General features: G+C 33.1%; 1 protein-coding gene across 1 annotated transcript; it reads left to right on the top strand.

Annotated features, from left to right (window-relative positions):
• The first annotated feature begins 55,130 nt into the window (after positions 1–55,130).
• On the top strand, positions 55,131–62,635 carry LOC112286754 (synaptotagmin-5). The gene is made up of 14 exons (XM_024528991.3): positions 55,131–56,626; positions 56,971–57,045; positions 57,411–57,518; positions 57,796–57,828; positions 58,158–58,247; positions 58,460–58,588; positions 58,795–58,935; positions 59,075–59,551; positions 59,895–60,029; positions 60,277–60,510; positions 60,710–60,988; positions 61,177–61,329; positions 61,491–61,820; positions 61,953–62,635. The coding sequence occupies exons 1-14, from the start codon at positions 56,438–56,440 to the stop codon at positions 62,145–62,147; spliced, it is 2,568 nt and encodes an 855-aa protein (XP_024384759.1). The 5' UTR covers positions 55,131–56,437; the 3' UTR covers positions 62,148–62,635.
• Positions 62,636–72,089: the final 9,454 nt, after the last annotated feature.

Genomic DNA, 72,089 nt, shown 5'->3' with positions numbered 1-72,089 from the left:
ACAAGAATTGATATTTCAAGAGGACTAATTGTCAACTAAGGTCAAAATCAGACTCCAAGGCACAAAACCAAGCACCTATGTCATTTTTAAGGTTCTTTGGCTAATAAAAAAATAAGATTTGAAAATTAATTAATTTAAACTTTTTTTAGTATTTATTTTAAAAGAATTAAGTTTTCAACAACTTTATAAGAGATTTGCAAAGTCAGGGTTATTTTAAATGACTCTAGTTTTTATGAAATAAAATAGGATTAATATTTTGGATAATTTTGTAAGTATTGTGACAAATATAATAAGTAAACATTTGTGGATATGTGTGTACAATTGTGCTTTATATTTGTTATAAATTTAAGCTTAATCAAATGGTTAGATTAAAGATTATTGAAGTTCTAGTAGATTGAGGTCTCAAAAATTAGAGTTTGAAGGTTAGTAAGAGTTTTTAAGATTAATAATCTGCTAATTGAATTGAAATAAAAATTATTTATATGGATAGTAGACTCGATTTTTAACAACTTTGTGAATTTTGAAAGTAATTCAACAGTTTAAAAAGAAAATATTGGTGCTAAGAACTTGGCATCAAGATTAAAAAAAGAGGTAGTCCAACATCCAAATGGATTATCTTACATTTCCTTCAATTGGTAAGTGCAATTGATCTCATTTTTCTCGTCCTTGTTTCTAACTAAATTATTGAAAATCGAATAACTTTTGAGTTGATAACAATGGTTTGATCATTAATTGTTTAATTTTTAAATTTTTATAGATATTATTAAGAGTTTTTTTAAGATTTAGGATTTGAATTAGGATTTAGAATTTAATTAGGTTTGATCTAAGGTTTATGATTTTATTAAGATTTGATTTAGAATTAGGATTTAGAATTTTATTAGGATTTGATTAAAATTTAAGATTTGATTAAGATTTATTTAGGATTTGATTAAGATTTAGAGTTTGATTAAGTTTAGTTGAAAATTTCTTTAGAATTATTAAGATTTGTATTAAGATTCGATTAGGATTTAATTAGGATTTTTTTTCATATTTTGTTTAAAGATTTTATTGTTATTATTTTTTTAGGTTATTATATATATTTATATATTTTAAGATTATTTTATAATATATTTATATTTATTTTATAAGTTCTTTAAGAGACTTTTAAATTTTAATTAAAAATTGATTTGCATTGTTATATTTTAATTGGAATTTTCTTAAGATTCTATAAGAATTATTAGGATCTTTTTATTGCAAGTTCTATTTTATCCTCTATAGAAAAATTTCCAATATGGTTCCAAGAAAATTTCACAAAACATGACAACATCAAAGCTTTGGAATTGAATCCAATTTTTGCTTTAATGTGTCAAATGTACATTGTTGTATATAATTTCAAGTCCATAGATGATCTTTGCTCGTAAGAATAGTTAAAAGCTTGGAAATTATGTTCAAATTTTTGATAAACCTTTGATAGTAATTCGTCAAACTAAAAAATATCCAAATATGTAAAACATTGGTTAATGCTAAGATTTTTTGTAAGACATCTATCTTTGCTTGTTGCATGCTAAGACCTTATGAGATAATCATATGGTCTAAATATGATAACCATTTATAAAAATATTTTTACTTACTATGATGTAAGTACAGTCATAATTGTTATTGCCATAATCATTCAAATACTATTTATAAATATCTCATGAGATCTTGTAGGATGATACTAGAATTGATGGTATCATCAATGTTACATCTAACAAATGATAAGTCAATCAATACTTGATCTATCACCTTATAAAACTTTGCTAATGCTTTTTTAAAATTAAATAGAAGAAACTTCTAATAATACAGTTGATATTTATTATTTTAATTAAATTTCAAATATATTTTTTGCATTCAATCTTTAAAAAATAATAATAATTGGTAATAATTAGATCTTAAATCCAAAATGCTAAATACTCAAGAAAATTCAATTACATCAAATAATTCTTTTAATATAAGCTTTAAATTCCAGAAAAACTTGATTTTATAATCAAGTTTTTTTTATTATATTATTGCATATTTTTATGGAAACAATTTTTTATTTTTATTTCTCTGAAGAAATGTTAAAATCTCAAAAAAAACCATATAATTAGATACAATTGCTGATACAACAAAGTCTTATTACTAAATATAAATTAAATAAGTAAACTATTTGTATTCATATTGTATTGTTACTTTGACATGAATTTTATTTTAATAATCTATATAAACTAGAATTTCAATTTTACATCAAATCAGAACTTAAATCAATAATGTGGAAAAATAATTATACTTAATTATAGCACAAGTATTATAACATGTATACAACCAAATAAATTTAATGTACAAACATCAAAAATTAAAAGCCTAAAAAATCCACCTTTGTTTTAGAAAATACATATCAATTTCTAATATATCAAATATATATTAAAAATCATATTTATATTAAATAAAATTTTAATAAATAAATTAAGAAAATTTCAAATTAAAAGGTTTTAAGATCATTATTTCAAAAAATAATGCCATGATATCTGAATTTAGATCTTATTCTATCAAATATTTATTATCAAAATATTTTCAATATATATATATATATATATATATATACATAAAATAAAAAATTATTAATTAATATTTTTATTATATATATATAATAAAAAATTACTAATTAATATTTTTATTATATGCATTATGAAATATATAATATATTATTTGATTTAGTTAAAAACTTATTTAAATGTCTCTGTAAAGAAATCATAGAATTTGAAATTATATAAAAAACAACATACAAAAATAAATAATTATCTCTATTGAGTAAATACTATTTTATAAATCATATAATCATGATATTTTTAGTTATTAAATATAATCAACTAAAATTTTAGGTAGTGTCATCCTTATATATATTAATAAAATAACTTATTTATATATCAATAATAAGAACCACTACAATATATAAGAATTAATAAGAGGTCAATTCTTACATTCAACTATACCATTTTGAGGAGTATAAAGAGTCATAAAATGTTGAGTAATACCATAAAACTTATAATAAGTAGAAAATTTCTTATTTATAAATTCTCCATGTTTATCTATTCGAAGTATTCATAATAGTTGGCCAAATTGAATAGTAAGATGGTGATGATATTTTTGGAAAACTAAAAAAACTATTGATTTCTTTTTAAAAAAAAAGATTATTGTGGAACAAGAATAATTGTTCAAGAATAAAGAAAATAATAGAATCACAAAGGACAAAATGGACTAATATCAACAATGTTATTGCATATGTAGTAGGTATTTTGGATGAAGGTGTTTTATTGTATTTATCATAAATATAACTTTCACAAAATGTAAATAAGTTATTTATAAAAATAATCTAGCAACAAATTGATGGCGTATCATACATCATATGCTGTAATGATTAAGATGCTATAATTTATAATGCTACAACATCAAAACTATTTTTGAAGGTGAAAGAGGCAAAGAAAAAATAAGCTAGCTACTATCTAGGGACAAGATCTTTTAGGTAGCCGCTAACAAGGACCATACTAGCTTATGCCATCCTAATAAAGACTATAGCCAAGTGTTACATATATACATAAATATTCTAATAAATAGTTATATGATTAGGTAGGAATAGATAAAAGTAGATAAAAGTAGATAATTTTATAAGACCTTTAAGAGAAGCTTTCTAGAAGCTTCATAGACACTGCTTGATTTTACATGTATTTGTAATTGATTGGTAGGTTAGAAACTTGGTCAAAAAATTAATCACGTATTGGTAGCTTACAAAATAAGCTAACTATATGGTGCACTTATAGAAAACTTGCCTTGCAACTTAAGATATGTGTCTTGCAAAGTCAACATGTTTTGGAGGTCCTACAAGACATTGCCATGAAACTCGTAGTTAAGAGTATATATGGAGGCAAGAATGAAGCCTTTTTCACTCTTGTCAATAGCTTTCTAGTTTTTAGTATTGTTTCAAGACTTTCTAGTCTTCTTATTTTTGCAATAGCCATTTTAGTTTAATATTATATCAATTTTGAATGACTTTTTAGTTCCTTTCAATGGTACAAGAATGCATTGAGGGTTTTTTTTTTCGAGATTCATGTCCTTGATAGTTTGACAAGAGTGCTATTGTACTGTTTCTGTCTTATTTTAGAAACAAATGGATTATCCCACTTCTATTGTTGTATTTTGAAGGTTACAGAGTATCTATCTTTAAACAAAAATTTTTATTTTTTAAGACTAATCTTTTCCTTAAAGAGAGTGGATTACCCTTCTTTGTAGAAATTTTTATTAGAAATTGTGGATTACCTTCTTTTAATTTTATTTTTTGAATTTTTTTGAGTTGTCTATAGAAGGAAAAATTATGGATGTTGTTCTTAGCGAAAGTGAGAATAGATTTGTAACTATTGCAGATCTTCATGACTTGTCAATACTCTAAGAATAGAAATCTCACGTATTTCCAATGTAAATTATGGAGGTACTATGTCTATGCCTATAGAAGATTTTTAACATCTGGGGGAAGCAATTGTACAATTGAAGGAAGTAAGTAGATCAACTTCACAACTAAATCCAAGGAGTTTTGTTTCTACAAGTATGATGGGGACAAGGATTAGTATGTATAGAATAGGTAAATAAACTTTGTGATAAGTTACTGGTTGGTTATTGTTAACCTTATGAATTAGATTGATGGTTAGGTAGTTTAGTTAGTAACAGTAGGTTGTTAGTGGAATAAATAGTTAAGAATTCAAAGGATCATAACCTTTGGAATCTGCTAGCCGACGGTCCATCTTTTGGTAGGATAAAGAGGTTGAAGAAAGAGAGTTCGGAGCTAGATTGTGAGAGTCGTAAGCCAAGGAGCCATACTGTGAGAGTCATAAGCTAAAGAACTAGACTATGATAGTCGTAAGCCAGGGCAAGCTTGGTGCTACCTCTTTTTATTTCTTTGTTGTTGACGAGTAATGGATAATTTTTGAATATTGAGAAGTTAATCTAGAGTACCAGACTGTGAGAGTTGTAAGTTAAGATATTGAATTCTATGTGATGAATTGAGAAACTGAATACAATAGGTAAGCTGGAGATTAGTAATTGAATATATATAAACCACAAGGAGAGTAAGTGGGAGATGAACGGATAAGAATATAGAAGTATTATTGAATTGATAGTCGTAGAATGGATTATGAGTTGAATTAAGATGGAAGTAGTAAGCCCTGGTGTTTTATAGTTTGATAATTGACTTCAGATAGCCAGAGTACAATCAATTGTAACACTAACAGATCCAATTCATATAACCAGTCTATTCCCATATTCGAATCCACCTCTATTAGTTCAATTACTTTAATATATTGAAGCTTGAACACAACAAGAACAACAATATGCCTAAAAAGTTTGATAGAATAAGATCAAAATTTTAAGGATTTTTATAATAAATCAAGTTCTATCTAAAGTTGCATCCATTTGAATACTCCAATAGATTTACTCGATTCATATTCATAAGTGCACTTCTATAAAAGAGTGTTATTTTTTAATTTGCATCTTTAATTAAAAAAGATTTACAACTCCTTTATAATTTGAATTCGTTCCTAGAAGTATTTACAGTCACATTCGAAGAAAGTGACCGAGAAAGAGTAATAGAGACGAAGTTCTTATCTTTATGGCAAGGATCATGATCAACTACCATATATGCTATTGAATTCCAAAATCTTGCTTGCAATGTGGACTGCAATGACAAAGCCCTTATCAATCAATTTCAATATGGATTGAAGGATATTATCAAAAACTTGTTACTTATAATGATAAAGATAAAATATTTAAAAAAATTTATTGCTCAAGCCATTGCATGTGACAATTGATTATTTGAAAGACATCAAGAAGAAAGATATGGATGGAGAAGAACAAATCAAATAATGATGACAACTTCTAAGTTTTTAGAAACTTATTTATCAAAGCTAAAACTAATACAAATTGATATGGTATGTTTTAAACTCCTTACAAAGAAAGAAAAGAGTTGACAGTATCAAAAAGGCTTATGCTTATATTATAGAGAAGCTAAATATACTACTCAACATTGTCCAAAAAAATAATGCAATTACAAAATAAGAAGCATAATTGCCAAAGAAGATTATGTGACAAAAAACGAGTTGCTCCAGCAACAATAGGGACTCTACGATTAGAATTATGTGCATCATCTAACAAAGGTCTTATTCTCCATTTTGATCCTTCACCTAGATTCACAATAGAAGTCTATTTTAGACCAAAAATTCACAAAGTCTTAGCCTTGTTGGATTCAAGAGCCTTATATATTTTATAGTTGAAGACTTTGTCAAAAAATAAGATATATTCTTAGTTAAGAAAATCAAATCTGTTCATGTAGAAGTAATAGATGAATATTTATTATTTTTTGGAGATATTATACATGAAACTATTCTTGTAGAAGTAACAACTAGTAGTGACAATAGTTTAATAATATTTAATGTGATTAAGTCTCTTTCTAACTCAATCATTTTAGGATTATTGTAGTTAGAAAGATATAAGCCTTACATAGACTGAATTTCTTGCAATCTTGATTTTTTTTATAGCTTAGCCAAAGGTCCTGCTAGGCAAGTAAAAATCCATAAGTCTAATATATCCAAACTCTTATTGATAGGTATGAAAGCATCCATGCATGGTGCACATGAAGAGCCAACTTTTGCTATATATGCCACATCCATTGTTGATGGTGAAAAGATATCAAGTGATATTCCTATCCAATATCAAGATTTTCAAGTTGTTTTTGAAAAGAAGAATCTAAATTTTCTTTCAGAGCGTCATTTTTATGATTGTACCATCGATCTTCAAGAAGGAACTCAACCAACATTTGGACTAATCTATACTATATCAAAAAATAAATTTGTTGTTCTCAAATAGTATATTGATGAGAATTTGACTAAAAACTTTATATGCCATTCTAAATCTCTAATCAACGCTCTTATCTTATTTGTGAAGAAAAAAGAGAGATCTCTATGGATGTATGTGGATTATTGAGGACTTAATAAGATTACCATCAAGAATAGATATCATCTATTTTTGATTTTAAGACTTCTTGATCAACTAAATCAAGCAAAAATCTATACAAAAATAGATCGATAAGGAGCAGATAAGCCGGTTTGCATTAAAAAAGGAGATGAATGGAAGACTGCTTTTCAAACTAGGTATGGACATTTTGAATATAATGTCATGCCTTTTGGACTCACAAATACACTTGCTGCTTTTCAACATCTAATGAATGATGTCTTTTGTGAGTTTCTTGATGATTTTGTTGTCTGTTATTAAGATGAAATTTTAATCTATTATAAGAACAGAGAAGAATATGAAGTTCATATTTTTCATGTGTTACAAAAACTTAAAAATATAGAATTATATGCAAAGATGGAAAAATGTATATTCTATACTACTCAAGTTGATTTTTTGGAATATGTCATTTTGAATGAAGGCCTTATGATAGATCCAAAAAAAAATCTAAACTATCAAAGATTAGAAGATTCTATAAACAGAGATGTGCAATGCTATTTGGGCTTTGCCAATTATTACCAAATCTTTATTAAGAATATTTTTCAAGCTATAGCTCCACTTATATGTTTGACTTGTAAAGACAAACTTGAGTGGAATAAAGAAGCCAAAGCATCGTTAGTTACTTTGAAGCAGGAATTTATTTTTGCATCAATTTTGTATTGTATCGATTTTTCTAAAGCATTCTTTATGGAAAGAGATGCATCACACTTTACTTTAGGTGTAATATTATCACACATGAAAACAAATGAAAAACTTTATATAATAGCTTTCTATTCCAAAAAATTTTTAGAAGACTAGATTAACTATGAGATCTACAATAAAGAACTTCTTGCAATTGTGGATTCATTTCAAGAATGGCATCTGTATCTAGAAGAGACTTGAAATCTAGTCACAATATATATAGATCACAAAAATCTCAATTATTTCATATTGGCATGTATTTTGAATCATCACCAAGCCCGTTGGGGCATGTCATTATCAAGATTTGATTTCAAGATTATATATTGAGTTAGAAAATAATAAGATTTATTAGATGCTCTTTCTAGACACTCTTATCTTATATCAAAAGAAGAAGATGTATCTTTTGATCAACAAAATAAAATCGTCTTGAAGCTAGAGCATTTTCCTCTTCTAGCAATGAAATCAACATTAATTATTGATTTGACCTTTGTCAAATAAATTCAATCAAGTATGTCCTTTGATCTTCTTATTTATAATATCAAAAATCTTTCGTTTAAGTCTTATGATATTTCAAAGTTTGAATTTAAGAACAACCTTCTCTATTTCAAAGGATGCTTATATGTTCCAAAAGAGAAGTACATTTATATATTTTCAAGCACGTCATGACTTTCCAACAGCATGACATTTTGAATACAATAAGACTTTAAATCTTATATATAAAGATTTTTGGTGGCCGTAAATGTGGAAGGTGGTAAATAACTTTGTTCAATCATATGATGTTTGTTCAAGATCAAAAACTCCTCATCATCAACCCTATAAACTTTTCCAACTATTGCCTATACTTGAACAATCATGGTCTTTTATTTCTATGGATTTTATTATAGATCTTCTTAGTTTAAGTTCATATGATTCTATATTTGTAATCGTAGATTGCTTCACCAAAATGGCATATTTTGTATTATGTGTAAAATCTATTTCAGGTTAAGAAATAGATAAATTTTACATTGACAATATCTATTGCTATTATAGATTGCCAAAGGATATTATATCAACTAGAGAGACTCAATTTGTATCAAGATTTTAAAAAATCCTATTCAAGATTCTAAATGTGAATATAAAGCTCTCTTTAGCTATTTATCTTCAAATTGATATACAAATGGAATGGATAAATCAAGATTTGTAGCACTATTTGAAGTGTACTATCAACTATCATTAAGATGATTGGATAATTCTTTTGTCATTAGCACAGTTTGCATATAATAATTTGGTACATTCTTTTACTCAATAAACACCTTTCTTTGTCAATTATGGTTATCATCCATAACTTAATACTTTTGACTTTTCAAAAATTGATAATCCTGCAATAAAAGATTTAGCAAATTGTTTGTCAAAGCTATATGCAATAATGGAGATACAATTAAAGAAATTTCAAGAATAATAAAAGATTAATGCAAATGCCTATTCCAAGGAACAACTAAAATTTAATGTAGGTGATAAAATAAGATTACTTTGTTATAATATGAAGACTACTTATCCTTGTCATAAGTTAGACTATCATAGGCTAGGATTTTTTTCTTATTTGTAAAAAAATCAATTTTATTGCTTATTGATTACATCTATCAAAGTCTATGAATATCCACCTTATTTTTCACGTGTCCCTTCTTGAGCCATATAAGACAGTAAATATCTTGGAAAGAAAACAAATGTAACCTCCTCATATAGAAGTAGATAATAATCAAGAGTTCAAGGAAGAAGAAGTCTTAGACTCAAAGCAATGCCGAAATAGGTTGAAATATCTTCTTTATTGTCATGGATATGATATTAATGAATACACATGAGAGCCATCAAAGAATCTTGCAAATGCAGCAAAGAAAGTTGAAGCCCTTTATCAACAACATCTATCAAAACAAAAATGAAGAATAAAAAATCTTTGCAATAAAAGAAAAAAGACCAAAAAAAGATAATACTCTATCTTTTTTTGTAGGTTATATGTAGATAAGGAGATGGAAAATCAACAATCAATAGATTCAACTCAAAAGCTTTCAATTCCAGACTTATTGAATGATACATTGTAATTGTCTTAACCTTCAAGATGACAAAATCGAGATGAAGATCTTCAAGAATGACATGTCTTTCTTCAAATAGATGGTAAGATACAACATGTTTGATATTATAACCTTAAAAGAAACTCTCGATGTTTGATGATTTTAATAGAGGTATAAACAAATCTTAATAGTGTTCCAAATATTTTATTTGAAAGGAGTTACAAAAGCCACAATAATGACCAAATAGCAGGGTGGTCTTCTTGCCTTGATATAAGATATTATTGATGGTAGAAAGGTCCTATCAACCATCTTTGAAAAAAATAAAGATCAGAGTATGTGGCAAATAAAATTTTTTAAATTTTAGATTTCTTCAATATATGAAGAAAACTCCTCATAGAACTCAATTCTAGAAGAGGAAGTAATGTCATGGACGTATATAAATATTCTAGTAAATATTTATATGATTAAGTAGGAATAAATAAAACTAGATAAAATTAGATTAATTTCATAAGAACTTTAAGATAAGCTTCTTAGAAGCTTTATAGACACTCTTTGATTTTACATGTATTTGTAGTTGATTGGTAGATTAGAAACTTGGTCAAAAAATTAACCACGTATTAGTAGCTTACAAAACAAGTTAACTATATGGTATACATATAGAAAACTTGCTTTGCAAGTTAAGATATGTGTCTTGCAAAGTCAACACGTTTTGGAGGTCCTACAGGACATCACCATATAACTTCTAGTGAGGAGTATATATAGAGGGAAGAGTGAAGCCTTCTTCACTCTTATTAATAGCTTTCTAGTCTTTAGTATTGTTTTAAGACTTTCTAGTCTTCTTGTTTTTGGTAGTAGCCATTTTAGTTCAATATTATATCAACTTGGAGTGACTTTCTAGTTCCTCTCAATGGTACAAGAATGCATTGAGGGTTTTCTTTTTTTGAGATTCATGTCCTTGACACCAGGCTACTTTGTCTCATAATAGTAGAACTATTGTAGGTAGCCTTGCTAGTCCATGTTGTCTTAGTAAGCCTATTACATATAGTATTGCTAACTTACAGTCAAGAAAGAAAGCATCTTGAGGAGAATATAAGGTCTTTGATTGCAAGTCAATTATAAGAAGCATAATCTTGCTAAAGTGAATTTAAAAAAGTAGTCCTAAAGCTAAGTACAAATTTTAGATTAATTTTTTTCTTATACCAAGATGCATCCAATTCCTTGCTCTAATTTCAAATCTAAATTTCTTATTACTAAAATATCTATAATTTATTTATTAATAATCCAATCTAGACAAAGTTTAGCTCATTGAGCTTAATTTAAGTTACAAACTTCAAATTATTAAAGTCAATAAATAAAATTTTGAGGAAATGAGAGCCAAATTAAGGAAAAAAAAAATTGTCACTTGCTACAACTATTGCTCTCAAAACCCTTGTCTACAAATTAGCTTGGATTTCTTTTATCACAACTCTTCTTCTTATATGATAAGACTTATGAAAAAGTTAATAATATATCTAGTTTCTTTCTAAATCTCAATAAAAATAAAAATATAAAAAAATGCAATAAAATGCATAAAAAATCCCAAACCAGACTTAAAACTTATTGTCCAAAAATTCTAGCAATTCCCCTCCTAAAAGTTTCCTTGAATCTTTCTTATCATAGCTCTTCTTCTTACATGTCAAGACTTATGGAAAAGATAATAATGAGATCTAATATCTTTCAAAATTTCAGAATAAAAAAAATAAAAATCCATTAAATGGCATAAAAAATCCCAAATCAAGCTTAAATTCCATTGTTTAAAAATTCTAGAAATTTTTCTTCTACAAATTTACTTGGATCTCTTCAATCACAATTCTATTTCTTATATTCTAGGACTAATTAAAAAGTTAATAAGAAGATTCAATTTCCATCCAAATCTCATATCAAAAAGAAAAAAATACGAGAAATGACACACAAAGCCTCAAATTGGTCTTGAATCACACCACCTTAAAAATCCCAATGAACTTCTTCCTACAAATTTGCATAGATCTCTCTTATCAAAACTCTTCTTCTTACATACTAAGGTTTATTTGAAAGCTAATAACAAGATCTAACTTCTCTTAGAATCTTAATATAAAAAAAAAATTAATAAGTCGCATCAAAACTTCAAACCTATCTTAGAACTTACTTCCTCAACATTCCAGCAACTCTTCTCCTACACACTCCTATTTAAGCAAAATAAAATAAAATAAAAAAAAATCTACTTCATGTCAAAATTCTTATTCTAATTTTTTCTTAATATTTACTTTGAACTACTATAGAGTCATATATCTACTCTTAAAAAAAATACCTTTAAAGCTTGAACAATCTATTCAAGTTAATAATCTCCTATTCTAAATTCCATTCAAATTTGTAAATATATTAGTATTATATTCTTTCCTTCTTATAAATAAAGTTAATTACCTTTCAAATATTTTTGATGTATTTAAAATAAATGCATCATGACATTGTGCCTTAGGATCATGGCTAAATGTGGGAATATAAATTATACTTGTAAAAAAGAACTAGTGGCTACTTCTATTAGTTTAAGGTTAAAAAGTGAATATAAAGTATGGTTGGAGATCAAAGTGATCATCTAATACTAGAAGAAGGTCGCAAGAGCCTTGTTTCTTTATAAAGAGCCACTAGAGCTTTAGTAAAGATCGCAAGTTTGATACTTACTATTGCCTATAATAGAGGAGTAATTCTTGGATAGTGTAGTTTGGACAAGTGCCAAGGCTACAATGAAAGAAGTAATTAGACCTATAATTGAGGTATAATATTAAACCACTAGGATGGAATTGAACAAGGTAAGTATTTATAATTAGAGCAAAGTGGTAGGTATGACATCTAATAGATTTGGTATATCAACTACTACTTGCAATCAATCTAAATTGCAATTGGAATAAGGATGAGCTGCAAGAAGTTGAGGCCTTATTAAAGTGAAGGTTATTAGATCAAATTGACGTCTTATCAAGGCAATAATTGTAAGAGAAAAGAATACAAGGTCAATGACAGATGACACAACTTCAAAGGCCAATTGAGAATGTCTTGCAATATGTGTAAAAGTCATACCTCCAAGGTCCAACAAGTTTTGCAGGATTGATATAAGACCATTGTTTTGGCATTGTGAGATGTTGTTATTGGACATTAAAGAATAATATTGATTATCCAAACTACTAGATAAAGAAAATTTTGATAAAATACCTTGACCTCAAGAATTAAAATTATCATATTTTTGAGATTAATAAATAATTTATTACTTTAATTCAAGATAATTTATTATTAATTATACATGGATTATTTTTAAATTTAATTTATGTGTGTGTAGATTTAGTTATTTGAGCCACTGATAGTAGATTTTTTTTCAATCTTAAAATATATAAGATATCCAAAATTTGTATGTGTTGGCCAGATTTGAGTTGTAAGATGATAGATCCAATACTTTGAACAATATGTGAATTATTATCTCTTAATAATTTATTTTTTTGGTGTAATTAGTGGAATATAATTGCTGAAAAGGTGTCTCATAAGAGACATGTGGTTGTTGGCTCTAGAAACTAGATACCACAGTTGATTAAGAATATCAATAAATATTGCCATAAATAAATATAATGGTGTTTTAGCAGTATTGGATCTTGCAAGTCTTGATTTTTTTATTTAATCTCTTTTTTTCTTGTGACATTTTAGGAATTCATGTCCTTACTTTTTACAATAATGGCATATAATATTTTTAGTTGATTGATTGATTGAAATGTAAAGAAAAGGTTGATTTAAGATAATGCTGTTGAGAAGAGGTACCATTCAATCTTAGAGTATTTGTGGATTTATTATGCCTAATAAAAAAATTATTTATATAAAATATACTTATTTTTGAATAATTAAATTTTAAATAATTTATAATTATTTATTTTAAGATATTAAATAGTAATATTAAAAATATTAAGTCATTAATTCTTTCATAAATAATAATAAATATACTCCATAAATTTGATAAAGAAATTAATAGTAATTTATTTGTTGTCATTTAGATTAAATACAACTAACAATGTGAACTTCTTCAAGGATATATTGCTAATTTTGAATGAACATGTGAACAACTTCATTCTTATTCATTATGAAGTGACAAAGTTTCTTATAGAAATGTACCTAAGAAATTTTGTTTGATTGTTTATATATATGTTTGATGTAATCTCAAACTGCCTTAATTGAAGTAAGTAAGTAAAAATGAAAGTAAAATAAGTTACATTGTAGACAATGTTACTTTTGATAAGTTGCTATTGGTCAAAGGATTAGCTCTTGGTATGTAAGGCAAAGAGATAAGATAGATGAATGAACAAAAGATCTTAAAGGTATTAAAAATATACTAAGAATATATTTTTATAGTAGATAAAATAACTATAAATAGTATTAATAGAATATTAGATGAATATATTCATCTAAGGATAGAAGTTGTCCATTATGGTAATAACCACCACCTATGAATAATGGATGTTGGAAGTGAGAGAAATCTTATTCTATACTCTCTTTGTGAATAACCTTATTGATGTTATGTATGGATGACTTCAAAGTTCTTTTTCTTCAATATATTGTACATAGTTTGTATAATATCATGAGTTATTTATCTCTATAATATAGAAGTATATCTACATGGACTTTTACATCCTTCAAATTCCAAGCATAATATTGCATTGAGTTGCTTGCATCAGGAGCAGCTTCATTGCAATTAACCACTCTCTATAATTCTACTTGACTCAAATTTAATACTCCAAGTACAATATCTATTTGCAGACAATAAAGGTATTAATAGAGAGTGAGAAGTACTATGAGAAGACATAGTAGGTGGAGGTCTCTACTTACACTAAAGAGAATGAAGAAAAATTAGTACTTTCATATCATGTGAAAAAGAACACTAAGAATGATAAAATGAAGTATGAAGTTATTTTAATATAATAACTTAATTACATAATAATAACAAGAGCCTTATATATTGTCTTGTAGAGAAAAGTAGTTATTATTTCTATGTAATTACTTTGTAACTATCTAATAGTAATTCTATATTTACTAACATATATTAGTACATCTAACAGGAGCATCCACCGATTGGGGGCTTCCTTCATGTCCTGGGTTCATTGCTTGTTTCATTATCAACAGGAAGCAGCTACAGCAGCAGCAGTACGAATGATGGTGGTTATATAGCACCTGCACTGTTTTCTGTGAACTCGCCCTGGTTTTGGAATCCATATCAATACTACACAGCTTGCAATATCAAAGCATAGTTTGGTCGCATGCTCGATAATTCTACTTGATTTTAGAACTTTCAGTTCATAGAATTCTTGCTATGGACTTCTAGGTGGATTAGAACCTTGCCTTATAAAACATTGATTATTGTATTAAAGTCATACTCAATACAATACAATACAATGCAGTTGTATGATTGATAGAATGTGTATAGCTCTATAGTAATCAAAGAAGAATCTTATAGATGAATGAGTTAATGAAATGTTTACTGACATCACATTCATTTCTATTCAACTTGGTAGGTTCCATCTCAGTTGTAGTTTAGAATATGAAATGAACGTAGATACATTACATCTTATTATTGCATAGTTTTAATTTGTAGTTGCGTCATTTTGATTTGAGTTTTTCTCATGGAATGATCAATAATTTTGTCGTAGTTTGAGTTTTTATTGAGACTTCAAGTGAGAGTAGTATTAGTCAATCAGTAGATCTATGTCTATGATACATGTAAGTGTCATAGAAGTAGAAGAGTTTTGTCAGCTTGGAAGTTTTTAACCAAAATAATTAAGTTAAATGGTGCCTAATTAGTTTTCAGATTAAAGAAATAAAAATCCTACTAATAAAATTAGTTATTTCTTTCATTGCAATTATCATTTGATTTATTTTTAAAAAACTTTTTATCGCATATAACAACACAAATAGTCAAATGGATCTAAGACACAAATTGTGTTTAAGACAAGACTTGCAACAAGTCACTGATTTTATTATTGATCGAAACTTCAAAAATATTTTTAAAGATAATTTATTGATCACCACTAATGACAATTGTACATCTTATTGGCTATATTTAAGCTAAGATATCAATTAAAAATCACATAGTCATGGTTTTGGTGTTGTGTATTTCACTTGTCATTTTACTTCAAACACAAATTAATTTGTATTATCTACTAGTATTCATACTATTAACTAACAAAAGCTCCTACTTATAAGTCTAATACAATATACTTCCAACATAATAAGTTGCATGATGTATATGGTATTTGCAGTATCTTAAACACATAAATTACAAGCACATATAATTGTATATTAAAGCATATAATGATATTTTATAAAATTATTATTTTTACTTTTTATAGCAAAATACATCTTACTTTGATAATGATCTGATTCAGATGAAAATATATATTGAGATTCTTCAAGTAAATGATATTGTTCTATAAAAAATATCAACTAAAATTTTCTCGACATTGCAATGACGTTATAAATATTACAGAATATTCTAAGGCTACAAAAAACATGATGGATTACAAACTGTGTAATGTTAAGATAATAAAAAATAGGTCTTGAACTTCTTTTTGATCTTCTATTTATGATAAAACATTAATTGATCAACCTTTATATATATATATATAATATAATATAATATATATGAAATTTTGAATTACAAATTTGATTATGCTAGCAAAAGATTTCATATCTGAGTTGAACTCATGTAATTAAGTATTTTTATCCATCAAATTGAAATATTTCTATATGTTGAACTTTATATCGAACAATTCAATTTGTACATATAAATAATTCAAATATTATAGACGTTTTTTAAAATCTGAAAATGTCATGTTTCTGTTGAAAAAACTCACATCTTTTAAGTAGGTCTAACAAGAACAATCTTATAAGTGGCCACATATTATCAAGAAAAAAACAATATTTTAAATTATTAAGTTATCCAAAGATGAATAAACAGATTTAACTTATTATCGTTGATATTTGGTTCCTAAATTACTAATACGTCTATTAAAAATCTGTGGTTTTAAATCAAAATCTTAAGATTTTATATTACAGATTTTAATTTCTTAATAAACTTTTTGTTCAAAAAATGATTGTAGAATAGATATTAGTTTGTTTTTATAAGATATTGATGAAATAGATTAATAGTCCATAGAATAGTCAATTCAGGAGGACGAATGGTTAAATTAGTTACTAAAAGCGGTTATTATAGAATTACGCTTAGAATGTGGAAATCAGTAGCAATTATATAGGAGTTGAAGAAGTTTGTTGGGGTGCCAGACTGTGATAGTCATGAGCCGGGGTTAAGCTTGGTGCTACTACTTTGTTTCTTTGTTTTTTTTGTTGTTGAAGAGTAATGGATAGTTTTTGAATACTGAGAAGTGAGTCTGTGGAATAAATCAAAGATTGATTTATGAGTTATTGATTATGTAATTGGAATATTATGTGATTGAATTATATGAGAAGTTATTGGAAGATTGATTATAGATGGAAGATTATGATTGTTGTTTATTGAGAGTTGTATGTGTGTTTCGACAGAGGAAGTCTGTGATTACAGAAATTCTATGAATCAAGATTGGTTGGAGTGAAGTCTGTTATTCTTGGTGTTGGATAAAATTTATGAGTTTTGAGCAATCTTTTAGGATTGCACACTGTTGTTATCAGTTGATGAAGGAGTATTGTTATTGAGAAGAAGCATTGTAGTATTTTTTTTGGTGTTTTAGTGATTTGGAATATAGTTAATTGTGTGATCCTAATAAGTAAAGCTCATGCGCTTAGTCTTTTCCTATGTTCAAATTTCCCTATACAAGTTTATTCTGAAAGGAATTTATAGAATAAGTAAAACAATAATTACAGTGATAAAATTCTAAAATTATAATTAAAGAAAATAAACATATTAAATTCCAAATTATTAAATTTTTAGTTACTTATTTTCTAAAAAAATACAAAAATGTAAAATTTAATTTTTGTTTGTATAAGTGCATATATCCCTACACCTTTAAACTTTGCAAGATAGGTAATAGATTATAACATAATGGATCATCCTGGATTCTAAAACAATTCCTATAATGAAAAAACAAAAAGATAATCAAATACCCAACTCTACTATAAAATTAGAACAAAGTAACTTGTTTGGTTCATGTAGAATAAGTAGTTATTTTCAGAATATAGATACCTAGTGTATAGTGTAAACAGGAATAGATAACTGCTAAAAAGGTGGTTCAGCAGGTAGAATGGATGAATAGTCAAGAAAAGTAGTTATCATTTGTAGTACAGGAGTTGGTATCTCGGGGTAGTATGAGAAGGATGGGAGAGGGGAAGAAAATGCCAGACTGTGAGAGTTGTGAGCCAGAGTAAGCTTGGTGCTACCTCTTTTCTTTTGTTTGTTATTTTCTTTGAATAAGAGGATTGAAAGTTTCTAAATATTGTGAAGTAAATTATGGAATGGAAATGTGATTGATATTATTAGAGAAGAAGAAAGATTGAATGCTGAAATTTGATTGTAGTTCAGCAGAGAGAATGAGTTTGTGTTTGTGTGAAACACTGTAATGTGAATGGCAGTTCTGTGTGAAGAATTCCAGAGATTGGAACGAGGATAATTGTATGCTGAAAGTTGTGAGGGCGCAATATTATAGTTGGAGATTATGAGGGTGAATATATTGGTGGAAATAGCAGTTATTGGTATGACTGAATTGCTATAAGGAAGAGACCGATAAAGTGAAGGAAGAGATTATAGTTTCCTTGTGTGTTCAGATACTGAAAATAGAGACGATACATTCAGGAGGTAATTGATTGTGTGACCCTAATGTGAACGCTTCAGCAACTAGTCATTTTCTGTGTTCGAATCTCCCTACACGAATTTATGCTGGGAGGTTTCTTCCGGAATAAGTAAAACGAGTAATCACATTTTGGCGCCACTACAGGAGAGTGATAATAGCTTTGAGTGTTAAGAATTAATTACCAAATGTGTGAAAAAATTGGCAATGGAAGACGATTTCAATAGTGTTTGAAGAAAGAGTATGGTTATTAAGAATGAGAATTTAACAGCAAAGAGAATAAAGCAATCAAAAGAAAGAACAGAGAGATCACAAGTAAGAAATTTGTTGCATAATGAGCGAGCTCGCAAATTGAAAAAGAAGCATCGACAAAGTTGGATTAAGCCGTGGTTGCATGCCTGTCAGCATATTCGATCGTACCCAGAAGACGATCGACCTCTAATATTTCAAAAGTACATACCGTTAAAGAAATTGCAAAGAACACTCGCAAAGAGTACTACTAATAGTCCAGCAAACCTCTCGAAGCCATTAACGGAAAACGAGGAAGGCATAGAGGAATTAGGTACCCCACTGGATATCTTCTCAATTAGAAATACGTCCGATCCTAACAAGACTGGTTCTCAAGATCGGCATAAATCACTTGCCAATAAAGACCAATTCAGATCATATCAAAACTTGTCATTTTCACCTCATATTCAACTAGTAAAATTATTTGGGGATAATAATAGTCAATTAAAAAGGCCTGGAAGTCTGAAACAGACTTTTGCGAGAGACAGTTTTTATTTTAATAAGAAATTGAGCAGAACACCGGCATCTTTAATGACGTTCGGAGGACCAATAGTTCCGATTGCAGTTCAAATGGATGTAGTGGGCGATCGAACGACTAGCGTTGTGCCATTACCTATTTTTCGAGGTTTGCCAGATGCGGATCCAAATCAACATTTGTCTCAATTCTTGACGGCATGTGTAGCCAATAACGGAAGAACAGAAGAAATTTGGTTGAGATGGCTGCCAGTGACATTGAAAGACACAACGTTTGAGTGGTATAACCACCAACCTGTGGGACAATTTATCAATTGGGAGGCATTGAAAAATATATTTTTAGCCCATTTTTGACTAATTGGTTTTGAAGAACGTCTTAGAAAAAAATTAATAAACAGTAGAATGGTACTAGGAGAAGCGGTACAATCATATTATGGTTGTGTAGTGGATATACTTCGAAAATGGCCAAATAACCAAATGCCAGAATCATTTGTGTTGTCCATATTGGTTAATGGACTACATCCACCAAAATTGAAAATGTTTGTAAAGGAGGCCCAATCAGCCACCATTGTATCATCTCTTGAGCGAGCAAAAGTATGGAAGGAATGTTACTATGACCAAAACTTAACAGTTGGAGCCACGATGATTCCATCTCAAGGAGGTTATCAAATGACAAATTGGAATGATGCATCGAGAAGTTATTTGGGAAAGAATGAGTATGGTACAATTCCACAGAGAATAGTGGATGCCGTTCCATTACAAGCTGTACCACCATCATCATCACATCCATATACGCCTTATTCAACGTATCAGAAACCAATACCTATAAAGGAATTACCAAATGCATTGGTATCAAGGGATCCTAATGAGTCATTGCTGTTAACATTGACGAAAAAAATGGATGAATTGGCTGTGAATCTAGCCTAAGATAAAGAAAAAAGGAATAAATCAACCAATATGTGTCGCAATGTCTAGTGCAAAAATTGTAAGGGACAAGGTCATTTAGTAACAGAATGTCTTTCACCACCCCAAATGACTATACAATGTACTTTTTGCGGGGGCAAGCATATTACCACCAACTGTTGGAATTTACGGAAGCAACAACAACTCAGTAACCAGATAATGACTCAACCAACTTTGTGGGATGTCAATCAAGTACATATGAATAATAGATTTGGCTGGAATTGAAATCGAACAAATAAACAAAACATGAATTATTCTAATTTTCTCAACTCTGAATTTCACTAAGAAGGTGTATCCAATACTCACGGATTGACGATGAACCAACCAGAATACCATCAATATCTACCCATGACGAAGCCAATGCCAAAGTCTACAGTAACAATGGGTCAATCAGGATCCTTTACTCATCCGACATGGAACAAACCTAGCCATTATATACCAGTAGAGACACCTATTATCCCTGAAAGAGTTGGCAAGAGACCACTTCGTTGCTATCATTGCAGACAAATCGGACATTATGCGAGTGAATGTCCTAATCCAAGGGCCTGTGATGACTATGCTCTAATATGTGGAAATTGTAAGCAGTCTCGTCATACTTATCAGCAGTGCAATGTGCCTTTTAATTATAATAACCGGGACCAGCAAATACAAACGAGCCAACCGGCGGAGGACAAAGGCCTTGTTCAACGAGACTCACTAGTATATTATGTCGAGGTGGTGAATGCAGTGCTTACCAGAGGCCAATAAAAAGACAAGAATTCAATTCAGGACATGGATGAACCAATCGCAGGAGAGCCAGTAGTGCTGTCCACAGGGCTAAACAAACCAATATCAGTATTGGAATGTATCCCAATATTGAGACCTCAATAGACTGAGGAACCCAATTGAGTCCCACGTGCTAATTTACCGGGACCATCAAGATCGATTCCAACTGACCAAGTATCAATACCTGTATAATAAAAGATCTTACGCATTAAAGGAACCTTTAGTGATAGACAAGTTGGCAAAGTTACCAACGGCAATCCCAATCGCCAGGAAGGAATTGCTACCGAATGGAATAAAATCGAAACCAATGAAACACAAAAGAGCATTGGAAATTACTCTCAATATGGAACCCTACGACATTCTAAGGGATTTGGATGTTATTCAGCCTTCAATTACAATGAAGCAAATTTTGGCTATAGCATCGGAATGTCGATTTACATTGAATTTAGCATTAATACGATGAAGATCCTACACTAAAGAAATTCATGAAGTTAACTTAAACCTAGATCCGGAAGCACCAACAATCGATGTATCAATCGATGGCATTTTAATTCTAGGGATACAAGTCAATGGTGGCTCCAGTGTGAATTAAATGAACGCAGATACAATGGAGGACTTGGATCTAAAGCAATTGCTACCTACGACATTGGTCTTGTGAATGGCAGATCATAGTCGGATAAAGCCAATGGAAATCTTACGTAATATTGCCACTGTAATCATGGGATTGACATATAAAATTGATTATATTGTATTTTGATTACAAAGTTCTATATTATCGTATCTTATTTTATTGGGTAGACCTTGGTTTTTTCAAGCCAAAGCTAAGAACGATTGAGGCCGAGGCACATTGACAATTGGAAAAGGCCGAGACCAGATTATTCTATAGATGTACCCAGTACAATATCATGGAGAATCTTAATTGCCAGAATCAAAATTTACATCACACAACAAGAGTCAATCGATTGAGGTAGATGACGATGCTATAGGTTCACCACAATTTGGGGTAGGACAAAACACTTCAACACCAAAGGCAAGAGTCTATGAATGTGAAAGTCCCAGCCAATATTTACTGCATCACGAGGATGCGACTAACTTAGATCATGCTATTGTCGAATGGATGAACAATTCCGCAGTCAATAGAGTCAACACATTGGCACCAGATTTGGATGGTTTTCATATGTTGGATAATACAAGAAATTCAGATCAAGAGAAGACAATTAAATCAGAGATAGTTGAAGACCTTGTATGTCAATCTATTAACCTGGGCACCAACGAAATGCCACAGCTAATTAAAATATATGCCGGTATTATTGGTACAGAATTGGATGCTTGAAAATAGTTTTTTGCCCGTCACAAATTTGCCTTTGTGTGGTCGTATGCGGATTTGAAAGGATTCCAGCTGACGTGTGTGAGCACCAGATTATTCTGAAGGAGGATGTTACGCTAGTTCGTCAAAGACAACACCGGCTTAATCCAAAATATTTTTTTTTAGTAAAAGAGAAATTGGATAAACTTCTCGATGTGGGTTTTATTTATCCCGTTCTGCATAGTGCATGGGTGTCACCAATCGTGAGGGTATGAAAGAAGAATGGAAAAATTAGGATATGTCAAGATTTTCGAAAGTTAAAGGTGGCTATATTTCTATACGAGAATATTATTACTCGATTTGAGTGTCCGAAGGAATTGGTTAGCGATTGCGGCACCCATTTCATAAATGCTACCATAGCAGCCTTGACGAACACATACAAAATCAAGCACAGGAAAACAACACCATATCATCCTCGGGCCAATGGATAGACGGAAAATACTAATGATATTCTATGTAAGATTTTAACCAAAATAATTTCGGGCGCGGGAATGGATTGGAATACTAAATTGTTTGCAACATTGTAGACATATCGTACTGCATATAAAGTGACTACCAATTCCACACCATTCCAATTGGTGTATGGACAAGAAGCAATATTACCCATTGAATTGGAAGTTTAGAGTTTGCGCATTGCATTGCATGAACGTCTTGGAGATAAGAAATTACTTCAATATGGGTTGGTAGAGTTGGACAAATTAGATGAAATACGGGCTACAGCTCTCTTCAACATGGAAGCAACTCAAAAACGACGAAAGAGTTACTATGATAGTAAACTGCGTACGAAGAGTTTTATGCCCAATAATTTGGTATTGTTGTTTGATAGCAGGTTTAATCATTTTCTGGGCAAATTTGAATTTTGTTGGCATGGGCCATATCATGTGATTGAAGGATTTTCCAATGGGTCTGTTCAATTGGAGGATTTCATGGGTCAGCGATTCAGTACCCGCATTAATGGGAATCGATTACGGTTATATCATACTTAAAATTCGGGATGGATTTTCAATTTCTGGAGGAGGTCACGTCGAATGTACTTAGGATAGACCTAATTAAGTACGTTAGGGTGTAGAGGTGGCTGAAAGGATAGTTAGTAATTACTAATGTGTCAAATGGGACGGAGGTGAGAAACGGACAATAGGGATAATATGTTGTCGTTATCACCACTAGATAAAAGAATAGGAGTGGGGCACCTATTTACGATCATTCTCAGTTGTCGCATTTTGTTATTATTTCTTTTCGGTGTTACAATTTCAGGTGTTTCGGAGTATTGGAGCATAGTATTGATGGTTAGAGCTTGAAAGAGTGTGCGTCATGGTGATAGAGAGTGCGGTAGATGTTGAGGAGTCCAGTGACTTTCGACCGGGAAGTTATTTCAAAAGTGGCATGTCATCGTTTGAGAAGAACTAAGGTTGGTAGACGGTTGAGGCAATTACACCAGAGCTCATGGAATGGTTGCGCTTTATGCTGAGGCATCTAGGGTTGTATCGACACAACACATATATGTCAAGACGATTAACGTTTGTTGCGGTAGGGACGTTTGAAGGGATGGTGTCCAATTTGACAACTTATGTAGCAACCTGTATTCATGCGGAAATGGAGCCAAGCACAAAATAGGGAAGTTTACAGCGTTATGTTCCAATTTTGTGTATGCTCTGATCGCATATACATTGCGGCAAATATCGCCAATAAAGGAAAGTTCTGAACCAATGCCAATGCCTTCGCAGCAAGAATGGAATTTGTTGGCACAGAATGTCAATACAATGGAGGTAATATATGAAATTGGAGAATCCAGTGATCTAGTGGCACTGAAAATGGATCCGATTCATTCAGTGGTGGAGGAGGAGAATGAAGTCCCGACGTTGTTAGATATCAATGAGTTAGCGTTTCTACAGGTCCGACTGCCGAAAGGCCAACATCTTAAAAATTCTTTATTGAAGTGCATTTCACAAATACATTGCATGGTACGAGCATTGGATGTAGAGGGCAGTGGTAAACTGGAATTAGAGGCAAGCAAAAAGGTGATATCGGAGCAGACCCGAAGAATTGAAGAGCAAGAACGGATCATCCAGGCAAATACGGAATCCAAGCTGCTATTAGAGTGACAAATTGAGGAACAACAGGAAGCTTGGGACAAAGAAAGAGAGGGCATGGTAGAGATCCACAGGCAAGAATTATTCCGGGCTCGCAGTCATTCAATTTTGGAACTAATAAAAGCGAAGGGTCAGTTGGTAATGGTGTCACGGCCATAATCATGTAAGCTAATAATTACATATAGAAATAAGTAGAAGTAAGTAAAAGTAGGTAAAAGTAAGTTAATTCTATAATATTTAATATAGAAGCTTCCTAGAAATTTCCTAGATGCTACTTTGACTTCATAGGTGTCTTTAATTGACTTTTTGGATTAGAAACGTGGTCAACAAGTTGGCCATGTACCACACATGTTGTTAGCTTGAAGATCAAGCTAACTATGTGGCCCACAAGTAGAAAAACTTGTCTTGTAAGTCAAAGCATGTACCCTACAAAGTCAACACATATTGGAGGTCCTATAGAACGTCACCACGTAGCTCCTAGTTAGAGAGTATATATAGAGACAAGAGTGAAGGCTTCTTCACTCTTGTCAACTCTTTTCTTGCTTCTAGTCTGTTTCAAGGGTCTCTAGTTTTCTTGTCTTTTGGCAATAGCCATTCCAGTTTCTCTTTCAATATATATACTTGTTTATATATATTTTGTTACCTCTCTTTGAGTGAATGCTCACTTGTTTGAATTGTTTTTTCATCGAGTTCTTGTCCTTGATAGATTGACAAGAGTCCACTTACAATATCAGAGCTTTGTTTTTCTTGAGTAAGAGTGGATTACCCCTTTCTCTTGACAAGACATAAGCATATTAGAAGTTTGCGGATTACCCACTTCTAAACTCATATTGTTCTTAGTATCTTCTTTGTTATCAAGTCTTTTCTTTTTCTTTTGTCTTAAGCAATATCACACAAATTTTTCTTCTTAGTATCATTATGGCAGAGCTTGTTGAAATGAAGAGTGCAATGCCACAAATGCAAGAACAATTAAGGGAGTTAATGCTTGCAATGCATCAACTCAATTCACCAACACAGGAAAGAACAAGAATAGCAGAAAGTGGAGATATAGAGATGATCAGAGCTGCTTCAACATCTGCATCAAGTCACATTCCTTCTCCAATTGTACAATACCCTGTAAGCACTAGAGAATCAAGAATTACTTTACCCGAGAAATTTGATGGTACAAGATCAAAGTTTTGAGGGTTCATCAATCAAGTACAATTGGCAATTGAACTTCAACCGCAAAGCTATCCAACTCCAGGATCACAAGTCAGGTTTATTGGCACTCTACTTTCTGGTTCTGCATTATCGTGGTTTTCGTCTTTTCTTGAACAACAAAATCCTATATTGGATAATTTGGAAGCTTTTTTGGCAGAGTTTCGATTTATGTATGGTAAACACGATGCAACTCGTGTCGCAACAAACAAGATCCAAATTTTGCGACAAGGAAACTGCTCAGTAACAATGTATGCTTCACAATTTCGACAACTTGCAATTGACATCAAGTGGGATGATGCTGCACTCATCAGTCAATTTCTTTATGGATTGCAATACAAAGTAAAGAAATTGATGCTCAACTTACCTGATCCTCAAACTTTGAGTCAAGCAATCGATTTTGTAGTAAAATGTGACAATCGACTTTTTGAATTTCGATTCGAGAGTCGTACATGGGAGCCTCAACGTTATTACTCAATGGCAACATCAACATCTTCGCCAAACGTACATTCAGAAGTAGAAGACATGCAAATTGACGCGGTATGTTTTAAACCCCTAACTGAGCAAGAAAAGATTTATCGTCATCAAGAAGGATTATGTTTATACTGCGGAGAACCTAAGCACACTGCTCAACATTGTCCAAAGAAACAACGTAACTATAAAATGAGGGGTACGGCGGTCAAAGAAGACAACATGTTGGAAAACGGATTTGTCTAGCTACAATAGGGACCGTGTAGCTGGAACCTTGTACAATTCCTAATGAAGGTCCTATCCTCTCCTCAGAATCTTCTTCTTGTTTTATAATAGAATTATATTTAGGACCTAAGACTTACAAAGCCATTGCTTTATTAGATTCGGGAGCCTCAGCGTGTTTTTTAGATGAACAATTTGTTAAAAGTCATAAAATACCTTTTGTACAGAAAACTAAACCCGTACATGCAGAAATCATTGATGGCCGTCCTTTGTCTTCTGGAGATGTCACTCATGAAACTCGCCCTATAAAAGTAACAATAAACGGTCATGTTAGCTACATAACTTTTAACATAATTAAATCCCCATCCAATCCAGTTATTTTAGATTTATTCTGGCTAGCAAAATATAATCCTCGAATAGATTGGAATTCTCATAAACTTGACTTTTCCCAAAGTATTATTAATAGTTCTACGAACCAAGTAAAAAGTTATAAGTCTAGTATAGTAAAATCCGTACTTATAGGTGCAAAAGCATTTATACACGCAGCAAAAGAAGGATCAATTTTTGCTATTTATGCTCCACCTATTTCTGAAAACGTAAAGACTTCAAGTGGCATTCCAAGTCAATATCAGGAGTATCAAGACGTTTTTGAAAAAAAGAATGTAGATATTCTTCCTGAGCATCTCCCATATGATTGTTCAATCGACCTCAAGGAAGGAACTCAGCCACCATTTGGACCAATTTACAATTTATCGCAAGATGAGTTGGCTGAACTCAAGACATATATTGACGAGAATTTAGCGAAGAATTTCATATGCCATTCAAAATCTCCAGCAGGAGGTCCATTTCTATTCGTAAAGAAAAAAGATGGATCTTTGCGAATGTGTGTTGACTATCGAGGACTCAACAAGATCACAATCAAGAACAGGTATCTATTACCTTTGATATCAAGACTCTTTGAAAAGTTGAATCAAGCTAAGATTTATACAAAAATAGATCTAAGAGGAGCATATAATCTAGTACGGATCAAAGAAGGAGATGAATGGAAGACTGCGTTTCGAACCAGGTACGGACATTTTGAATAAAATATCATGCTTTTTGGACTCATGAATGCACCAGTTGCTTTTCAACATCTCATGAATGATGTATTTCGTGAATTCTTAGACAATTTTGTCGTCTGCTACCTAGACGATATTCTGATCTATTCTAAGAACATCGAAGAACATGAAATACATATTCGTCAAGTATTACAAAAACTTAGAGATGTAGGATTATACGCCAAGATGGAAAAGTGTGTATTTCACACTACTCAAGTTGACTTTTTAGGATACATCATTTCAAATGATGGTCTCATGATGGATTCTAAGAAAGTCCAGACAATCATGGATTGGAAGATTCCAAGGACAGTAAGAGATGTCCAATGTTTCTTAGGATTTGCCAATTACTATCGGATCTTCATCAAAGACTTTTCACGAGTTGCAGCTCCACTTACACGCTTGACCAATAAAGACAAATTCCAATGGAATCAAGAAGCGGAAGCAGCATTTGAAGCCTTGAAGACATCGTTTGTCTCTGCACCAGTCTTATATTGTGTTGACTTTTCCAAGGCATTTTTTATGGAAACAGATGCATTGGATTTTGCCTTGGGTGCAGTTTTGTCACAAATGGGAACAGATGACAAATTTCATCCGATAGCTTTTTATTCAAGAAAATTCTCAGCAACCAAGATCAATTATGAGATCCACGATAAAGAACTGCTTGCAATCATGGTTTCCTTTCAAGAATGGCATCATTATCTAGAAGGCGCTTCTAGTCCAGTCATTGTGTATACAGATCACAAGAACCTCGAGTATTTCATGTCAGCACGCGTGTTGAATCGTTGTCAAGCTCCTTGGAGTATGTCTTTGTCAAGATTCGAGTTCATTATCACTTATCGACCAGGAAAACAACAAGGTTTGTCCGATGCCTTGTCTAGACGTTCTTATTTTGCACCAAAAGAAGGAGATGCAGCTTTTGAGCAAGAAAGAACGGTCCTCTTGAAACCGGAGCAATTTCATCTCCGAGCAATGAAATCAACATTGACTGTTGATTCAACTTTTCTCAAGCAAATCCAGTCCAGTATGTCCTCAGACCCTCTTGTTCATGATATTGAGAATAATTCTTCCAAGTCTCATGATTCTTCTAAGCTCGAGTTCAAGAATAATCTATTATATTTTGAAGGACGCCTATATGTTCAAGAAGGAGAAGCACATTTACGTGTTCTTCAAGCACGTCATGATTTTCCAGCAACAGGACACTTTGGATATAATAAGACTTTAGAACTCATATCAAGAGATTTTTGGTGGCCTCAAATGTGGAAGTCAGTCAAAGACTTTGTACAATCATGTAATATTTGTTCAAGATCAAAAACTCCTCGTCATCGACCTTATGGACATCTTCAGCCATTACCTATACCAGAACAACCATGGTCTTCTGTTTCTATGGATTTCATCACAGATCTTCCAAGCTCAAGATCTTATGATTCTATATTTGTGATAGTAGATCGTTTCACCAAGATGGCACATTTTGTGCCATGTACAAAATCTATCACAGGTGAAGAAACAGCTAAGCTTTTCATTGATAATATTTATCGCTATCATGGATTACCTAAAGATATCATATCGGATGGGAGAATTCAATTTGTGTCGAGATTCTGGAGAACCCTTTTCAAGATTTTAAAAGTGGACATAAAGCTATCTTCGGCTTTCCATCCTCAAACTGATGGACAAACAGAGCACGTAAACCAAGTCTTGGAGCAGTATTTAAGGTGTACCATCAACTACCAACAAGATGATTGGACAACCCTTCTGCCATTGGCAGAGTTTGCTTATAATAATACGGTACATTCCTCCACGCAACAAACACCTTTCTTTGCCAATTATGGCTATCATCCACGACTTGATGCTTTTGATTTTTCAAAAGTTGATAATCCTGCAGTTGAAGATATGGCAAATTGGTTGTCAGAGTTACATGCAATAATGAAGGCGCAATTGAAGGAAGCTCAAGAACGACAAAAGATAAACGTAGATGTATATCGTAAGGAGCAACTACAATTCAACGTGGGTGATAAGGTATGGCTACTTCATCATAATATCAAGACCACTCGTCCTTGCGACAAGTTGGACTATCGATGGCTGGGACCATTTTCTATTTCTGCACAAATCAATCCAGTTGCATATTGTTTACATCTACCGAAGACAATGAAAATCCATTTAATATTCCACGTGTCTCTTCTTGAACCATACAAGACAGTGGACATACCAAGAAGACGACAAGCTCCACCTCCTCCTATAGAAGTGGACAATAATGAAGAGTTTGAAGTAGAAGAAGTCTTAGATTTAAGGCGGCGCCGAAATAAAATAGAATATCTTTTCCATTGGCACGGATATGGTATTAGTGAACGCAGATGGGAGCCAATGAAGAATCTTGCAAATGCAGCAAAGCCAGTGGATGCTTTTCATCGACGATATCCATCAAAATCAAGATGAAAACCTTCTTTATAAAAGAAACAACATTTAGGCAAGATAACATTCTACTTTCAATTCTTGTTCGTAGCTTCGTTGTAGTAGTGGTGCTCAAGAGATGGAGAACCAACAACCAGCGGATTCAACTCAAGAGCCTTCATTTGCTGACTTGGCGGACGAGACATTACGATTGTCACAACCTTCAAGACGACGCAATCGAGATGAAGATCTTGAAGAACGACATGTTCTTCCTCGAATAGATGGTGAGATACAACGCGTTTGGTATCACGATTTGGGAAGAGACTCCCGATGTTTGGTGATTTTGCTAGAGGTAGGAACAACTCCTGATGGTGTTCCAAATATTCTATTCGAAGGAAGTTACGTAGGCCTCAACAATGATCAAATAATTAGGTGGTCTTCTCCCCTTGTATGGGACACTACCGATGGTTGAGAGGCCCTATCAATCATCTTCGAAGAGAACAGAGATCAGAATATGTGGCGAATACAATTCGTCGCATCATAGATTTCTTCAACATATGATGATCGCTCCTCATGGAACTCGTTCCTAGAAGGGGGGGTAATGTCACGGCCATAATCATGTAAGCTAATAATTACATATAGAAATAGGTAGAAGTAAGTAAAAGTAGGTAAAAGTAAGTTAATTCTATAATATTTAATATAGAAGCTTCCTAGAAATTTCCTAGATGCTACTTTGACTTCATAGGTGTCTTTAATTGACTTTTTGGATTAGAAACGTGGTCAACAAGTTGGCCATGTACCACACATGTTGTTAGCTTGAAGATCAAGCTAACTATGTGGCCCACAAGTAGAAAAACTTGCCTTGTAAGTCAAGGCATGTGCCCTACAAAGTCAACACATATTGGAGGTCCTATAGAACGTCGCCACGTAGCCCCTAGTTAGAGAGTATATATAGAGACAAGAGTGAAGGCTTCTTCACTCTTGTCAACTCTTTTCTTGCTTCTAGTCTGTTTCAAGGGTCTCTAGTTTTCTTGTCTTTTGACAATAGCCATTCCAGTTTCTCTTTCAATATATATACTTGTTTATATATATTTTGTTACCTCTCTTTGAGTGAATGCTCACTTATTTGAATTGTTTTTTCATCGAGTTCTTGTCCTTGACAAATGGAACGAGAAAAGACCGAGTTATTGGCACAAGAGAAATTGGTATTGAGTGATTAATACAGATGTGAAACGGAGTGATTAATGGCTGAAATTGAGGCCTTGAACGTTGAGGTGACAAGTTTGATAGAGGATTTAGTCAATATTGGTCAAGCACAAGTATCGACATTGCCAGTTCTCAAAGTTCTAGAAGAGAGGAGTCACTTTCAGTGCCAGTTAGAATTGAGAGATTCTCAGATCCTGAAATTGGAAGCTCAAGGCTGTGAATTGGACGAGTACAATGAAGACCTTTCAGCTCAGTTGAAGCAGGAGCCGATGGAAGGATTGAAGGAGGATGAAGATTTGTAGTTGGAATCGAAATCGGTGGAACCAATAACACATACTGCGGCAATTGATTAATTAGATAGGCCAGAGGGATTGTAATTTTTATAGAGTTTTGTTAGATAATTTTTAGATAGGTATCAATTGAGTATTTGCGAGGACGCTGCACAGTTAGAAGTGGGGCTATGTAGAATAAGTAGTTATTTTCAAAATGTAGAGACTTAGTGTATAGTGGAAATAGGGATAGATAACTGTTGAAAATGAGATTCAATAGGTAGAATGGATGAATAGTCAAGAAAAGTAGTTATCATCTATAGTATAGGAGTTGGTATCTTGGGGTAGTATAAGGAGGATGGGAGAGCAGAAGAAAATGCCAGAGTGTGAGAGTTGTGAGCCGGGGGCCAGACTGTGAGAATTGTGAGCTGGGGTATGCTTGGTGCTACCTCTTTTTTTTTGTTTGTTATTTTCTTTGAATAAGAGGATTGAAAGTTTCTGAATATTGTGAAGTGAATTATGGAATGGAAATATGATTGGTATTATTTGAAAAGAAGAAAGATTGAATGCTGAAATCTGATTGTAGTTCAGTAGAGAGAATGAGTCTGTGTTTGTGTGAAACACTGTAATGTGAATGGCAGTTCTATGTGAAGAATTCCAGAGATTGAAACAAGGATAATTGTGTGCTTAAAGCTGTGAGGGCGCAGTATTACAGTTGGAGATTATGAGGGTGAATATATTGGTAGAAATAGTAGTTATTTGTATGACTGAATTGCTGTAAGGAAGAAACCGATAAAGTGAAGGAAGAGATTATAGTTTCTTTGTGTGTTTAGATATTGGAAATAGAGACGATATATTCAGGAAGTAATTGATTGTATGACCCTAATGTGAACGCTTCAGCAACTAGTCATTCCCCGTGTTCGAATCCCTCTATACGGGTTTATGCTGGGAGGTTTCTTCCGAAATAAGTAAAATGAGTAATCACAGTTCCCATACACCATATATTGAACAAAAGTTCAATTTGATAGATTCAAAATTACTAACTCAATGTAATGGTTTTTCTTGGTTTTAAACAAAGTAAAGAAAATGAATTTATTTTTGAAAACAACTAGGTCTATTAAAGGTACATGGGCCATACTAATGTGTAAATAATATCTTATGATATTGATATATCATTAAATTAAATATTCTCAATAAGAATCATATATATCTTTTACCCTAATCCTATATATTTAAAAAATTAAAAATTCTAAAATTAAAAATTATATTCCCAATATTTTTTGAATAATAGCAATGGTAAGTTTCATTGTTACTTCCTAAAGCTTATAATTCAAGTTAGAATATATTTAATTATAGTGCTGACTGATACTTATTTATATTAAATTATATAAATGCATATTAAATATTGATGAAAGGAATTAAAGATAACCAAAATTATGCTAATTTAAATCAAAGTATATTCATAATATTTTTTATTTTATAAAAGTTTTATAACAAGCTTGAACTATCATATCTAAACATTAACGTAATAAATTTAGAATTAATTTAATACTACAAAGCCTCATATAATTTATTACTATATTTTTTTAAATAAATTCTTTATTTTAGATAAAATAAATATTCATAATATCTACCATGGTTCTTATTTATTCTTTCTATTATAGCATATCTAAAACTTTAACATATGAAAATATTTTTAATATTTTATTTGATTCTTAAAATATTAATTTATATAATATATTATTTATTATTAAATGTAAAAGATTATTTTTTGAATAATTTTTTAAAAAGAAATATTTTTTTATATAACTAAATAACTAAAATAATTATATTTAAATTATAAAAGCGTATAGTTCTAAACTAAAATAATTCTTTGAATATATTATTATAAAAACATCATTTTATGTTGTACTTACAAAGTGTCTTAAGTTTTTGTAATATGTGATTGTCATTTTACTTATTCTACAATTCCTTTCAAAATAAACTTGTATAGGAAAATTTGAACACAGGGAAAGACTAAATGCATGAGTTTTACTTGTTAGGATCACACAATTAACTGTATTCCGAACCACTGAAACACTATTAAACACTACAATACTTTTTCTCAGTAACAATACTCCTTCAACAACTGATAACTATAGTGTGCAACCCTGCACTCTCAAAAGACTGCTCAAAACACAATAATTTCCATCCAATACCAGAAATAATAGACTTCACTCCAACCAATCTGGATTCACAAAATTTTTATAATCACCAACTTTCTTTGTCCAAAACACACACAACTCTCAATATACAACAATCATAATCCTCCAATAACTCCTCATATAATTCAATCACTCAGTACTCCAATTACATAATCAATACTTCATAAACCAATCTTTGATTTATTCCACACACTTACTTGTCAATATTCAAAAACTATCCATTATTCTTCAACAACAAAGAAACAAAAAGAAACAAAGAGGCAAAGAGGTAGCACCAAGCTTACCCTGCCTCATGAATATCACAGTCTGGCACCCCAATAAACTTCTACAATTCCTATATAATGACTTCTGATTTCCAAATCCTAACCGTAATCCTATAATTAATCGCTTTTAATAACTAAGTCAATCATTCGTCCTCCTGAACTGACTATTCTATCGACTATTAATCTATTTTACCAATATCTTACAAAAAAGAACTAATATCTATTCTATATAGCCCCGCTCTTATTTGTGCAGCATCTTCACAAATATACAATGATTCCTATCTAAAAACTACTTAACAAAATTCTACAAAGTTATTGTTTCCTCTGGCCTACCCAATTAATCATTTGCTGCATTATCTAATGTAGATTCCATCGAATCTGGTTCTAATTACAAATCTTCCTCCTCGTCCAATCCTTCCATCAACTCCTTTCTCAACTAGTTTGATAGATCTTCATTATAATCTCTCAATTCATGGACTTGACTCTCTAGTTTTAAGATTTGGGCATCTCGAAGTTTCAGTTGATGTTGCTGCTGACTCATCCATTCTGGAACATCTTCAATTGATTCTTACGACTGGCTCCTCATTGTTAATTCTTCCGTCAATTTTGTCACCTCAGCTTGTAAAACTTAGATTTTGGACCTCAACTTCTCCGTTTTGTATTTGGATTGATCACTCAATGTCGCTTTCTCTTTCGTCAATAACTCTGCCTTGTCTCTTTCTGCTTGCAAATGACATTTAAATTTCTCCCATTTCAAATCTCATGTCTTGCAATTTTGGATCAATTTGTCTCGTTGTCCTTCGATAATCCATAAGATGTGTTCTTTTTCTTTTGTCCAAGACTCATATTGGTGAATCCATTTGCGCTCCAACACCAGCTTGGATTCTCCAATTTCTTTTGTAGTTCATTCTTACTCTTCAATTCTTCGGTTTTGCTCTAATATCACCTTCTTGATGTCCTCTAAATCCTGTTTACTACTCCCTTCTATATCCAATGCTCACACTATACAATGTATTTGTGAAATGTGCTTCAATATAGCATTCTTAAGAGGTATTCTTCAGGGCAATCGACCCTGTGGAAATGCCAACTCATTAATATCGATCAGAATTGGGATTTCATTCTCCTCTTCTATCGCTAAATAAATTAGAATCCATTCTGATTCAATAACTAGAACAACTCCTTGTGCTATTGTACAACTTGTCTCCTCAATTTCGTGTATTACATCCGTTGTATTGATATTCTGTGCCAACGAATTTCGTTCTCTTTGTGGAGGCATTGGCACTAATATAGGATTTTCTTCTATTGGCGGTGTTTGATGCAATTTGTGTGCGATCACAGCATACACATGATTGGAACAAAACAAATATGTGAACTTTTCCAATTTTCACTTGGTTCCTATCTTCATATGAATACGAGTGGCTATATTGTCATATTATGTACTATCTAGCTTGAGAATGCACTGGGCGTTTGATTGTAGAAGATAAAACAAGGTTTTACAAGTATCAAAGTAGTCTAGTGGATTTTGTTGAGAATGTTTAGAAAGACACAAGAAAAATAGTAAGTCATATACACACACGAGTAGTAGTAAGTCATATATACACAAGAGTAGTAGTAAGTCATACACACAAGAGGATTTTTAAGAAGAGAGAGCTTCACACACACAAAAAATCTCTTGATCTGGTTGTGTCTCGTACACAAGAAGAGAGAAGATAAGAGGATGAATAGTACTTCTCCACTAGATACTAAATACTGTAGCTATAGTAATTACTGTAGTCTACAGAAAATATTATGGAGAGCATCGGCTACATTTAATGATCTCAACACTCCTCATCGCTCATCATAATATTGACATAATATAAAATTTATATAGATTTATAATCTATACTTTTCTGTGATCTTGTAAGATCAAGAATTATTGCCTCATTAAAACCTTATCTAGAAAAACCTTATTTTATTTAAAGACAAAACCATAGATGAAGAAAAAAGAATACAACATCATTTTTTTTAATTATTTAAAGAGCTCTTTAACTTTCTTATTCAAGAGAAGCAAGTCACTGCATATCAATGCCATAAGTAAGTCGACGATGATTGCTTAATGAAAGAGCTTTAGTGAAGAGATCAGCAAGATTATTTGTAGATTCAATTTTCTTAATTATAAGTGCTTGATCAGTAATCAAGTCATGAGTATAACTAAAATACTTTGGATCAATATGCTTTGTCCTGTTGACTTTAATGAAACCAACTTGCATCTGTGCAATACAAGCACTATTATCTTCATGCAAGATAGTTAGAGAATCATCATATGAAAGTCCACAGGTTGTTTGAATGAATTTATCAATTGATCGCAACCAAATACATTCTCGGGATGCTTCATGTAAGGCAATAATTTCTGCATGGTTGGATGAAGTTGCAGATATTGTTTGTTTCACTGATTTCCATGATATTGCACCTTCATGTCTTAAAAATACATATCTTGTTTGAGATTTAGCGGTTGCAATATCAGATTTATATCCTGCATCATAATATCCAACTAATTTTGGATGTACAGATTTTGTGTAATATAATCCCAAGTCTTCAGTATCTTTTAAATAACGTAATAAATATTTGATGTCATTCCAATGTCGTAGTATTGGACATGCACTATGTCTTGCAAGAACACTAAATACAAATGCAATATCTAGTCTTGTAGATGTAGCTAAATACAAAAGTGCTCCAACCGCTGCGAGATATGGATATTGGTCTTCCAATATTTCCTCCTCCTCTTTGCATGGACGGTATGGATCATGACCATCACGACCACGTCCAACCATTGGTGTGGACAATAGATAAGTATCATTCATATTAAATCTTTGCAAAATTCGTCTAATATACGTTAGTTGGTAGAGAAAAATGCTACCATCTGTAAGATGCATAATCTGAAGACCAATGCAGAAAGTTATTTTTCTTAGCATTTTCATTTCAAATTCACATATAAGTAGGTTTATAGCTGTAACACATGCAGATGTAGTACCCACTAAGTTAAGATCATCAACATATACAGCGATGATCACAAAACTAGATTTATCTCGTTTGATAAACAAACAAGGGATTAGTGGATCACTTATAAAATTATTTTTAATTAAATAATCTCGAAGACGTTGATACCACATTCGTCTGGATTGTTTTAAACCATACAAGGCCTTACATAATTTAATACCATGATATTTTCCTAAAGCGGATTGATTTGGAGTTCCTATTTTTAAGCCAGGTAGAACTTTCATATAAATATTTGCATCAAGAGAACCATATAGATATGCAGTAACAACATCCATCAGATGCATCTCAAGGGTGGCATGAACTGTCATTCCAATAATATATCGAAATGTAATTGAATCCATGACAAGAGAATATGTGAATTCATAATCAATGCCAAATCGTTGAAAAAATCCTTGAGCAACAAGACGAGCTTTATAGCGGGTTATTTGGCCTTGAGTATCTCGCTTGCATATTAATACCATTTTATATCCTACAAGGCAAGATGTAAGAGTGTTTATAATTGGACCAAAGACTTTCCTCTTACGCTAAGAGGCATACTCTTCCTCAATAGCAGTTTTCCATTTTGACCAATCAGAGCGACGCATCGCCTCTTCGATGGTTTGAGGTTCAGAACGTCTTCCTCCTAAGAAAGGGCTCCTATAATCATATATGCAAATGATTTATCTACCGTAATAGATGGTCTGTCCCAAATATCATCTGTTACACAATACAGAATAGATAATTCTTTACTCAACTTGTTCTTATTCCTTCCAATTCCAAGATTGTTTTTCATATGAATTGAAGGTACATTATGCATGGATATATCATCATGAATTGAAAGTCTTGCAAGATGAGTGGCAATTTCTTGAAAAATAATACCAAGATTAGTTAATTTTATAGCTTTCTTCTTACGTGGTTGCTTATCTGGTCCACGAGTTCTTTTAGTTGTTGTTGTTATAACTTAAGGTATTGTAGTCAATGGCACTACAATCTGAGCAAGTACATTTTGAGCCTCATTAATAGGAACTCTTGTAATTCTAGGTGCATCATTGAAGCCATCAGGTGTTTCATCCATGATCCATTTTAAATGTAAAATCTTAGCAACTTCAGTTTCTGCCAAAGATGTCTTAGGATCGGGATTCATTGTAAACGTTTTTGGTGCTTCAAATATGAGTACTTTATTTCTTTGTTAATTGGATAGTCCTCTTTGAAGAGATGGAAATATAGTTTCTTCAAAACGGCAATTTTGCAAACGTGCACATAATAATGTGCCAGTTGATGGATCAACAATACGAATAATGCTTGGTGAATCAAAACCAACATATATGCCTTCTTGTTGATGAGCTTCAATGGTACGCCGTTGAGGTTCAGATCCTGGAATCTAAGCATGGCAACCAAATATTTGTAAGTGAGATACATTTGGAACACGATCCGAAATGAGCTCATGTGGTGAAATAATTTCAAGAGAAGAAGGACTGAGGCATATTAATGCTGCAGCATGTAAAACTGCATAATCCCACAGAGATGTAGGTAGATTTGCGTGAAGGAGGAGTGGCTGCATAATGAGTTGTATACGCTTTATAAATGACTCTGCAAGTCCATTTTGAGCATGTTCATATAGAACACAATATGTCAACTCGATTCCTATTACAATACAATAGTCTTCAAAAGACTTTGATGCAAATTTTTTTGCATTATTCATACGCAATGTTTTTATAGGATAATCAGAAAAATATGCGCGAAAGTGAATAAGCATAGATATAAGATTGGCAAATACCATGTTTCGAGTTGATAATAATGAAACATGTGATTGTTTATCTGATGCATCAACAAGGACCAAAAAATAACAAAATGGTCCTAATATTGGATTAAGAGGATCACAAATATCACCATGCAATCTTTCAAGTATTGATAGTAATTTTTGTGGAAGTTTCCAAATTGAAGGCCGAGTAATCATTTTACCTTGCACGCATACACGACATAATTCCATAGAGTCTACATCTGCAGGTTTTAAATTATACCTAGTTACACATGGAATGATCTTTCTAAATAATATAGATCTTAGATGTCCCAATCGTCCACGCCAAAGAGAAATACGACTCTCTGAGATAGATGATGCAAAATTAAATATAATGGGAGGCCGAATCATAATTCGGTATAAACCATTTTCTGTAGCAAAAGCTTTTTCAACAACTTTATGGTTCTTTGTAAGAACCAAAACTTCTTTTCTATTTAAAATGGCGGTCGAGAGGTAATAACCATTAATATGCATATCTCGGTAGCTGATCAGACTCCGAGGTGCTGAGGATGCAAACATCGCATGTTTATATTTTATGATGGAACACGCAAGTAATTTTACCATTATTCTGCCCTCTTGGAAATAAAACGCATTTGCTCCAGCCATGGTCATCATATTTTTAGTTTGCCAAGTTGAAGATTTTTCAATAAAAAATCATCTATCTCGCAAGATAGTATGTGTTGTTGTAGAATCAATGAGCGCATCATTTAATTCATCATTAGAGGTTCTATCAGTCATATAAGTCTCTAAGTCATCAACACCAATTAAATCCATGGACGCATCTATGGTATGAACTTCACAAGCCTCAACTCGTAATTTCTTATTTTCTTGGAATATTTTAATAAAATATTTTGAAATACGGCATGCATGTGCTAAATGTCCAATCATTCCACACTTATGGCAAGAACGCATCTTTGATTTTTGTTTTCTACTATAATTAATAGTAAAACGTTTATTCTTTCCATATGGATAGAAATGGTTTTGATTATGACTACCCTGATACTTATGAGCACATTTCCCATGTTTATATAATTTCTTCTTAGACTTTGAAATATTAAGTGCATGAGATTCATGAACTGTAGTTCTAATAGGACAAGCTTCCGCATTGCACAAGAGTAGCTCATTTTGCTTCTCTCCAAGAAGTAGATAGGACATGAGATCAGAATGACTCTAAAATTTCATGTTCCTGTATTGTTGTGCAAGCACAGCAAATGCAGGAGGAAATGTAGAGAGAGTTTTCTCAATCATTTCTTCTTCAGAATTGCTTTGTCCACATAATCGTAATTATGAGACAATACTATACATTTTACTATTGAAAGTATTTAAATTTAGAAAATCCAAGACACGTAAATGTGTCCAATTATGACGTACACGTGGAAGAAAAATGGTCTTTTGATGATCAAATCTAGATTTAAGATTCTTCCAAAGTTTTGCAGGGTCTTCCATTTTCAAATATTGATGTTGTAATGCGGGTATAAGATAACGACGAAGGAGAAGAAGTGCTTTCCAACAAATAGTAGGAGATATAGAAATACTTGTTGTAGGAGATTCTTCAAACATAATGACATCCGAGAGTTGTTCTGCAAAAAAATTTGCTTTTGCCATTTTTGCCCATAATAGATAATTATTTCCATCTACAGTCAATGGTGGAAATAAAAGAGCTTGAAAATGTTGGGATGTACTAGTAATAGTAGGAACCATAGTAGAAGCAATTGAAGATGTTGAAGCACTCATTATAAATAAATCTGTAAAGAAAATACAAGATCAAGTAGAAAAGTTGAGTAAAACATACCTTAAAATATAAAGTCAAATAAAATGATAAACTTGAACTTGAAAAAAATAAAATATATAATTTTTATTTTTTTTTATTTTTTTTTAAGGAGAAAGAGTTGTAGATTAAGGCAGCAGAATAGGAATAAAATGGTAGAAGCAGGTAGCGGTAGGGCGGCAGGGTGGCAGTGGCGGGTAGCGATGAACAGCAACGACGGACGACAGCGAGCAATGGCGGACAGCAGTGGCTGGCAATGGCAGGCAATGGTGGGCAACAGTGGCTGGCAATGGTGGGCAGCAGTGGTGGACAACAGCGGACAGCGACGACAGCGACAGCGGCGGCGGTAGCAGCATTAGAGCAGTGATGGCGATGGGCGGCAACAGTAGTAGCGGCAACAGGGTGGCAGTTGCGGTTCGTCATCTGTTCGACATCTGTTTGGCAGCAGTTCGGCCTCTGTTCAGTGGCAGTTTGGGGTGCAACAGGTAGCATGGAGCAAATAGAGGGTGGAATTGGACTGGATCAAGTATTCAGAGCAAGCAAGGCAGAGAGTGGAATAAGTGTTCTAAACAAGCAGCTAATGTATGAAGGGCTAGCAAGAAGAACAAGATCATGACCCAGACACTAATGAAGGGTAGCAATAGGTTTGAAGAGTCAAAGACTAGAGCAAAAAAAATTGTGATAGTGTATAGAAGATAATTGTACTGATAACGTGTTGAGAATGTTTAAAAAGACACAAGAGTAATAGTAAGTTATACACACACACGAGTAGTAGTAAGTCATTCACACATACAAGTAGTAGTAAGTCATACACACACAAGAGTAGTAGTAAGTCATACACACACAAGAGTAGTAGTAAGTCATACACACAAGAGGGTTTTTAAGGAGAGAGAGCTTCACACACACATAAAATCTCTTGATCTGGTTGTGTCTTGTACACAAGAAGAGAGAAGATAAGAGGATGAACAGTACTTCTCCACTAGACTCTAAATACTATAGCTACAGTAATTACTATAGTCTACAGTAAATATTATGGAGAGCATCGGCTACATTTAATGATCTCAACAGATTTCAACCATCTAAATACAAACTATTTTAGATTTCAATGTAAAAACTTAATTCCAATACAAAGTGCTTAGAAACACTATTTTTAATAGCTTCTAGATATTATAAGTATAGATTTTTTTTTATTAATTGTGATTTTTATTTTATTTTATTTTATTTTATTTATTTATTTATTTATTTATTTATTTATTTCTTTTAAATTCTAACCCTATGCAACGAGCTTTGATAAGCTGTAATCTTCAATCTGATCATCCAAATCTTATGAGACTTCTCCCATTAATGTCTTTACAAGTCTTCTAAATGTTCAAGAAGTTCAATTCAATCCAACTTATAGATTACAAAAAAATGTCGTAAATCCACACTGATGTCCCTTGACTGCTACCTAAAAAGTCAATGACAAACTTTGACTTATAATTTCTCCTTCTCTAACCGTTAATTCTCATTCAAACCTTGTATGCATTTTTGCCTTTAAGCCCTTGACTTATCGCGTCAAGATTCACCTTATTCCAACTGGTAGATCTCAAACATTATAAAAACCCTAAATAATCCCAATATGCCAACTTTTGATGCTTCTTTACACTAATGATCAAATATCCTCTATCCGTACCATTAGATTAATACAATTTTTTTTTTCATGCACTTGGCATATTCAACCATTTAGACACTTCTAAAATTTTTCTAAAATTTCAACCACAGATGTCTCTCCAATTTTGCAAAACAGTCAAGAGTACTAGCCTTTACTTTATTACAAAAACCCAATTCACCAATACAAACACTGACTTTGAGCAACGATTGCAAAGTCCTCCCAAATCATATGAAATCCAATTCTACACCTTTCGAAGGAGCTTGAAGCTAGCTCTCTGACCCTAAAATCCCGATCTCGAAATGGTTCTTTCTTTTCTTCTCTTTTCTTTTAATTTCGTGAGGCTCCCTATTCTTTTGCCCTAGACTCCGAATTAGAACAACAGACCGCACTTCCATGGAACTCTCACCTCTAAAAGGATCTTTCTACAGAAAGGACGTTTCTCTGAAATGGCATAGAGAACGAAATTGCTTGAATGGAACCAAAGCCTTCATAATCCGAACCTCATTGGGCTACCCAACCGAGTCAGGTCTCATATTGGATAAGAGGCCCAAAATAGGACCTAGATTTGATGTCCCCATAATTGTGTCAAATTGGCCCTTCAGATCAAGCTCACCCAATTTTTGAATTGATCCTTTCCCTTTTTCTCGACTCTTAGTAAGAATGGCTTGGATACATTCCACCTAATTTATTGGAGTATCTTGAGGACCTTCATTTATCCCCTCCATTTTTTTTGGCTTTGGATCTGTCGATTCCGATTATTGAAATTGAACAAAGCATTACATTGCTGATAAATATACCCCGATTGCTTGCTACTCCCATACAGTAGCATGTAATTGTCACTAGCTCTGGGATTGGGATATTCACTAGTATAATGACAAATTTGTCTGCAACGGAAACAATGAAGTGGTCTTCTTGTACCTCCATCAGGCATATTGGATGTCTCCATCAGTATATACTTACTAGGCTTATTCCATATACGGTTAGAAAATGATCCTAGTTGTGTCGTTGGTACGAAGGGTACTTGGTTTGATGATGTCGGTAGAATATACGCTATTGTTACGTTCAGTGGTACAACTTGTAATGGGGTGACATTAATTAGCCCCTAAATATTGGCACTAGAATTGGCCACTATTTCTAACATCCAAGATGACTAAATATTAATAAATCTTTTTCATTTATATTTTTATCATATAGTCATATTACAACACGACAATGTAAGCTGCCCAGTTAAATACCATCCCTTCAAGCGCCCCTACTGCTGCATACAAGAACCGTTTGAACATATATATGAGGTGTCGACACAATCCTAACCGCCTCACCACAAAATGGAACCATTCCATGAGTTCTGGTGAAATTGCCTTAGCAGTCCGCTAACCTTGACTCCTCTCAAAGGCCGACATACCTCCCTTAAAATATCTTCTTGAATTGAAGTTGCTTGAGTCATCAGCTCGTACCGCAATCTCTCCAATGGAAAGAAACACGTCTTTTCCAAGATTGTTCTATCAATCCCGATATTTTGTCCTTGTACGACACTCGATCCATCCTCTGAGTTGTAATTCGTGATATATTCTTCCACTAGTGACACATTAATTGATGGTAAGCGATCTGACTGGTGTAAAAATTAAAACAACTGTGCATTTCTAAAGTCTTTTATTCTTCTTGGCATCCAGCAGATATCTAATTTCATCGGCTCTATATTAAAAACGATTATCACAGAAGGTGGTTTTGATGCGCGTCTAGCTCTCACATTTTGGCCATTGTCATCTTTATCTATAGCTCGCTTTGTACTTTCAATTGCCATGATGCTCCTTCTCTCAAACTCTTAACTGAAACTACTACTCTCAAATATACAAGAAACATAAGAAATGGCAATCTCTAGGGAAAAAAAAAAAAAAAAAAAAAAAAAAAAAAAAAAAAAAAAAAAAAAAAAAAACAACCCAAAACGACACCACAAAATAACCTCTAACTGGTGCCCCACTCCTATTCTCTTACTACTTGGTGATAATGACAACATATTATCTATATTGTCAGTTTTTCACCTCCGACTCATCTGACACATTAATAATTACTAACTATCTTTTCAACCGCATCTACACCCTAATGTACTTATATCATATCTAGGTCTATCTTGAGTCCATTTGAAGTCACCTCCCCCAAAAAATAAAAATCCATCTTGGATTTTATGAATTAAATAACTGTAATCGGTTCCCGTTAATATGGGTACTGAATCGATGGCCCATGAAATCCTCCAATTGAACAGATCCATTGAAAAAACCTTCAATCACCCAATACAGCCTATGCCAGCGAACTTGAAATTTGCCCGAAAAATGATTAAACTGGCTATCATACAGTAATACTAAACCATTGGGCATAAAAATCTTCGGACTCAATTTATTATCATAGTAACTCTTCCTTCATTTTTGAGTTGCTTCCATGTGAAAAAGAGATGTAACCCATATTTCATCCAATTCCTTCAATTTTGCCAATCGAGAGTGTAATGACTCGTTGTCACTGAGACGTTCATCCAAGGTAATCCGTAAACTTTGAACCTCCAACTCGATAGGTAAAATTGCCTCTTGTCCGTAAACTAGTTGGAATAGAGTAGTGTTGGTAGTTACTTTATATGTCGTACGATACGCCCATAAAGTCGCAAAGAGTTTGGTCTCCCAATCGGTACCTGCCTTCGAAATTGTCTTAGTCAAAACCTTGCACAAAATTCTGTTGGTCTTTTTTGTTTACCCATTTGTGCGAGGATGATATAGAGTAGTTTTTCGATGCTTAATGTCATATGTGTTTGTCAAGGCAGCTATGGTAGCATTTATGAAATAGGTGCCACGATCACTAACTAATTCTTTCAAACAACCAAATCGAGTTATAATATTATAATAAAGAAAAGTGGCCACCATATTAGTATTATCATGGCGGGTAGCAATAGCCTTTGCCCATTTTGTTACATAGTCCATGGCGACTAAAATATATCACGGCAAGTTTTGACGTTGGTGGGATGGAACCGACAAAATCAATACTCCATTTTTTAAATGGTGCTTGTGCCAAGATTAATACTAACGGCATGGCTGAAGTGCCCGTGGGTCGACCAATTTATTCACAGGGATCACAACGACGAACAAATTGGTGTGCATCAGAAAACATAGTAGGCCACCAATATCCTGCCATTAAAGCCTTACGAGCAGTGCTGTCGCCCGTAAATTGACCACGACAACTCTCCAAATGGCAACCCTCTAGTATCGATTGTACTTCACTTTGAAAGATACAGCATCTTAAAATGCCATCTTTGCCTTGTTTATACAAAGCATTGTGAATCATCGTGTACGAGGCACTCTTCAGAATGAGACGCTTCTTAAGTTTCTTGGTGAAAGTCGGCGAAAAAGTGTGGAAAGTCAAAAACTGAATGATTTCATTATACTCAGAGAAAATCACATCGACCACAAATAATTTGGCGTCAAGAAGAGTATTAGGGACAGGCTTGTTGTCGAAAATATTAGACAATTGGGATAAATGATCAACATTTGCATGTTTTTTTCTAAGTCGTACAACAATCGTAAAATTAAACTCTTGTAGAAGTAATATCCATCGGACAATATGCCCACTCAATTGAGACTTATTAATCATATATTTGAGGACATCATGATCCACATAAAATACAAATGGATATCCAAGCAAATAGTATCAAAACTTTTGAACCGAGTATATCATGCTCAACGCTTCGCGTTCAGTAGTAGTATAATTATGTTTGGCAACCACCAATTACCGATTGGCATAATAGATAGGATGATCCAGACCCTGGTCATCTTTCTGACTTACCACCGATCCAATAGCCACATTGGATATATCAACGTAAATATAAAAATGGTCCGTCCAACGAGGTGCCAACAATATTGGTGCAGAGACCAATTTTGACTTTAATGCCTCAAAGGCCATAATACACTCCATGGTCCAGGGGGGACTACATCCATCTAGCGGAGGTTTCTTCAGTTAATTCATTAAAGGTTGACAAATAACTACAAACAAATGAATAAAGTGGCGATAATAACTGACATGGCCGACAAACCCTCGAACACTAGAGACCGTCTCTGGTCTGGGCAAGTTCATTATATGTTGCACTTTATCAGGATCCGTAGCAATACCATGGTTGGAGACGATATGTCCCCATAATTTACCAAATAGAATAACAAATTGACACTTCTTCGAGTTCAATGATATTCCAAACTTAATGCTTCGAGCCAAACATTTGTCCAAACAATTAAAATGATCTTGTTTTGTACTGAATGCACAAAAGTCATCTAAAAAGATCTCCATAAACATTCGGAGATAGACTTGGAAAGCTTGAGTCATCACTCTCTGAAACGTGGCTCGGACATTGCATAATCCAAAAGGCATCACACGATTAGCAAATGTGCCCCAATTCGTAGTAAAGGTTGTCTTCGACAGGTCTTTTGCTACAATTTGAACTTGATTATATCCAAAAAATCCATCGAAGAACAAATAACATTCGTGACCTACTATAGTGTCCAATATACTATCCGTGAAAGATAATGGAAAGTAATCTTTCTTGGTGGCCGCATTAAGTTTCCAAAAATCCTAACAAATTTGGATTTTTTCATTCTTTTTTGGCACCATCATGATTAGAGAAACCCACTTACTATTCGGTACCAGATAAATAAAATCAATCGCAAGAAGCTTGTCCAATTCCTCTTTTACCATTAGGAAATATTTAGGATTAAGGTGATGTTGTCTCTACCGTACTGATTTAGCATTCTCATCTAAAATGATACAATGCTCACAAATTTTAGCAGGGATACCATTTAGATCATCATAAGACCAAGCAAAAGTTAATTTATGATGCAAGAAAAATTTTGACCAACAGGTTGACTCCTGTTCCTTAATACCTTCATAGATCTTAATTATCCGAGGCTTTGCTCTGGTTGCCAAGTTGATAGTTTGACATAAAGGTGCAGCAGTGATGTTTTGTTTCAACTTTCGTGTGGGTTTCAAATCAGTCGGTAAGTCTGACATGTGCGAGATACAGAATCCTGTGTCCAAGGCACTCTCATGGTGCACATCATACTTGATCATCCAATTAATACTAAATTTAGTAGGTATTTCTAAATCTGGCAGGTATATCAAGTACTCCTCCAGATCGCCACATTGGTACACCACTCCGGGATATTGGATTGCTTCCACTAACGCCTCCGTAATTGATGTGACTACATCATCATCAAAGCTAAGCTCATCGTCCGATGTCAATTCACATGGTGGCAATTGAGACTCTCCATGATAGTGTATTGGATACATTTGTAACATCATTTTATCTCCGCCTTTGCCAATTGTCAAAGTATCCCAATTCCAATGGTTCTTGGCCTTTGCTTGATAAAGCGAAGGTCGTCTCAATAAAATTGGATACGATAAAGTTGAATGTTGTAACCAAAAGACAATATAGTCAATTTCATATGTAATATCGATAATTATAGTTTGAACACTTCATAAAATACCCATTGGTTTAACTCGACTATGATCTATCATCCTTAACACCAATATTGTGGGTACTAAGTGTTCTTAATTTAAAGCATCCATTGTATTAGCATTCATTAAATTGATGCTGGAACCACCATCCACGTGAACACCCGAGATCATTACACCGTCAATCGAAACATTGATGGTTGGTGCATCTAGGTTAAAGTTCAAACTGATTTTACAAATTTCCTTATTGCATTGTCTATGTCGTGTTAACGATGAATTTAATGTAGTATCGCACTCTGGTATGACCGCTAGAAGTTGCTTCATAGAAATAGAAGGCCGAATAGAATCCAGATTCTTCAAAATATCATAAGATTCCATATTTAAGGTAATACCCGATGCCTTCTTTCTTTTTATTGGATTGGAGTTTAACTCCTAGAGGTAAGATATTCTTCCGTCTTGGACTTGGAATTAGTCGGAGCTTCCTTAGAATTCGTGCCCTCGAGAGGATCTTTCAATCGATAGGATATTTTTCAAAACTACATAGAGAATGGAACAACTTGAAATGGAACTGAAGACTCTGTAATCAGGACCTCATTGGATTGCCCAACAGAGTCAGGTCTCATACTAGGTAAGAGGCCCGTAACAAGACCTAGATTGGATGTCCCCATAATCGAGTCAAATTGACCCTTTGCATCAAGTTGACCTAAATGTTGAATTGGTCATTTTTCTTTTTACTGACTCTTGGTAAGAAAAGCTTGGATATATTCTACCCGATTTATCAGAGAATCTTAAGGACCTTGATTTATCTCCTCTATTTTTCCTTGATTTTGAATCTGCTAATCTCAATTATTGAAATTAAACAGAGCATTACATTGCTGATAAGTATGCCTCGATTGCTTGCAATTCCCACACACTGGTGCATAATCGTTACTAGCTTTGGGATTAGAACATTTACTGGCATAATGACCAATTTGTCTGCAACGAAAATAACAAAGTGGTCTTCTTGCACCTCCATCAAGCATATTTGGTGTCTCCACCAATATATACCTACTAGGCTTGTTCCATGTAGGGTTAGAAAATGATCCTGGTTGTCCCATTGATATGGAAGGTACTTGGTTCGATGACACCGATGGAGCATATTGCTGATACCTCTGCTGCTCCTTCCAGTAGTGTTGGGGGTTTGACGCAAATCCTTGATTAAAATTGGAACTTTGAAAGTTATTGAATATTTAATTTTGTCGATTAGATCGATTTCCATTTCATCTATATGTATTTCAGGTTTGAACTTGATTGACTTTCCATTGAATTGGTGGGATCATAGTCTGATTACTGAATTGTTGTTGCCTTTGCTAATTCCAAGAATTAGCTGTTAAGTACTTTCTTCTGCAAAATCTACATTGATCCATCATTTGTGAGGGTGAAGGGCATTCTTTTATCAAATGACCATAGCCCTTACAATTACTGCACCATACATTGGTCCTAGTATTGGTAGGCTTGTACCTCTTTTCCTTATTCTTGGCCATATTAACCACCATTTCCTCCATTTTTTTCGTCGGATTCAATAACAAGGTTTCATTGGAATCTTTAGGGGCTGGTATTAATGGTTACTCTGCTACTTGTTGTTGATATGGAAAATATGGAGCATATGCTATTGTCACATTCAATGGTATAGCTTGCAATGGGGTGACATTAACTGGCCCCTGAATATTGGCACTAGAATTGGCCATTGTTTCTAACATCCGTGGATAATTACCCACTGATCTGTTCCAAGTCGGATTTTAATAGCTGCCTTGAACTGAAATCATCGTAGCTCCCGTAGTTAAAAATTGATCATAATGGCATTCCTCCCAAACCTTGGCTCTATTAAGAGATGCAATTACCGTATTTGGTTGAGCCTCTTTTACAAACATTTTTAGTTCAGGTGGGTACAATCCATTGATTAATATGGACAATACAAAAGCCTCTGGCATTTGGTGATTTGGCCACTTGTGGAGTATATTTGCCACACGACCATAGTATGATTCCCCTGCCTCTTCTGGACCCATTTTACTAGTCATTAATCCTTCTTGAAGTCGATCCTCAAAACCAGTTGGGCAAAAATGGATTAAAAATGTATTCTTCAATGCTTTCCAATTCGAAAATTGATCCACTTATTGATGGTTGTACCATTCAAACGTTGTGTCCTTCAAGGTTGTTGGCAACCATCGTTACTAAATATCTTTAATTCTTCCATTATTAGTTACATATGCTATCAGAAACTGAGAAAAATGTTGATCGAGATCTGCACCCAAAAAATCCTTAAAAGTAGGTAATGGAGCCACGCTCGTTGTGCGATTGCTCACGTTACCCATTTGTACTGCTATTGGAACTATTGGATATCATCGCCATTGAAGAAAATAATGTTCCACTTAATCTTTTGTCAAAACAACTGGCACCTTCTCAAATTGATTGTTCTGAAATTTCAAGTTTCTTCAATTTGCTATTATTGTCCCTTACTAAGTTAGTCGGTTGAATTAGTGGTGAAAACCATGGATTTTGAAATACACTGAATTGATCCTTATTGTCCAATAATTTATGCTACTCTATATAATCAATTTTGATGGAATTGGAAGCTTTTGTTATTGGAAATGTATCCAATTGATAATCTAATTCTTCTGTGATTCTCCCACTTGTAGTTAATGGCCTCAAAGGAAATACTGGTCTATTGACCAAATTTTTCGCGAGTGCTCTTGGCAATTTCTCTAATGGTATATATTGCTGAAATATTTAATGTCGATCAGCTTTTAGGTATACTCAGATATGCCGACAAGCATGCAACCATGGTTTAATCCAATTTTGTCGATGATTCTTTTTTAACTTCTGTTCTTACTTGTTACGCAACAAATTTCTTGCTTGCGATCTCTCTATTCTTTCTTTCGATTGTCATATTTTTTTTACTGTTAAGTTGTCATTTTTAATAACCATACTCTTTCATTATATTCTACTGAATCTACTTCCTATCTCCCATCTAACTAAACCGGTAGTTAATTCCTAATACTCAATGCTATTATCTATCTCCAACAACAGAGCCAAAATATGATTGTCGTTTTACTTATTCTACAATTCCTTTCAAAATAAACTTGTATAGGGAAATTCGAACACAAGAAAAGACTAAGTTCATGAGCTTTACTTGTTAGGGTCACACAATTAACTGTATTCCGAACCACTGAAACACTATTAAACACTACAATGCTTCCTCCCAGTAACAATACTCCTTCAACAATTGATAACAATAGTGTGCAACCTTGCACTCTCAAAAGACCGCTCAAAATACAATAATTTCCATCCAACACCAGAAATAATAGACTTCACTCCAACCAATCTGGATTCACAAAATTTTTGTAATCACCAACTTCCTTTGTCTAAAATACACATAGCTCTCAATAAATAACAATCATAATCATCTAATAACTCCTCATATAATTCAATCACTCAGTACTCCAATTACATAATCAATAACTCATAAACCAATCTTTGATTTATTCCACAGACTCACTTCTCAATATTCAAAAACTATCTATTATTCTTCAACAACAAAGAAACAAAAAGAAACAAAGAGACAAAGAGGTAGCACCAAGCTTACCCCGGCTCATGACTATCACAGTCTGGTACCCCAACAAACTTCTACAACTCCTATATAATTACTCCTGATTTCCAGATCCTAATCATAATCGTGTAATTAATCACTTTTAATAACTAAGTCAATCATCTGTCCTCCTAAACTAACTATTCTATGGACTATTAATCTATTTTATCAATATCTTACAAAAACGAACTAATATCTATTCTACATAATATAAGATATTTTAATTTTTATGTAAGATTTACGAAACAAATTTATACTTGTATTATTTAAACTGTCTTAATTGTACTACTTAATTTTTATTAATATTATATTTTATTCATTTTTACTATTTTATAAAAAAAGCTTCATCATCTATATAATTTTGAAGAAAAATATGATAGAACCTATGGCAAATACATAACAAATATTTTTTTTATTTACAATATAATATTATATTTCAATAAAAAAATATATCTTTAAATATAAATTATATATATATATATTAGTATTATCAATTTATATGTAATCAAATATAGATATATACTTCTTAATTTTTTACTTTGTATATTTTTATCATTTAAAAAATATAGATAATTTCTTCATTTTATAATTTATTTTAAATATTAGAAATGTTTGTATATAATATTGACTTATCTATATACAAGTACAAAATTATTAAATATTGACATAATGCCAAGGACAAGAACTTGAAGAAAGTAATCAAATAAATGAAATATATCTCGTAGAAAGATAACAAAAAAATAATTAAAAAAGTATGTATATTCAAGGAAAAACTAGAATGGCTAGTGTAAAAGATAAAAAGCTATAAACTATTGAAATTATACTATAAATAAAAAAGAGTTGATAAGAATAAAGAAGGCCTTATACTTGCATCTATATATACTACCTAACTAAGATCTACATTGTAATATTCTATAAGACCTTTTATACTTACCTAACTTATAAAGAAAGTTTCTTATATGTATGCCACATTGCCAATTTTTTTCTTTACAAAAAAAATAGAAGCTCTTGTTAGAAATTTTGAATGGCGTATGAGGTTCTTGACCAAATTCTCATTAATGTATTGATTGAATTTAGCCAACTCATTTTATAGTAAGCTATAAATTGATCCAAATGGGGATTGAGTTCTTTCTTAAAAGTGAATTAAATAGTCATGAAAATGATATTTTGGAAGTAAATATATATTTTTCTTCTAAAAAATATCAATAATAATTTTAAAATTAGATTGAAATGTCACTTTAAGTCTTTCTATCATTAAAAATATGTGTAATACAAATAACTAAGGATGACTCTTCTTTTACAATATGCATAAAAGTTCTTATACCTATAAATAGAAGTTTACTTATATTAGACTTATGACTTTTTACTTTATTAGAAAAAGTCTTATTTATGCTTTGGAAAAAATCAAGACTATTACAAATTCAATATAATCATGTATTATATTTTTTAACTAAAATGATTAGATATTATGGAGATATAATAATATTGAATATTACTAAGTTTTTATCATCAAACTTCTTAAGCGAGGCAATTCTTTATTTTTTGGTGCTTAAACAATGTTCTATCATAAAAAAAAGTAACATAATTTGGTATAGATGTTGAAACAACTCCATTCATCTTTATATCTTCACTTCTAACTAATTTGATTATTCTTTGTAGTAGTAAATTGAGTTAATGCATTGGAAGAATTAACTCATTCATTCATTCTTCCACTTATATTGTTGTACTCTTCATTTTAAAAAGTTTTACCATAATAAGAGAGTAGAAAAAATAATATTTAATATTACTTGAGATAAGTAAAAGAAAAGATTGAAGGACAAAGAAAATTCTAAGAATAATATAAGTTTAAAAGAGGATAATCTATAACTTCTAATTTTCTTAAATCTTATTAAAAGAAAGAAGACAATCCACTATTAATTAAAAAAGACAAAGATTTGATATTATAAGTATAATCTTGATATAATATCATGGATAAAAACTTAAAGAATATAATTAAACAAGTGAGATGTATCTCAAATAAAGAAAATAAAAATAAGAATGAAAAAATATATATATTCAAGAAGAAATAGAAATTGATAGTACCAAAGACAAAAAAAACTATAGATACTTGAAACTATACAAGAAACAAGAAAGGAATTAATAAGAGTAAGGAATGCCTTACACTTTCCTCTATATATGTTACCTAATTAGGATCTATGAGGCAATGTTCTAAAGAACCTTTGATATATATTCAACTTACAAGATATTTGTCTAATTTGCAAAACAAGTTTCTTATATATGCATCACATTACCAACTTATACCATAAATGGCCAATATGTACAATACTTGGCCAAGTTTTTAACCTACCAATGACCTATAGACACATATAAAGTCAAATTGTGTCTATGAAGCTTCTAAAAAGCTTTCTGTAAGATAATATATAATTTATATATTTTTATTTACTTCTATTTAATTCTTCTTATTTAGTAATTACTAGTGTCAATTATGTCTATGACATACAATTTTAATTTATGAATATATATATATATATATATATATATATTTGATCTTAATTTAAACATATTTATGTATGTAATTTAAAATATATCAAATACATTTTCTAAATATTGAAATAACAATAATATTATTTTTAAAATTTTATCTTACAAAAATTTCAAAAGTCTATAATTTTTTAGTTTATAGTTAAATTATATGGATATTTTTATTTATATACTTCATTCATATTATTTGATATTTTAATAAAAACATGTTTTTTAATAAATATATTTAATTAATCTTAACATTTAAATATATTACTCTTATACTAAAGTATTTGGATACATGTTATAAACCACTAATTTTGTGACAACAACTTACCTATAAGTTGAGAATATTTCAGGTCATTTGTTTATTTATGCTTTATGAGTTTTGAAACATATTTTATCATTTTAAATAAAAAATAAACATAAATATTAAAAATAATCTTACAAAAACTACAAATCCACTCAAACCACTCATTCATTCATTCATTCATTCAAAATCACAAAAGATTGCATCCTCTTACACTCTACATCACTTACCATCTTACCATATGTTGTGTCCTCCTCCAAATGAAACAGTTTGAATCCAATCACACATTCATCCTCAAAATAAAAACAAATACCATCTATAAAAAAGACTATAGAAGAAGAAGATCATGCCATCCATCTATTCCTATTATTTGCACATTGTAATGATATATATATATATATATATATACATATATCATAGAACATTGTTCGTTTGTGATTCGAAATCTAATCTATACACGTAATAGATTATTATATAACATGTCATCCTAGATACTGAAACAGTTCCTACAAAAAATAAAAACAAAAATATAATCAAACAACCATCTCCACCATAAAATTAGAAAAAAAGATAACATGTTCGGTTTCCCTACACCGTAAATTGAGCGAAAGATCGGTTTGATAGATTAAAAATTACCAACTCAATGTAATGTTTTTGTTGATTTTAAACAAAACAAACAGAGCCCCACCCCCAGTGGGAGGGTGGGGAGATCATCCGCGAACTACTGGAATGATCGATAGCAGCAATTGGCAGCAGAAGAAGCAGCAGAAGAAGCAGCAGGACTCTCTCTGTTTCTCTATCCATCCACGGCGGAATGGCGCCGAAGGGGTTCGGCGAATCGAGGACCCAGAGCCCTGAAAATCTGCGCTCCCCGCCAAGGCAACACCCCAATAGCAGCAGGCCGAGTTTGTGCCCCTTCTCCCCACTACCATCCCGAACCCCGCGGAGCCTGCACGAGCTTGACCAGGGGGACTCACTCACTCGCTAGATGCCGCCGGAACGTCATCAGTCAGTCATTCAATGCCCCACCGGGATGATGACGAGATGACTTTCCTTTCTCCGTACCCTCCCTTTGCATCACGGCCAGGGCGGGAGGGGGAGGGAGGGGGTGGGGTAAAGTTGATAACATGGCCACTTCATCCTCCCTCCTCCTCCTTCTCCTCCGATGTCAGTTACTATTGACACGTACCTGCTGAAGAATTATGTGGCATGGCACAGGATGTGTAGTCAGTCAGTCATCTCTTGACGCGGATGAGAGGGTTTACCGCCCAGTGGATTTGATTGATGGTGCGACGAGGCAGGAAAATAGTATCGATGCAGCATTTCAGCGTTGCGGGGATGATGGGGATGGATGGGGTGATTGGTTGATGCCTGGAACACGACAATCGTGGTCGTGGTCGCGCTTGTGCTTCTCGTCCCCCCCCCCCCCCCCCCTTTCACTTCCCAGCACCGCCTGCGGCACCCAGAGCTCGAGAGGGAGAGAGAGATAGAGAGAGAGAGAGAGAGAGAGAGCGCGCCTGACAAAGGGCGACGACTCGCTTTTTGTGTTTTTGTTTTGTTTTTGATTGTTTGTTTGTTTGTTTTTGTTTTGTTTTGTTTTGTTTTGTTTTTTACCTTTTTTTTTTTTGGGTTTCGCCGGGTTCGCGTCATCGGGAATGCGCGTGAAGGGGTAGATCTGGAGGAGGTGTCGGAGCGCGAAGTGGTGTAGTGTCAAGTGTGTTTATTTTATTTTATTTATTTATTGGTTTTTCAGCGGTGTGGATTCAGAGGGTTACTTCAAGGCTTCGCGAATGCAGTTTTGAACCTTCGAATAAGGTGAAGTGTGGGCTCTTGTTGTTGTGAATAGCGGAGCTGGATATCGTGTCTTTCTGGTGTTAGATTACCGACTGTGGGTGTAGGTGGGTGGGAGGGTTTCTGTGTTTTTCTTCGGACCTTTGAGTAGAGTGGAGTGCGTGGTACTGGATTTGCGAACAAAGGAGCTGGGTATCGTGCTTTCCTGGTTGCAGATTGTCGGCTCCTCTCTTCTCCACTCTGCTTCTTCTTCTGTTTTATTATTATCATTATTATCATCATTATCATTATTAGTATCATTGCCATCTTTCAATTCAATGGAGGGATTACAACCGCTTCAGGTGCATGGGGACAGTTGCGTCGCCTTATATTGAGATCTTGCTGAATAACATCCATCATCACATAATAAGGATTCTGGGTTTCCCAAGTGTTGCCGCGGAACTGCGTGGAGGAACAGATCAGATGAAATAGTGTACAGAATGGGTGCTAAGTTCAGGAGTTTCTAGACGCGCAGATGCAGATGTGCAAAATCATGCTATACTGAGGAAAGCATTTTGTAACATCATCTGTCTGGTTAGGACTAGTTTATTTGGCCCCGAGTAGTGAATGAAGACAAACAGATCACAATGTCGAAGAAGAAGATGGTGAATGATGCAACGAAGGAAGCAAAGGAACTCTGGGAACATCTACTTCATGAGAAGCAGGCTTTGCCCTATTTAATCCCCGTCTTCCTCTTGGCGTGGATTTTGGAGCGGTGGATCATATCATTCTCCAATTGGGTTCCCGTGTTTGTTACCGTCTGGGCCACTCTCCAGGTATGGTCAGAAGGATGCTGCATTCTTGAGTATTGTTGTTGCTCATGATTGGCGAATTCGTTCTGTGTTGTCAGAAGCTGTTTTTTAATTTTTAAAAATTAGTTAAGAGATAATACATGCTCAATTTTGAATGCTGGATTTTAAGAACTGATTGTGGTTTGGGACAAATCATTGAACTCATGCTTGCGGAGTTGTGTTCAAGAAGGATTTGTTTCGTCTACCGCTGTTGTCCATATGATATTGGTACTGGTAAGACAAGTGCATCTTCAAGAGTGAGGTTATGAGATGGCTACGACGTCATGTTTTCAATGAGCACAACCGCTGATTACATTCAATGTCTGCAGTATGGTAAACATCGACGTGAGCGTGAAGTGGAGGATCTAAACAACCGATGGAGAAGGCATATTCTTTGTAGTCAGGTTCGTTTCTACGTACTCAAGAATCAAGTCATGATCACTGTATTGCTGTGTCTGAAGATGGGTTTTTGGTTTGTTGTTGTTGTTGAAGATCTGTTATGTGCCATTCACATAATTAAAGCATCTTAGCTGGGAAACAGTGTTGGAGTTACTTTGTAGCTTGCTATGTCAATCAAAATCCACCTTCATTGAAATGCGTAAGCATGGTCGAGGTGACGTATCTCATAGGAAGAGGGGTTGGTTGTGTCCAGAATGTATTCTAGTGCTACGTGATGTTTTTGAGACTAGCTTTTTGTGGGATTGTTACATGAACCAAAATCCATTCTAGATGTACCATCTTCATTTACGAAGTGTTTTTTTGAAACCAGCCAAGCACACCTATTGAGCCCTGCGAATGGCTCAACAGGATGCTTATGAATGTCTGGCCTAACTTCTTGGAGCCCAAGCTTACTGAAAGATTTCGTCGAATTGTCCAGGTTATCTTTCTTGGCCAAATCTCGTCGTTTGACTTTGAACCATAGCTTTTCCACTGTTATTTACTTGGGTTGATTTCTACACATTTTATAGAGATAATCTCTCTACCTGCAAGTGCCATGAAATTATACGAGTTATCTAATTACTCATGCGGTTCAATCCCTCTTGTTCTAAATAAATTGAAAGTATTTATGGTTTGCAGTTTTTTATATTTTAAGTTTAAGTAAATTTGATCCTTAAATTGAAGATGTTTTTTGGGGTGCTTATTGTGATTTACAGAGTCGGTTGAAGGAGAAGAAGCCTAGACCCATCGTAAGTTCCAACCTACGTGCTCATATTCCGCCGGTGTCTGTTCTGGTTTGTGGGATGAAATTGTAGGGTGAGGTTTGCCCATTCTCGGCTGCTTCTCCTTTATCGGAGGTTCGATTTTCCTGTTGACAATTCCAACGATGGCTTGTACCCCTTATTCTCAAAATATTATCAATCTTGCATACCCACTAATATTCCTCCTCATATCCTGTAAATTGGAGCAGGCACTGACCTAGAACACTAATTGCGAATTCTGTGGATTGGTTTACATTGGTTTTGAATGCTGCCGAAAGAGCCAGACAACTTATTTTGTACCTTTTCTGTCCCTACAGATCAGTATGGAAGTCGCGGAATTCCATCTAGGAACAGCCCCACCTATGTTCGCGCATGAGGGAGCTTACTGGTCGACGGAAGGCGAGCAGGTATTTCTCTACAATTGCTCTTTTTAAATCTAAACAAGCTTTTAAAGCTACGCATTGGAATCCTATGATTAGGATTTTTTAAAGATCGAAACAAATTACGTCTGGAGTACTGTGTGCATTGTTTTGGTGTTTGTTAGTGCTTCACGTTGTTCCGTTCCTTGTGCATTTATGGATGGACTTCTTAAAGTTACGTTCTTGTTGTCCTTTGGCAGGCGGTATTAAACATGGGTTTCGAGTGGGATACTACTGAAATGACTATTCTGATTTCTGCCAAATTGGGGGGACCTCTGCGCGGGAAAACCGCTTCCATCTTAGTCAATAGCATCCATATCAAGGGTGATGTACGTGTCCATGCACTCTCACTTGATTGTGTGCATGCTAAGTGATCACAAATGAATCATGCATTTTATGGAGTAAACGTGTCAGGAACTCACTCGTCAATTTTCGTTGGAATTGCATGTGAGGACTTATATTTTCTCCACATGCATAAAATTTAAGCTCTTGCTTCTAGATAAAATAACATATTCGAGTGGGTTCTGGTGTTCAGTTGCGCTTACTTCCTGTTCTGGACGGACAAGCAGTGCTTTTTTCCTTCAAAAATACCCCGGAGGTCAGGATAGGCTTGGCCTTCGGCAGCGGCACCCTGTCTTATCCTCAAACAGAGCTTCCTTTTATCTCATCTTGGTTGGTCAGTGATTCAAACTTTTGATTCGTATGATAGTTCTTGTATGTTCTTGATTTATTTGAAGCATCAGAAAACAGTTCGGAGCTCTGGTCCTGGAATGAAGAATTAGCTCGATTTTAATACTGCGTCGAAATCGGAACAGGAGAAATTACTAGTCGACACTCTTAATCGCACAATGGTGGAGCCCCGAAGAAGGTGTTTCTCTCTTCCTGCCGAGGATAGGAAAAAGAAGGCAGTTGGGGGCATCTTTTCGGTTACTATTGTTTCAGCTCGAGATTTGACAAAAAGCAGCGCCCAAGACTCTAGAAACTCTAGCAATGCAATGATGTCCAACGGTGATGCCAGTGTCCATTTGAGCAACAATGGAAGTAACAATGGAAGTAGCCATGGTGGCAGCAAGAATGGATCTGTAAACAAGAAGTCTGAGAAACTGAGGTTTGTGGAGATTTCATGTGAGGATTTGACCCGCAAGACAGGCATGCAGAGTGGTCCCTTCCCTCATGTATGGAACGAGACCTACGACATGGTTTTGCATGAAAATGTGGGCACTGTGCACCTAAATGTGTACGAGCAAGGCCAAAATGTCAAATATGACTTTTTAGGAAGTTGCGAAATTAAGGTGGTTCCCATAATCCTTATATTATTTATTTTAGAGTTTATTTGCACCCTATTTGTGTCAGATATTTCTATCCTCATATGAGGACCGAAGATCTACACAATTTGCCTTGTTCTCCTTGGAGCGGTGCCTTTGGACAGTCGGGATGAATATATAGTTATTGTTTATTTGATGCATTTTTGGACCAAAAGTATCTTGTTATGCAGTAGGATATTTAATTAGCTGTAGGTTTCGTACCAAAAATAATATCAGTACCGTAGAGGGTGGAGGTAGATATTGTCGTTGGAATGCGTTTGTTTTGTAGAAAATTAACTATCTAACACAAGTATGGGGGTTTGGGTGTCAGGTGAAGTACGTCGACGATGACTCCACGATCTTCTGGGCTGTGGGTCCAGCTCAGAGTGTTCTTATTTCTCGAGTTGAAAGCTGTGGAAAAGAAGTCGAGTTCACTATCCCCCTCGAAAACGTAGCATCTGGAGAGGTGCAGTTAATAGTCCATTACTTTTGGTCCAAATTCTTGCTTTTAGTTCCAACATATTTTGGACGTGCTTCGTGTGGGAGGCACTTTCTAAGCATTGTTCCTATGAAGGGTGCACTATTACTTCGCAACATTTTTAGAAAAACGTGGTTGCGAAGCCCCTGGAGCTGGCTACTCAGCTTATTAGGCGGCCAATAAGCTGTTTTTCTAAGAATGTGCTGGCTACTCAGCTTATTCTATTACGTGGCAGGTGACCGTAAAACTTGTCCTTAAAGAATGGCAATTTTCTGATGGATCGAAAGCAGTAGCAAATTCTTCTCCGAGCAGTTCAATGCTTGGCCAACAGAACTCAGCGGGAGCTCAATCAATGCGACCAACTCTTACTGGTAGAAAGCTCCGCATCTCTGCAATTGAGGCCCGAGATTTGGCTCCAATGGACAGGACTGGTAAAAGTGATCCATATCTAAAGTTGTTTTATGGCAAGGTATGTTTTCTCATGTACCTTTTTTCTGAAGAGTTCATTCCGTTTATTGTTACAGCACATTCTTGGAATAGCTCAATTTCTAGTGTGTGTTTTGAGGCTTTTGTATTGCAATTGCTGTGGATTATATATTCTGTATTAAATACTTGTTTTATGTAAGGAATCTCTTTAAGGAAGTGTTTGTTTTGATTGTTTGTTACAGCTTATTCGCAAGACAAAAATCGTGAATCAGGAACTGAATCCCACGTGGAATCAAGATTTTTTATTTCAAGAGGTAACCGGTGGAGAGTATCTCAAAATCAAGTGTTATGATGCTGACCGCTTTGGAGACGAGAATTTGGGAAGTGCACGAGTGAATTTGCAAGGAATCGAGGAGGGAACTCCTAAAGATGTGTGGGTACCCTTGGAGAAAATTAAGCAAGGAGAAATTCACCTTAGAATCGAAGTTGTTGCCCCTGAGCTCTCACAGATTCCTTCCAGTGTGGGTTTCTAAACATCTCATGGAAATTTCTTCTTTGTTTCTTTTACGCATTTTAATTAGATTGTAAGAGGCATTCTTGAAGGTGTGATCACAATTTTATTCTCCTGTGTTTTGGTCTAGTAGCGGAGTCGCTGTTTATCAGTCGCGAATGAAGTTGACCTTTTAGCATGCCATGGTGTTCAATTCAGAATGGCTCCGAAAATGGATCACATCCAACTGGGGATGGATGCGTGGTGGAGATCGTGCTCGTTGAGGCCCGAGACCTTGTAGCAGCGGACTGGGGAGGAACAAGTGATCCGTATGTTAGTGTGCGATACGGTCAAATCAAAAAACGTACTAAGGTAAGAAAAAATCCTAATTTTTCTTGAGGTGACTGAGGAATGTTTTCATCTTGGAGAGGAATTTCTAGGCCTCTAAATTGGTTTTGTAGGGATTTTGCTATATTATGTTAGACTAGTTTGTTTATGCACCCTTCAGCTCACGAAATACTACTGGGCTGCAGGTTGTCTACAAAACATTAACTCCAACCTGGGGTCAAACTCTGGAATTCCCAGATGATGGAAGTCCTTTAGTCCTTCATGTAAAGGACTACAACAACATTCTCCCTACTGTTAGCATAGGTCATTGTGATGTGGATTATGAGGGACTACCTCCAAACCAAATGCTGGATTCATGGCTACCATTGCAAGGTGTGAACAAGGGCGAAATCCATGTTAAGGTAACTCGCAAAGTTCCAGAGAGGCTTGTCAAGGCCGCTTCTGAAGAGCAGCCTAAGCCCACATTTGCCCCGACCTACAGTGGGAATGCAAAACTTCAGAGAAGTGCCGGGAAGGTGTGTGAATCACCTCACATTTGCTTTGATTTGTATGAGAGGAAAGTAATGCTAGTAGCAGTGGGAGTAGAATGGTGAGAACTTAATTGCATAACTTGCAGCTGATTTTTGGTTTTTTTTGAGCGATTGCAGGTGCGGTCGTTGCTTAGAAAGGCCATGGCTCTCGCCGAAGAGGAGGAGGACATTGAAGAGATCCGACAAATGTTGGAAGAGTTAGAAGGTGCTGAAGAGGAGCGTGAGGTTACCATTTCACAGCTTCAGAAGGACAGGGATGTCCTAATCGCTAAAGTAAGGGAGCTGGAAAAAGCAATGAGTGGATTTTTCTAGGCACCAGGTTTGATTTTTCCTCCAATGCAGATGCTTAAGTGCATTATGGAAAATTGGATTCATCCTGCTTTGCGTTGCCTTGATGGAAGTTCCTCAGGATGCACACTATTTCGGTCCTGGTACAGCTCATGTCCATAACTTCTATCTCCCCAGAACTGCCTTCCAAAGTTTTGGCGTTCGCATGGCCTGGTCTGCTCCAAATTAGCGTTTGCATCCCTTGTGGCAGATTCCACCCCTTGTACAAATATGGATTAGCTTTGCATGCCTGACAATCTGAGGCGTGTTTCGAATCAGGAGTTTTAGTCAATCCTTAGGAGGCTCAATTGAACTTATCACAGTAAAGAGTACTGGTCAGGAAAAGAGGAGTGAGCATATCTCATTGCCCTGAGTCCCATTCCACCTTGATCAGTTCTATCCTCGGTGTTATATTACACCATCTACATAAACAATTTCAATTTTTTAAATCATATATTTTTGGGTCTCTTGTACATGCTTTACACTTATCTCTGATTGTTGAGGGAGCAAATACATGGTCATGTGCAATGGAAGTGTCGTGTGCTGTACTCTAAATTGCCCGTTGTTTCAATATTGAACTTAGCCGATGTTGCTCCCTGATCCATTTAGCGCTTTAACCCTTAATTTTTTTTTAATTCTTTTTGTTCTATTATTTATTTAAACATAATAAAAAAATTAGTTTAAAGTAGTTTTCTGAAGTACTGATAAATTTTTAGAATTTTTCATGCTGTAGAAAAATTAAACAAATGTAGGTAAATTTAAGTTATATTATCTTTGGCATATTATGTTAATTATAAAACCCACAAGCTTTGCTTTAATGATGATCTTCTAAATGATTTTTTAAAAAAGAGTTTAATTGTCCACTACAAAATTTAGAAATTTATTTTTATCCATTATATCATTTTTACTCTATTAACATAATCAAATTTTAAATTGATTTTTTTTTTACATACAATTGATTTTGACTTAAATATGTGTCTAGACAAAATATATATATATATATATATATATATATATACTCAATTCATCAAATCTTTATACAAGTTAAACTGAATAATGTGTATATTTTTGCAAATATATTTTGAACAATGTTTAATCTATGATAGCATATCAAAATTAGTAACTAATTAAATTCTATTTGACAAATCAATGTTTTTCCAATTTTCATAGGACCTATGAAATTATAAATACCTAAAACTTTAAATGCAAACAAAATTGAATATTAAAGACCAAAGTTTCACAAATAGAATTAATATTTTGTAATTTATATAACATATTCATTAAAGCCATAATATAGAATCAATTTTACAAGTTATAAAAACATTTATTACAAACAAAATCTTTAGAATTAGACACAAAAGAATCTCAAACATCAAAACAAAAAATCTTGATGTTTCTATTAGAGATTCATAAATTAATTAACAAAGGACATGATAGAAAAAAAAAATGTATAATAGATAGAGTATTGGTTGAATAAGAAGTAAATGTAGAAAATATAAAGATTTAAAAAAAATGCCATGGTAGTTTTTATATCATTTATGACACAATGCCAATAATCTGTCATATTAAGAGCATAACTTATGTTGAATGTTTGTGATATATTATATTCTATAGTAACAAAAATTCAATTTCAAAAATATATATAGTATATAGATATATATATATACTACCATCAAAATTCAATATATAGTATATAGATATATATATACTACCATCAAAATTGCTTGTAAAAATCACAAGTTTAAGGCATTTGATTTAATGATATTATATTGCATATGATATATTATACAAAATATATATCCATATAAACAATAATTTAAATTTAATCCATGTATATCTTCAAAAGAATAGAATATAGAATCACAATTCCAAAATAACGTGTTCACAAATAGGATTTAACATTACTAATTTTGTACATACATTTATATAAGATGTAATGAATAAAAATACACTCAAAGGCCGTGTGAAAGATATAACATTATTCATAGAAAAAGAAAATTGACATAAAAGGATCTATTCAAATTAAAAAAATAAAAAAATAAAAAGTCAAAAGTCAAAAATTCTCAAGAACTTCAAAAAATATTTTCAAAACATAAAAAATATAAATTTAGTACACAAATGAAGATTATATCAGTGTCTTTCAATAAAATACAAATGATTACATTCAAAAGAAATACTTCTAGTAAAAAAAAAAAAAAAGAAAAAAAAAAAATATATATATATATATATATATATATATATATATATAAAATAAAATACTTCTTTAAGAAATCAAACTTAAAAACACCATCCAACCACAAGCATACAAAACAAATATAAATAATAATGAAAAAAAAAAAAAAAAAAAAAAAAAAAAATTGGACTTAAAAATAATCAAGGCTAAAGTTGCCTTTACTAAAGTAGGTATTAAGCTTTGAGATATACATTAAGATTGATGCATTGTTCTTTTGAGATTAGCACACAAAATCTTACTAGACAATATATTCAAACAAGAGCTTGCATTTGAAAGTTGTTTTATTTAATTTTAATTTTTAATTTTTTAGGTTTTTTTGTTACTACTAATCTAATTCTAAGTGGCATAATGGTACCCTATCAACAATGTGCAACAGCTAAAAATACCACAACAAAGGAGAGAGAAGCTAAGATACATGAGCAATACACATCACACAAAAGGAGTCAAGGGATGGACCTAACCCAGTTATAAGGCATGACATGAGTGCTCATGCCATTCTAATGTACAACATGCAAATAAATTCATTCTAGAATGCATAAAAACTCTTGATCTAAGAACACCAAAAGGTTCCTATTGCGGTACTAAATTTGCCAAAGATTTGCCAATGCATCTTGTTTTTGTAAAGACACTACTTAATTCCTTGCTTTATACAAATACGGTGTCGTATTATGTGAAGTCTTGCTTGAGAATGCACCGAGCACCTGGTTGTGGAAGGTAAAAGAAAATTGCAACAAAAGATCTTAACAATCCAATAGGAATATAGAAAATTTATAATTAAACGTTAACAATCATAATCAAATATTAAGCAAGCTCAATTAAATTTTATTGAAGTTATAAAAGAAACACAAGGAAATCCTAAAGAAATATAAAAGAATATTAAAGAAAACTTAGTCAAATCCTAACAAAATCTAATAGAACCTTAAATTCTAACCAAATCCTAATCCTAATCTAACCTTAATCAAACCCTAGACAAATCCTAAATCCTAAACCAAACCCTAAACCCTAAATCAAATCCTATCCAAACCCTAAATCCTAAATCAAATCCTAATCCAAACCTTAAATCCTAAATCAAATCCTATCCAAATTCTAAATCCTAAACCAAACCCTAATCCAAACCCTAAATCCTAAACTAAACCCTAACCCAAATCCTAAATCCCGAATCAAATCCTAACTAAACCCTAAACCAAACCCTAATAATTCCTACAACAGATTTAAAACTCAATAACTAATGAATAAACCGTTGATCTTAACAAAAAAATTTCATACTTCTAAAAAAAAAATTTAAAAACAAGTACAAATTTTTTGATAAGGATCGGAGTTACCAAATTGACGATATTCTCAAAAATGGGCTCGGATATTGGCTGGCATCCTTCTTCAATCTTAATGCCAATCTTCCAGAGCCAATATCTCTCCTTTGCACCTTTCGATTGATCTCAAAATTCTTATACGAGTATAAAAACAAGTCTAATATCTTTTCACGCAAGTTTCACTCCAATCCAACCAATAGATTGCAAGAAATCTCAAAAACCCCCACTAGACCTAAAATTCTACTTTTTGAGACCTTGACCCTTTTAAACCTCAATATCCTTCAATTTAACCATTAGATCAAGTTCAAATTCATGACACATATTAAACACAACTATAACCATAAACCTACAAAATTTCACCTGTAGATCTACTACAAAACTCTTGAAATCATCCAAAACATAAACCCTATTTTATTTCAAAAAACCCAAGTCATCCGAAACAAACCTCAACTTTGCAAAGCTTTTACAAAGTCAAATCAACTGCAAATCATCCAAAATCAATGCTCATAGAAAGCCTATTCAGTATGCTATCAAACCTCATTCTCTGATATCCAAAAAAACCTGGGAGTCATTGTCGAGACTCGGTTTTGTACCCTAGGGTCTAATTTCGACCCTGGTTATAACCGGCCCTCTCCGGGTATCAATATCTAGTTTTTCTAAGTAATTTTTTCTAGAATTTACTCTTAAATTTCTTCTAAAGATGCTTATATCATTTATTTTTCCAATCTACTTTGATTTGTCTTACTTATGGTACTACAAAGTAAGTAGAAGTCACCTTTCTAAAAGGCAGCATTGGTACCTTTTAATTTTTCTATCCCTTTGACTATTAACTATATTTCTAAGATAATTTGTTCTAATACTTTGGACTAAGATCTCCTAAATTATAATAATCTCCACACTCTTTCACCTATTAATCATGTTACATCATGACAATCGATGGCTTGGTGGAGATAGAATAGTAGATAGTAGAACTTGAAAACATCACTCAAGCTTGTATTGTATCATATCAAGAGTTGAGATATAGATATTATTATGTTGATTTTCATGCATCAATAGTGACACATCAGATGTTCCTACTTATATTGTGTATGCTAGCAACTAGTAACTAGTATAATTTTGTTTCAAAAATAAATCCATGCTTTCAATCCTTACAAATTAGTAGGTTTATTTGCTCTTATCTACTTATCCAACAATTTGTATCATTGGAATTGAGTAACCTAGCTAGTGATGTCAAATTGAAAGTAGAAAATAATAAGGCTTATTGTAAATGGATTTGAACTTATTACTAGAAGGTAGACTAAACCAAATTCAATAAAGTTAAAAAATTAGACTTAATTGAGTAAACAAAAGAAGCTGAAATGAGCAGGTAAGATAGTAGTACCAAATATTACAAAGAAAAACTAAGAATATGGACAACAATACATAATATACTTATATGAGGTCTACTAGCCAAACATAATGATTTGCCACTCTCTCTAGCTTAGGCCTTGGCCAATAAGTAGGATGGGTAATGAATTTGCCCGTATTTCTACTGTTAGTACCTGATTAATATTCAAACATAGGCTTAGAGTTTCTTCCTCTAATCCTCTACTGCATCCACCTCCAACTATCTTGATACCAAAATATTTAATGTAGACGACTATGTTACAAAAATCCTTGTTGAATTTGATTGACATAGAGGCATTAGAACTTATGGTAATAATAGACATAGACCAGACTTGCCTAAAAGATGATTCTATTGCCTTCAAAGAAAAATTGGTAATTAAGATAAGTAGAATGTAGATGCTGTATTTTCTATTATATTAGCACTCTTCATTACAAGAAGTTGTTGATAATCAAAGGTAGATCAATTATAATCTACAAATAAGATAATTGACATGAAACTTATATGCTCTTTTAAGTTTACTAGACTCCATGATAATAGGTTGTCATGGACATATGCATGTAAGCTAGTATTTACTTATATAAGTTAGTAGAAGTATGTAAAAGTAAGTTAATTCTATAATATCCTCTATGGAAGCTTCTTAAAAGCTTTATAGATGTTGCTTTGACTTTATAGGTATCTTTAATTGATTTTTTGGATCAAAAACGTGGTCAACAAGTTGGCCATGTGCCACACATATTGTTAGTTTGAAGACCAAACTAATTATGTGGCCCACATGTAGAAAAACTTACCTTGTAAGTCAAGGCATGTGTCCTACAAAGTCAACACATATTAGAGGTCCTATAGAACATTGCCACATAGCTTCTAATTAGATAGTATATATAGAGACAAGAGTGAAGCCTTCTTTACTCTTATCAATTCTTTTTTTGCTTCTAGTCTAGTTTCAAGAGTCTCAAGTTTTCTTGTCTTTTGGCAATAAGCCTTTTCAATTTCTTTTAATATACGTACTTCTTTATTTCTATTTTTTCATTCTTTCTTTGATACGAATTTCATTAGTTTATGCATCATCTTTTAGTTCATGTCCTTGACAGATTGACAAGAGTACACTTATAATATCAGAGCTTTGTCTTATCTTGATTAAGAGTAGATTATCTCTTTTTTATGATAAGACATAAGCATATTAGAAGTTACGGATTACCCTCTTGTAAACTGATATTGTTCTTAGTATTTTCTTTGTCTTCAAGTCCTTTCTTCTACTTAGCTTGAGTGATATTAGATATTTTTCTGAGTATTATTATGGCAAAGCTTTTTTAAATGAAGAATGCAATGACACAAATGTAAGACCAATTAAAGGAGTTGATGCTTGAGATGTATCAACTTAGCTTACCACCATAAGGATGAAGAAGAATAGCAAGAAGTGAGGATATAGAGATGATTAGAGCCGCTTCAATATCTGCACCAAATCATGTCCTTCCATTTACGATAGAACATCCTTCAAGTGTTAGAAAACCAAGAGTTGTTTTGACTAAGAAGTTTGATGGTACAAGATCCAAAATTTGAGGATTTATCAATCAAGTATAACTTGTGATTGAACTTCAACCTCAAAGCTATTCAACTCTAGGATTACAAGTTAGATTCATCAGTACACTTCTTTCAAGTTCAATACTATTGTGGTTTTCATCTTTTTTTGAATGATAAGATCTAATATTACATAATCTAGAGACATTTTTGGCGGGATTTTGATCTATGTATAGAGAACATGATGCAACTCTTGTTGCAACCAACAAGATCCATATTTTGTGACAAGGTAATCGATTTGTAATGTTATATGCTTCATAATTTTGATAACTTATAATTGATATCAAGTAGGATGATGCTGCACTTATTAGCCAATTTTCCTATGGATTATAATAAGAGGTAAAGAAATTGATGCTCAACTTACCTGATCTTCAAACATTGAATCAAGCAATTGACTTTGCTGTGAAATATAACAATTGACTTTTTGAATTTTGATCTGAGAGTCGCACAAATGGGCCTCAACATTACTACAATTTGATGGCAATACCAACATGTCCTCTATACTTACATTCAAAAGTAGAGGATATGTAAATTGATGTGGTACGTTTTAAACCTCTTACCAAGCAAAAAAAGACTCATTGCTATCAAAAAGGATTGTGCTTATATAATGGAGAACCTAAATATACTACTCAATATTATCTAAAGAAGCAATGAAATCACAAAATGAGGAGCACATCTATCAAAGAAGACAAAATGTCGAAAAACAAATTTTTTTAGCTATAATATGGACCGAGTGGTTGGAATCACGTATAATTTTTAATGAGGTCCTATCCTCTCTTCAAAACCCTCTCCTTGTTTTATAATAGATGTGTATTTAGGACCTAATAATTATTAGGCCTCCACCTTGATAGATTTAGGAGCCTCAACTTTTTTTTTAGACATAGAATTTGTTAAAAGTCATAAAATATCATTAGTACAAAAAACCAAACCTATTCATGTAGAAGTAATAAATGATCGTCCGTTGTCTTTTGGAGATGATACTCATAAAACACTTCCTATAGATGTAGTAATAAATGGTCATAGTAGTTGCATAATCTTTAATATAATTAAATCTCGCTCTAACCCACTCATTTTAGGTTTACCATGGTTAAAAAAGTATAATCCTTGCATAGATTGGATTTCTCGTATCCTTAACTTCTCTAAAAGCATAATTAAGAGTGAAATTAATCTAGTAGAAAGTCATAAGATAAATGTAATTATATATATATATATATATATATATATATATATATATATAAGTACAAGAGCTTTTTTGTATGCTGCAAAAGAAGGATCACCTTATATCATTTACACCACACTTGTTTCTAATGATAAAAAGACTTCAAGTCGCATTCCTAGTCAATATGAAGAATTTCAAGATATATTTGAGAAGAAGAATCTGGATACTCTTCCAGAACATCATCCCTATGACTGCTCAATTGATCTTCAAGAAGGAGTATTACTGCCATTTGGACCAATCTATAATTTATCAAAAAATAAATTGGGTGAACTCAAGGAATATATTGAAGAGAATCTGGCCAAGAATTTCATATGCCATTCCAAATCACTAGCAAGAGCTCCAATCTTATTTGTAAAGAAGTAAGATGGATCATTGTAGATGTGTATTGATTACTGTGATTGCTCGTTTTATTTATTCCAAATTAATCTAATGATAATAAATCCGTATAGGAGGATTCAAACACGAAGAATGACTAGTTGCTTAAGCGTTCATGTTAGGGTCACACAATCAATTACCTCCTGAATGTATCATCTCTATTTCCAATATTTGAACACACAAGGAAACTATAATCTCTTCCTTCATCTTATCGATCTCTTCTTTACAACAATTCAGTCATACCAATAACTATTATTTCCACCAATATATTCACCCTCATAATCTCCAACTATAATACTGTGCCATCATAGCTTTCAGCTCACAATTACCCTCATTCCAATCATTGGAATTCTTCACACAAAACTGCCTTTCACATTACGGTATTTCACACAAACACAGACTCATTCTCTCTGTTGAACTACAATCAGATTTCAGCATTCAATCTTTCTTTTTTTCAAATAATACCAATCTTATTTCCATTCCATAATTCACTTCACAATATTCAAAAACTCTCAATCCTCTTATTCAAAGAAAATACCAAACAAAAGAAAAGAGGTAGCACCAAGCTTACCCCAGCTCACAACTATCACAGCGATGACATCTTAATTAACTTCTACAACTCCTATATACTTTCCCCTGATTCTCTAGATTATAACCATAATTCTATAATTAACCACTTTTAATAACTAAATCACTCATCCGTCCTTCTGAATTTTCTATTATATGGACTATTAATATATTTTACCAACATCTTTCAAAAATGAATTAATATCTATTCTACATAGCTACACTCCTATCTGTGCAGTGCCCTCACAAACATTCAATTGATACCTATTTAAAAATTATCTAACAAAACTCTACAAAAATTGCGATCCCTCTAGCCTATTTAATTAATCAATTGCTGCAGTATCTATTATTGGTTCCATCGATTCCAGTTCCAATTGTAAATCTTCGTCCTCCTCCAATCCTTTTATCGACTCCTGCCTCAACTGAGCTAAAAGGTCTTCATTATACTCGCCCAGTTCACGGACTTGAGCTTCCAATTTCAAGATCTTGGCATCTCTCAATTCCAACTGGCATTGAAAGTGACTCCTTTCTTTTGGAACTTCGAGAATTGGTAACGTCGATACTTGTGCTTGACTAATATTGACTAAATTCTCTGTCAATCTTGTCACCTCGGCATTCAAGGCCTCAATTTTAATCCTTAACCACTCTGTTTCATATTTATATTAGTCACTCAATACCAATTTCTCTTGCACCAATAACTCGGCCTTTTCTCGTTCCATTATCAATTGACTCTTCACTTTTTTCAGTTCCAAAATTGAATGATTGTGAGCCCGGAATAGTTCTTGCCTCTGTGTCTCTACCATGCATTCTCTTTCTTTGTCCCAAGCTTTCTGTTGTTCCTCAATTTTTTGCTCCAATAGCAGCTTGGATTCTGTATTCGTCTAGATGATCAATTCTTGCTCTTCAATTCTTCGAGTTTGCTCCGATATCACCTTTTAGCTTGCCTCTAATTCCTGTTTACCACTACCCTCTACATCCAATGCTCGTACCATGTAATGTATTTGCGAAATGCACTTCAATAGAGCATTTTTAAGATGTATGCCTTTCGGTAGTCGACCTTGTGGAAACGCTAACTGATTGATATCTAACAACATCAGGACTTCATTCTCCTTCTCCACCACCGAACAAATCAGATCCGTTTTTGGTGCCACTGGACGACTGGATTCCCCAATTTCATATATTACCTCCGTTGTATTGACATTCTGTGCCAATGAATTTCGTTCTCGTTGTGAAGGCACTGGCACTAGTTCAGAACTTCCTTCTA

The sequence above is a fragment of the Physcomitrium patens genome, chromosome 9 (genome assembly GCF_059467195.1).
Source record: "Physcomitrium patens ecotype Gransden chromosome 9, ASM5946719v1, whole genome shotgun sequence".
NCBI classification, from domain to species: Eukaryota; Viridiplantae; Streptophyta; class Bryopsida; order Funariales; family Funariaceae; genus Physcomitrium; species Physcomitrium patens.
Note: the sequence above shows the minus strand (reverse complement) of the source record. Positions and strands in the feature narration are given on the sequence as shown.

Excerpts from the sequence above, each read along its gene's own strand:
- LOC112286754 (XM_024528991.3), top strand. The coding sequence starts at position 56,438 with ATGTCGAAGAAGAAGATGGTGAATGATGCAACGAAGGAAGCAAAGGAA. Across the intron at positions 57,046-57,410 it reads GGCATATTCTTTGTAGTCAG|CCAAGCACACCTATTGAGCC; the intron begins GTTCGTTTCTAC and ends TTTTGAAACCAG. Across the intron at positions 58,936-59,074 it reads CTTTTATCTCATCTTGGTTG|GAGAAATTACTAGTCGACAC; the intron begins GTCAGTGATTCA and ends AAATCGGAACAG.